At 41.2% G+C, this 59945-nt stretch overlaps 7 protein-coding genes across 8 annotated transcripts; 5 read left to right on the plus strand and 2 right to left on the minus strand.

Moving 5' to 3' along the window:
* The first annotated feature begins 3193 nt into the window (after positions 1-3193).
* LOC128418908 (olfactory receptor 1020-like) lies at positions 3194-7387 on the plus strand. Of its 2 annotated transcripts, XM_053399076.1 has the most exons (2): positions 3194-3202; positions 6458-7387. In XM_053399076.1, the coding sequence occupies exons 1-2, from the start codon at positions 3194-3196 to the stop codon at positions 7385-7387; spliced, it is 939 nt and encodes a 312-aa protein (XP_053255051.1). The 2 variants fall into 2 exon arrangements, with proteins under 2 accessions (XP_053255051.1, XP_053255060.1); XM_053399085.1 differs by lacking the exon at positions 3194-3202 and having other exon boundaries at positions 6452-7387.
* Positions 7388-9889: 2502 nt separating this feature from the next.
* LOC128418899 (olfactory receptor 1019-like) lies at positions 9890-10837 on the plus strand. The gene has a single exon (XM_053399065.1). It carries the CDS (start codon positions 9890-9892, stop codon positions 10835-10837), a length of 948 nt encoding a protein of 315 aa, XP_053255040.1.
* Positions 10838-14046: 3209 nt separating this feature from the next.
* LOC128418919 (olfactory receptor 1019-like) lies at positions 14047-14983 on the plus strand. The gene has a single exon (XM_053399099.1). It carries the CDS (start codon positions 14048-14050, stop codon positions 14981-14983), a length of 936 nt encoding a protein of 311 aa, XP_053255074.1. The 5' UTR covers position 14047.
* Positions 14984-18055: 3072 nt separating this feature from the next.
* On the minus strand, positions 18056-19009 carry LOC128418892 (olfactory receptor 1019-like). The gene has a single exon (XM_053399054.1). It carries the CDS (start codon positions 19007-19009, stop codon positions 18056-18058), a length of 954 nt encoding a protein of 317 aa, XP_053255029.1.
* A 14555-nt stretch (positions 19010-33564) lies between these two features.
* LOC128418929 (olfactory receptor 1019-like) lies at positions 33565-34500 on the plus strand. The gene has a single exon (XM_053399128.1). It carries the CDS (start codon positions 33565-33567, stop codon positions 34498-34500), a length of 936 nt encoding a protein of 311 aa, XP_053255103.1.
* Positions 34501-39826: 5326 nt separating this feature from the next.
* On the minus strand, positions 39827-40774 carry LOC128418921 (olfactory receptor 1019-like). Its single transcript, XM_053399114.1, has one exon. The coding sequence runs from the start codon at positions 40772-40774 to the stop codon at positions 39827-39829; it is 948 nt and encodes a 315-aa protein (XP_053255089.1).
* Positions 40775-56003: 15229 nt separating this feature from the next.
* LOC128418934 (olfactory receptor 1019-like) lies at positions 56004-56939 on the plus strand. The gene has a single exon (XM_053399140.1). The coding sequence runs from the start codon at positions 56004-56006 to the stop codon at positions 56937-56939; it is 936 nt and encodes a 311-aa protein (XP_053255115.1).
* The last annotated feature ends 3006 nt before the right edge of the window (positions 56940-59945 follow it).

Below are 59945 nucleotides of genomic sequence, written 5' to 3' on the forward strand. Positions count from 1 at the left end.
GTCACCTTTCAATGACCAATATAGCAGATTACAGTTCTCATCATGATCAATAAATATAGTGTCACCAAAATGTCAGTTTTCCTGGACATGGTTAGATCTGTCCATCACACTATTTGCTATTGCTTTATCTGTTTAACAACCATGTTCATTTAATGAAATGTAGCTGTCTTGAGCAAAAACTTGTGAAATGTTCCTCTTCAAGTATTTATAGAGCTATGAAATTGCCGTATTTTTCGCCCTATAGGACGCACTTTTTCCCCTCCAAAAATGAAGGGGAAATGTGTGTGCGTCCTATGGGGCGAATGCAGGCTTTCGCTGAAGCCTGGAGAGCGAGAGGGGTCAGTGCGCACCGACGCCTCTCGCTCTCCAGGCTTCAGGAAGCTCTGCGCAACCCTAGGGAGCTCGGCGCGAAGTCGCACTGATCTCCCAAGGGCTGCACAGAGCTGCCTGCAGCCCCGGGCTTCGCGCAGCTCTGCGCAACCCTATGGAGCCCGGTGCGAAGTCGCACTGGGCTCCCGAGGGCTGCGCAGAGCTGCCTGCATTCTGAAGCCTGCGGTGCGCTGAAGAGCGCGCCCGGGCTTTGCACACCTCTCCGCAAGCCTCGGGAGACGACTTCCCGCCGGTCTCCCTAGGCTTGCGGATAGCAGGCTGTTCTGGGGGCAGGGGTCGGGGGAAGCTCGGGCTTCCCCCACGCCAGCCCTGCGCCTGGGGGAGAAATAATTTTTTTTCTTTATTTCCCCCCCAAAAAAAACCTAGGTACGTCCTATGGGGTGGTGCACCCCTGGGGCGAAAAAAACGGTACTCCATCTGAAACCACTAGTACATGTATCAAAGTTATAACCAACAGCACGTCCATTCAAAATATCAGTGGGATTTACTTACACACCATATATTTACCATTGTGGCTTTGATGTCTATTACATTTAGGACACAATGCTTTATTTATACCACTTTTGTATCTCCCTGTATCTGCCAAAAGGTCTTCTGACACAAGGACTAGAATTTTCACAATCCAGGCATGTATTGCAGCCTTATGCGCCTTCCTAAAAGAAAGGCATGTTTCCATGTTTCTTTTTCTTTTTCAGTGCAGCTTCTTCCTTAATGCAACTGCTGGATTGTTCCACTGTGTCCTTGAAGTAGGGACGTAGACTAGGACCCATCATCAGCAGATCAAATGTTGTCATGAAAACTGAAACAAATCCTTAATATCATTGTCAGGCACCTAACTTAAAGCTGCTAAAGGGGTCACCACCATTAACCTTTACTAAGAGGTAAAGATACATTTCAAAATTCAGGAAGGAAAAATGGGTGTGTTTTTATACCATGGAAAATGCTGTAACAGATGCATTGTTGCCCATGGTGTACTCTAGCAGTGCCGTCCAGTAGTAACCTCTAGATTCCATTGTGGTGCAATCAAAAAGAGGCATTTCCACCCTTATCAGAAACCAATGGGAGAAGTAGAATTGTTCAAGTGCCTAGGTCTGATTAGTTAGATGCAACACATGAGCAGAGGCTGCTGATATCAATGAGGAAGGCTAGTTGCATGTCTGTTGTCTTTGTCCATGGAGTTTTCTTGGCAGTGATACTGGAGTGGCTTGCCGGTTCCTGCTCCAGGTGGATCACATTTGGTCAAAACTCTCCACTATGACCTGTCCATCTTGGGTGGCCCTGCACGGCATAGTTCATAGCTTCTCTGAGTTATTCAAGCCCCTTCGCCATGGTAAGGCAGTGATCCATGAAGTGATCACTGAAAATTGGGAAAGGAGTACGACAAGACTGTATATTGTCTCCCTGCTTATTTAACTTATATGCAGAATTCATCATGCAAAAGGCTGGGCTGGATGAATCCCTAGCCGGAATTAAAATTGCCAGAAGAAATATCAACAACCTCAGATATGCAGATGACACAACCTTGATGGCAGAAAGTGAGGAGGAATTAAAGAACCTTTTAATGAGGGGGAAAGAGGAGAGCGCAAAATATGGTCTGAAGCTCAACATCAAAAAAACGAAGATCATGGCCACTGGTCCCATCACCTCCTGGCAAATAGAAGGGGAAGAAATGGAGGCAGTGAGAGATTTTACTTTCTTGGGCTCCATGATCACTGCAGATGGTGACAGCAGTCACGAAATTAAAAGACGCCTGCTTCTTGGGAGAAAAGCAATTACAAACCTAGACAGCATCTTAAAAAGCAGAGACATCACCTTGCCAATAAAGGTCCATATAGTTAAAGCTATGGTTTTCCCAGTAGTGATGTATGGAAGTGAGAGCTGGACCATAAACAAGGCTGATTGCCGAAGAATTGATGCTTTTGAATTATGGTGCTGGAGGAGACTCTTGAGAGACCCATGGACTGCAAGAAGATCAAACCTCTCCATTCTTAAGGAAATCAGCCCCTGAGTGCTCACTGGAAGGACAGATCATGAAGCTGTGGCTCTGTCAAGGCCCTGAGCCCTCCCCCATTTGTTGAATAATAAAACACATAAGACACCAGTATTTTAGGTTAATGGGATAATTAAGGCCACCACTTTATTGCTTACAGAATGTGAGTGGTATTGGCTTAGTCACTGGAAATGAATTGACTATATCTGACTCCTGCCCACCATGCAGGTAGTCCAGTTAGGGTCAATCACCAGTAGGGGGAGCCCTGTTGATGTACATCAACTGAGAGCTCCCCCAGGGTCCCCAATGGGGTCATGGCATGGCCCTAGCCCCTACCCGGGCTTCGGACAAGATCCACACCCCCGGATCCCTTTAATGGAATACCCTTAAAGAGGAGGGGCAGGTGAAGGCCACAACCTCCCCTCCCATAAACCAGGTTTTACCAATGCCTAACCGCCAAACCTTACAAATTTGTGACGATTGCTACGAGGCAGGCGAAAACCACATGGCCGGTGCCAATTTGCCAAGTGGAAAAATTCCCACCTGGCCTCCTCAACAGAACACATAGTAACAAACCAAAACAATAAACCTCCTATATAGTTTAAATGGCCATATAGTGATTAATTAGCCAAAGGCCAACATACCAAATATGTTGCTATTGTTAGGTTGGCCTCATTGCTCATTATTTGGGGGGATAAGATATACTGCAGCTGCTGCTGAATCTACTGCAGGCTTCCTCAATCTCAGCCCTCCAGATGTTTTTGGCCTACAACTCCCATGATCCCTAGCTAGCAAGACCAATGGTCAGGGATAATGGGAATTGTAGTCTCAAAACATCTGGAGGGCGGAGGCTGAGGAAGCCTGATCTACTGCATTGTGAGTATTGCACTGGCAGAAATAGTGCAGCAATAAGCAGCTATAAGCAAAGAGTAAATGACTTCTATATGCAAGCTTACATTAAAGTGACATGGAGTAGATTAATGGCTGAAAATATGTACTGAAATGAGTGGCATGGGGACAGTTTTGTTTCAAACCAATTATGGAAATAAACTCCCAGCTTGCAGGTCCTCAGGTGATGACTATGCGAAGAGGTCATACTGAATATTTTAATGATATGGGTTTCTCTCCTGAGAATTTCAGCAATTCTGTTTCTAGCTCAATACCAAACCAACTATAAAGCGAGAAATTCTATCCACATTTCCTTGCTTTTTAAGCTTTGGGAATGACATTTTGTGATTCACAGGTAAGAGTTCTTAGACTATTTCTTCTTCTTATGGTTGACTCATGAAATATTGGCAAAAAAACAAACAAATGTTCTCTGGCATTCAGAAGTATAAGCAGCTAAATTGTCTGGAAGCTAAACAAGTTTTCAGTAGCCACCAAACTTGGGTAGGGTTTGAAAGCCCTTTTATGATGCTGCATTACAAATCTCTTGCAGGTTTCCTAGGGATCTACAAAGCCAAAGCTGATCTTCAGAAACATTGAGTGAGGTACGAACATCACATAGATTCATCCACTTATTATCATCCATTTATTAATCTAGAAGTTTATTCCTTTTGGCATTGCCAAACTCCAACCCATGCAAAACCACTTTAAAGTCAAGGGGATCATTATTGGTGCATTATCTTTTTAATCATCCATTTATAATATCTCCTTATTTATCTATATTTGTTGTGACCCAGCAAACCCTAAGGACTGTTTGGGTGCTGCAGGGCTATTTATTTCTTTATTGTCTACAGCTGCCTTGGCAATAAATGGGGAGAGGCTTTTCACAGGTGGGAGAAAAGAAACCATTCTGGGACTCACAGCCACAATCCAGGCTTTCTTTAAAAAAAAGTGCTGGGTGCAACCAGTGCAGAAATATATATATATTTTTTTTATAAAATTTTTATTGATTTTCCAACATATATTATAACACATTACAAGTGACAATACAAAAACAAACAAACATATAAACATGTATAATTTCATAACCTTTTTTCCTTATACCCAATTTCGACGACTTCCCCATGCCTCCCTTTTCTGCATCCCTGTTTTAAACTTTTTCAGCAACCCCTAATCTCAATTACTTATAATTCACTTTCTTTAACCTTTTTCTCTTACCCAATCATTTATCGCTGCAAATCTGCTTTACCTTACCCATGACATTTTAACACTCAATAATTTTACAACAGTTCTTAAGATAAAGTTTAAATTTCTTCCAATCTTCTTCCACCATCTCTTTCCCTTGGTCACGGATTCTGCCCGTCATCTCAGCCAGTCCCATATAGTCAATCACCTTCGTCTGCCACTCTTCCAGCGTGGGTAGTTCTTGTGTCTTCCAATACTTTGCTAAAAGAACTCTTGCTGCTGTTGTAGCGTACATAAAAAACGTCCTATCTTTCCCTGACACCAATTGGCCTACCATGCCCAGGAGAAAAGCCTCTGGTTTCTTATGAAAGGTACACTTAAGCAGTGCAGAAATATTTTGAAAGGCTAGATTATCCACATTGCCCAGCTGCAATGGTGCAACAAGTTCTGACTGGCATCTTATATTTGCACTGTAAAATTTGGGAGCTTGCAACTTACTCTGATGTGAATGTGTTTAAGGATTGCAATCTTAAATTCATAGAATAACATAATTTTTAATCCCTACTTTTTTGATGTGTAAAAGAATGTTGGTATATGGATGGAAAAGATGCATCACTGGACATTAATGATGTTGTGAGCACTAGCCAATAGGTGCCCATTATTCATCCAGAAGTACATCCCTCAAAATACAGGCACAATAGATTGCACTTCTACATGTGGTGGGGGTGAGAGAATTTCAAAATGCCAGCAATTCAGTTTTAGCAACTTTTGTGCAAAAGAGAGAGAGACGAGGAGATACAGAAAGATACAGAGAGAGACTTCATCCTCCCACAAGGAAGGACGTTGCTGTGGAAATTACAGTTAGAATGCATGTTGGCAAGCCTACTTGAGTGCTTATTATATCTACGGTAATTCTAAATATATGTTCTGATGTCAAACTGATTTGCTACGCAAAATAGTCTACCTGAATTCTACACAAAGAAAGGGGGGGGAGGAAAAGGTAGGAAACAAAGACATTTTTAGTTATTCCTTTCAAAACTGGTGGTAAGAATGCTAACCCCCTCATTCAATGCAGTAGGTAGAGAACTACTCAGTCAAAACCTCCATTGTACCCTGTGCTTTTTTTCTAAAGTAATGTTTAGGAGTACTCTCATTTTCCTGCTCATATTGAAATACTGCCCCTCAATGAGGCCAAATTTAGATTCACAAAATGTTTAGGGGCACTGGTTATAGCTCTTTTTTCACGAATGGATTTTTATTCTGGTTATTTAAAGCAAAGTTGGTAGACTTGAAACTGTGCTCTAGAAAATGTCTGACGAAGGCTTTCTCAACCTCTCTTTACATGAAATGATGGAGGCTGCTTTTCCAAGCAATCCAGTCATTATGAGACTGGTCTTCCCCCAAATAAAGGTTGCTTCAGTGAATTTTCTTATTGATTTCACATCAGTGTCCAGTGAACAAGTTCATCAAAGCAGAAACTGTGTTACTGTTTCTGACAAAACAATTTAATAATAATAATAATAATGATGATGATGATGATGATGATGATGAGAGACTCTTCTCAGTGTCCCACTTAGGATGGGACAAAAGAGAAGGTATTCCCAGTGGCTGCACCCAGGTTAGGGAACCCTGAAATCGTTTTATTTTTATGATTTATTTTTTTAAAAATGTGGCCCTGTCCCTGTTTTGCAATTGTTTGATGCTGTATTATGAAATTGTAATGTTTCATTATGTACCAGATCAATCACCTCACACTTCAGGAGAGGGCCTCCTGCAGATTCCATCTTACTAGAAAGTCCATAGCATATGACATAGGAATCAGGCTTTTAGTGTGGTGGTACCTACCCTTTTGAACTTCCTCCTATTACACATCAAGCAGGGATCATCTCTATTGCCTTTGCGCAATATACTCCTGAGGGATGTAGAAAAGCAAAGATGTGGTTGACCTTGATTGTCACATTATGCTAATAATTATTTTTATCCCATTATAGAGGAATAATAATGAAGCAAAATCTCACTTCTGTAACGGAATTCATCCTTGTACGATTCATGGACCACCCTGACCTCCAAGTCCCCCTCTTCATCTTGTTCCTGGTTATCTATGTAGCCACGCTGGTAGGCAACCTTGGGATAATCATAGTAACCAGTGTGGATGCTCGGCTCCACACCCCAATGTACTTTTTCCTGAGAAACCTCTCCATTATCGATATTGGTTATTCAACTGCCATTGCCCCCAAGTTGCTGACAACCTTTGTGGCAGAGAAGACAGCCATTTCTTTCAAGGGATGCACAGTGCAGTTTTTCTTTTTTTGTCTGTTTGTGACCACTGAAGGCTGCCTTCTTGCTGTGATGGCGTACGATCGCTTCACAGCCATCTGCAACCCACTGCTCTATTTTGCTGTTATGTCAAAGAAGTTGTGTGCCATATTGGTGGTAGTTGCATATAGTTGTGGCTTGGCAAGTTCAACTATCCATACCATTTTCATATTCAATTTGTCCTTCTGCAGTTCAAATATCATTAATCATTTTTTCTGTGATGTTCCTCCTATACTCCAGTTGTCCTGTTCTGACACCCATGTCACTCGCACTGTGCATTTCATTTTATCCACTGTCATTGCACTGACGACTTTTCTCATTGTCTTGGTCTCCTACATTGCCATAGTTTTTGCTATCATGCAGATCCATTCTGCCCAGGGCAGATACAAAGCCTTCTCCACCTGTGCTTCCCACCTGACCACAGTCACTATCTTCTTTGGAACCATCATCTTCATGTATATACGGCCTGGCTCCAGTTTCCCAAAGGATCAGGACAAAATAGTTTCTGTGTTCTATACTCTCGTGACATCCTTGCTCAACCCTCTCATCTACAGCCTAAGGAACAAAGATGTGAAAGATGCTGCATGCAGGATAGTAGGCAAGGTGGCATTTCTGAAGTAGCCACTCTGCAACTGCTCATTGCCACAGTACTGATTAAGGCTCATCCTGCCTCCACCACCATTGCCATAAGGGCATGAATTCCCCCTGTCCAGTTACCCCACAGCAGTGGCCAATTGTTCCTACAAGCAAGCCACTTTTCCTGTTACTGTTGATGCTACCTGTAACATGTGTGACTCTTTAGGGACTTATTTTGAGCCAGTGATGTTCAGTTAAATTCTTTGTGTTTGGGCATCTGTGTGAACTATGAAAAGCCATGGTGGGTTCACCACACACACATGGCTCTTGGGATGAAATACACTGACCTTTTTGAAAATGATTTCTCTGTTGGTCATGTTCTCCATTTATTCTGAAAGTTTTGATCCATGGCCTTGGGTGGTATTGGATTCCCTCCCCTCCCCCTCCCCCCGAGCCTCACACCTGGTTATCACATATGTTTAATTCACTTTGATGCATTGTCAGCTAAGCCTTGCGCAATGGGACTCCTCCCCTTCTCCTTCCACATGTCCCCTAAATATGTTCTGAGGTTCTCTCAGCCCTCTGGAGCAGATTTGGGGACTCCACAGGAGATGCACCAGGGGGAGGAGAGGGAGAAAGTCTCATTGTGCAAGTCAAAATCCATGCACTAATGAGACATGCTAGTTGGATACCACCCTTTGTTACGTTTCCAAATGTGTTGAGATTTTTTTTTCTCCCAAAGCACCCTGAATTAGTCCATTCTAGTTCTGCAGTTTCAAATTCTTGTTGGCTTTGTGTTTTTAGCATTGCTTTATGATTTGTATTCTGTTTGATACTCTGTTTTTGTACACTACTCGTGTATTCTTGGAATGTAGACTGGTTAAATAAAAAAACAACAACAACCAAGAAGTGATGTGAACTGGTGCTCTAGATCTGAGACAATATATTACTTTGTAGTCATCTACTATTCCCTAGTGGACCTGAAGGGAATGTTGCAATCCCAGCTATATCTTACTTAGAAAGTCCCATGGGGTCTATGTCCCTAGTTTCCAAGGAATCATATATAAACACATCTTGCTAATTCACACAGTAATACTCTTGTAGTCATGAAATGACTTTTCTTTCCACTGGTAAGAGTTACCAGCTTAGCTAAGCTACCATCATCATTTTTTCTGCATTTTTGTTATGTCGGTAAGAGATATTGCATTCAATTGGACCAACTCTTTAAAAGCCTTTCATTTTGACATTTGCAGCAAACTGACACAAAATCGGGGGGGGGGGTAGTCAAAAGAAAGAACCTGTGCCCAGTTGTATTTGCTTAAACATAATAGAATATGGAGTATTATGCTCAGAAGTAAATCTCATTACGTTCAGCCATATATACTCCCCCTAATAACTGCAGCCTTAATTATTGAAGCTTGTTTTATTGTCCAAGATTTAAGAATAGCAGGTGGTATGGATGGAAGCTGCTGCAAAAGATACTGGAAGCAAGTCTTTCTAGGAAGCAGCAATATGGGTATGTAACAATATGAAACATGCACTTGATGATTGCACCAGACTCTTCAAAGTCTTATGCCTGAGCTGGTTGTTTCTGAGTACTATGCTTACATGAGAAATGAATGGGCTTCAGTTGAGGATTTCTGATTTCGTGGGTGTGTGCCGATCTGATCCCACCCAACTGCCATGTATACTCCAGAAGGCTGTCTACCAGGTAATGTGCGTCTCACTTGGAAAAAATCCTTCTCATACCTGCACCATCCAGGGGTCCTTTACATCATGTGTTGATTATGACCTGATGACTCATGCCTAAGCTCAACAATGGCTGACATTTAAAACTATTAAATGGTGGGATTCAATGAACAACTCTCATGAACAGGAGCCCATTTGATGACTTCCAACTTCACAATGGGGGTTTCTCCCTCTCCTCCCCTATAGCCCTGGTAAGGAGAAACCCCAAACTGCACACAGTGGGAGAAGGTAATGGAACATCCTGTCTAGCAAGCTGATGTACTTGTCATGACAGAACATTCAGAAGAACCCAGCACTTAATTCCTCCCATTGTGCCATGGAAGTTGATATTTTTTTAAAAAATTCATGGTTTCTGATAATTTCTGCAATTTTAATACAAGTCATCACTTGATTGTGCATTAATTAGCCCCAGTGCTGGTAAAGATAGTCATAACTAGGGATAGATGAGAATTTGGTTTGGGTTTTAATGAGAAACCACTGAGTTTACACTTTTCAAACCAATATGATAGTCAAAAACTTTAGACCAAATCTACACTGCTCTGAATTTTGTGATGTAGTTCTTCCACCAAATAATATGTACAAAAATGCATATGTACATTCCTGAAAACAACAAAGTGAACTGAATTAGGTGGGATCTCTTGCCAATATGTGGATATTAATTGAAAGTGCATGCAAAAATGTGTTTAGTGAAAGAGATTCACACTAAAATGCTGACATATTTTCATGAGAATTTTTAAGAATAAAAAAATAAAATTACTTCCTTTTTATTTCATTTTTGCTTTTCCTCCTAGGGAAACTATGGGATTAATGATGGAGTACCCAAATCAAACCATGGTGACTGAATTCATCCTTCTTGGCTTTATGGAACATCCTGAGCTGTGGGCCCTTCTCTTCCTGCTGTTCCTCTTGATCTACATTGTCACAGTGTCAGGAAATCTTGGCATCATCATACTAGCCAGCCTTGATGCAAACCTGCACACTCCCATGTACTTTTTCCTCAGCAACCTTTCCTTGGTTGACGTTGGCTATTCTACTACTATTGCTCCCAGGTTGCTGATGACCTTTCTGGAGAGCAATAATGCTATTGCATTCACAGAGTGTACCGTGCAATTTTTCTTTTTGTGTTTATTTATCACAGTCGAAACTTGTCTTCTAGCTATTATGGCTTATGATCGCTTCACTGCCATTTGCAACCCATTACTCTATTTTGTTGCCATGTCTAAAAAGCTCTGTCTGGTCTTAGTAATAGGTGCATATATTTGTGGCTTTGTGAATTCAGCTGCACAGACTTCATTGATATTTAGCCTTTCTTTCTGCAGCTCAAATGTTATCAATCATTTCTTTTGTGACATACCTCCTATCCTGAAACTTTCCTGTTCAAGCACAGAAGTGGCTAACACTGTGCATTTCATCTTTTCTACTGCAATAGTCACAGCCACTTTGTTGATTATCCTCATCTCCTATAGCTACATTATTTTTGCCATCTTGCGGATTCACTCTGCTCAGGGCAGGCACAAAGCTTTTTCCACCTGTGCCTCCCACCTCACGTCTGTCACAATCTTCTATGGGACCATTATCTTTATGTATCTGAGGCCCAATTCCAGTGTCTCAACGGATGAAGATAAAATTGTTTCAGTGTTCTATACTCTTGTGATCCCCATGCTAAATCCTTTCATCTACAGTCTGAGAAATAAAGATGTGAAGAATGCTTTCCTAAGGATGAATGGAAAGATCTCATTAAATTAAGTCAGTTATTCTTCAAGATGAGTTTGAGTTTCCAGTAGATAATAACCAAGAAAGTGTGTATTTGTTCTATTTGTGTGTGTGTGTGTGTGTGTGTGTGTGTAATTGTCCTACTGGTGTGTTGCTTTTTTTTCTTTTTTTGCCCATTCCACACTTAATTGTCAGTAGGTGGCATTAATAGTACATAGCATGGTTGGCTGGCATCCGTGTGTCTTGGGAGACAATGGATGAGTTTGTCCTCACGGGTAAAGTCAAACCGCTGGAGAGTTACAGTGGGAGGTTGGACATTGGGGAAGCCCTGATATTGGGTAGAGGGTAGCTTGTAACCTCTTCCTGCCCCTCTTTGGTTATGGGCATTTTGTTAAAGGGATCCGGGGAGAGTGGTCTATAACCAACGCCCAGACGGGGACTAGGGTCATATCACTCCTCTAACAGGGACTGCCCGGGGGATCTGCTATTTGATGTAGGTCATAGGCCCGCTCCCCATGGTGGTCTATCATTAGATGCATTCCCAGCAATTGGGTGGAGTGGTTTAAATTGGCTTCACCCAATGTTTAAGAAAAACCACTCACACTCACAACTAATAAAAGTGGTGGCCTATTTGATCCACAAATCGTATTTACTGTTGCCTGTCTATTTATTCACCCCAGGGAGCTGCGGGTCCACGGGTCCTGGCATGCAATTACAGCACCTGCTGTGGCTGTAGAGACTGATACAAGAGAGACATGTTTAGTTGCATCTGTGGCGGATGAAGGCATCTACTTTGCTGCTACAGATGCACCATGACATTTCTTATTTCTGTGGTCCTCCCAGTGGTCCTTTGGTCCTTTGGTCACTGCTGTGGATATATGATCTGACTGTCTCTAGGCACTGTGGTTGTCTGCCAGGAATCCCCACATGACGGGGTTAATGTTGCTAGCATTCATGTCACGTTTGCAGAAATCTTTTGTAATGCAGAGCTAGTCTTCCAGTTGGCTTGCTTTATTTTCTGCTCAATGTTACCTTCTTTTATTTATTTAAAAATTTATACTTCACATTTTAAATATTAATCCAAGCCATCATGGTTTGCAGAGAACTATAACATTGTTAAAAGACAATGAAAACAGTTCAGACTACTAAAATGATGGTTAGCACTCAATTTTAGTAATCAGTTCAAACCAACAGAGGGACCAAATAAAATTAGTATAAAAACTAGGCAACCCAGACTAAAACACAGTAGAATAAAATGGATTGGCTGCTAATCGGAAGTTTAAAAGGTGGGAGTCTGGTGTTTCTCTCTGGAGAGATAATCCTACAACCTGGGTGCCACATTGGAAAAGTCCCTGTCTTGCATCCCAACCAATTAGGCTTCTGGATATGAGGTACATATTGAAAGCCTCTGAAGTAGAGCACATTCAATGCACAGAATTGTGTTTCTTTGCCACTGACAGCATAGAGCAATATTATAATCTCATCTTGTTACCATCCTGCTCAGATATTACTAAGAAGGTTGAAGAGGGAGCTTGCAAGCTTCATCCCAGCTGGAGCCAGCTCCAAAGCTGCATAGACTCTCTGGGGAGTCTGCTTTCCTCTCCTCTCCTCTCCCAATTAACTCCCATTTCTGCAAAATATTGCATAGACTCTCCAGGGGTTTTTGCATCTTTCCCTCCCAGTTGACCTCAGTCTCCAGGGTGAGAGCAGATGAAGGAAAAGAACTGGGCTGTTCACAAGAGAAGGAAGAGGGGTTTTTGAGTGTTCATGCACACCTGGCATGAGATGCAGGGCTGTAAATAAGGAGAGTGCATTGGAGAACTAGAGTGGTAGGAGCCTAGGACTCCTGCCTTCACCACCTACAGCATCTCCTGGATGCCCTGTGGAGCATGGAGTGCTGAGAGACAGGACTGGGGGCTGGAGAGTCTGCACTGTAAAAGGTGTTTCTTATTTATTTTCATTTCAAGTGGAGACCAAAGGGGTCATTTCAAGAAGAAGTGGATGGGAAGGGGGGAGGCTGCATCAGAGGCTGAATAAAAAAATGCTGGAGTGAAAGAAAGGAGTGGTAAAAGGGCGGAGTATGTTTAAGAAAAATGGATGAGTTTTTCAGACTAAAACCAGGACTGAAGATAGAGCTATACTGATTTACAGGCGGCTTCAACTAGCCCAGTTATATTTTTGGGGCTCCCAACACCTGTGTTTTTAAACTCAGTGCTTGGGTAATAAATTGTGTTGTGTAATGTAGAAATTTAGAAACGTCTGCTTTTGGTGTGAAAAGAGGTCCTTGCCATTGTTATTTTGGTGGACTCCAATTCCCATCTTAAACACTGACTTTGAGGAATAACTGTGTGTGTTTCAGTTTAAAGCAGAGGCTGAGTAGGAGTGCTTTAGTTGGAGTGCAGTATTTGGAAAATCCTGTTTTGATATCCAGTGCAGTTTTCCAGTTGTTTAAAACACTGACAGAGAAAGTTCCAGTATTTTCCCTTTAAATGAATTTAGCAAAAACAGATGTCACCGGAGACAGACTATTCCAGCCAGGAGTATTCATTGTTCCAATTATCATTAAACTTTTCATTCATGATTTCAGCCAACAGGAGACTGAATCACTGTGACATAGTAACATGCATACACTCTTCATGTATACAGGGAGTAAAGAATGTCAGGAATGTGGTCCTCATGTAACCCTAAGTCCATAGGACATTCCCAGGGTAACACTTCCTCACTAGACAATGCCTTTCATTAGCCTACCCTCCTCAAGGACTTTTGCCTGCCAGGAAGGTGATACTGAATTCTCCCACTGGGTTAAGGTCATGGGAGGTGAGAGGAAGAATCAGTCCCAGATTTTTGAGTGGATTTTTAAGGTCCACTAGCGATAGAGGTTAAATTGAATTTTGTTTGCATTTTAGTGGAAATGACTTAATTTGTACTTCTTGAACCAATATGCAAACCAAAATTCAGCTATGCTTAGAAATGTGGACTTCCCTGTATTTTATGATGCCACCTTCTAAAAAGAACATTAGGTACAAAAATGCATATATTGGTGAAAATAATCTTCAAAACTGGATTACATTATGGAAAATCACTTCAAAAGAATTCGTATTAGTTAAACAGCATAGGAGAAATGTGCTTATTAGAAGAAATTTGCACTAAACTGCTAGGAAATTTTCATGAGGATTAAAAATATATACAGTACTTGTTTCACAATTTCATTTCCTTCCTCCTAGGGAAACTTTGGGGTAAATAATGGAATACACGAATCACAGCATTGTGACTGAATTCATCCTTCTGGGCTTCATGGACCATCCAGAGTTGTGGACCATTCTCTTCCTGGCATTTATCTTGATCTACATTGTCACAGTCTCAGGAAATCTTGGCATCATCATCCTAGCTGCTCTTGATGCAAACCTTCATACCCCAATGTACTTTTTCCTCAGCAACCTATCCTTGGTTGACGTTGGCTATTCCACTACTATCGCTCCTAGGTTGCTGATGACCTTCCTACAAAAGAATAGCACTATTCCATTCACAGAGTGTACCGTGCAATTCTTCTTTTTCTGTATGTTTGCTACAGTTGAAACTTGCCTTCTAGCTATTATGGCTTATGATCGCTTCACTGCCATTTGCAACCCATTACTCTATTGTGCTGCCATGTCTAAAAAGCTCTGTATAGCCTTAGTAACAGGTGCATATATTTGTGGATTTCTGAATTCAGCTGTTCAGGCTCCATTGATATTTAGCCTGTCCTTCTGCAGCTCAAATGTTATCAGTCACTTCTTTTGTGACATCCCTCCCATCCTGAAACTTTCTTGTTCAAGCACAGAAGTGACTAACACTGTACACTTTATCTTATGTACTGTGATAGTCGTGACCACTTTGTTGATCATCCTCATCTCCTATATCTACATTATTTTTGCCATCCTGCGGATTCGCTCTGCCCAGGGCAGACACAAAGCCTTTTCCACCTGTGCCTCCCACCTCACATCTGTCACAATCTTCTATGGGACCATCATCTTTATGTATATGAGGCCCAATTCCAGTGTCTCAACAGATGAAGATAAAATTGTTTCGGTGTTCTATACTCTTGTGATCCCCATGCTAAATCCATTGATTTACAGTCTGAGAAATAAAGATGTGAAGGATGCTTTCCTAAGGATGATAGGGAAGATTTCATTAAATTAATACATTTCCTTTTCAAGATGAGTTTCAGTTTCCAATACATATTAACCAAGACATAAAATGTGTATTTGTTTCATTTGTGTGTGCATGTGTAATTGTCCTACTGCAGTGGTGGCAAGCCTTTTAGAGATCGAGTGCCCAAACTGCAACCCAAAACCCACATATTTATCACAAAGTGCCAAAACGGCACTTATGGGATAAACACTTGAATATACTTCATTTTTTTGTGTATACCATGCCCCCAGAGTTGTTGAGCTTTTTGCGGTAGGATTGCTCAGAGTTGTTGAGTTGTTGAAGCTTTTTGGGGGGGGGAGGGTTCAGAAAAACACTCACATGCAAGAAGGAAGCAGAGGCAACCGATAGTCTCAACGTTCGCCGTCAGGGAGCAATCAACAAAAAACCTTGATGGAGCAACCAATCACGTGCACCTTTTCCTTTTCCTACACAGTTTCACACCCACAGTGGCATGGCGGTAGCGGCGCGGCCAGAAACCAGCTGCTTGGTGGGAATGCTACTTCCCCCAACGCTGCTGCGGGCAGAGAGTGCTCTAGGGAGCATTTCCACCCTGCAATGGCATGGGGGGCAGATGTAAACCTCGAATGGCAATGCTGGGGCGATGGTGCACGTTCCCACAGAGAGGGCTCCATGTGCCCACTCTGGCACATGTGCCATAGGTTTGCCACCACTGTCCTAGTGGGTTGCGCTTTTTTTTTTTTTTTGCCTATTCCTCTCTGAGTAGTCAGTAGGTGGCATTAGTATTCCACAGCATGATTGGCTGTCTTCTGTTGGCCCTGGGAAACAATGGATGAGTGTGCCTTCATGGGTGAAGTCAAAGTGCTGGAGATTTACAGCACCTGCTTTGGCTGTAGAGACTGATACAGGCGAGGCATGTTTTGCTGGTTCTGGGGCAGATGAAGGCATCTGGTTTTGCTGCTAAAGATGCACCATGGCGTTCCTTCTTTCTGCACTCCATCCAGCAGTCCTTCCTCCTCTCGTCACTGCTGTGAATACACAACCTGACTGTCTCCCGGCACTATGGCCACCTGCAAGGGATTCCCACACAACAGAGTTAATGTTGCCAGCCTTCCCGTCCTGTTTACAGACATCTTTCACAACACAGAGTTGGTCTGCCAATTGGCTTGGTGCCAGAAGCCAGCTCCCTTTGCAGCATGTCCTTGGGGTTCCTGTCGTTTTCCATTCTGTGGTCATGACCAAGCCATCATAGATGTCACTGAGAGATCCTGGGAGGTGAACGTGATGGGAATGTGGGTTTGGAAGACCACATCTTTGTTTGAGACTCTGTCCTGCTTTGCCATGCCCCAAATCTTCCTGACACATTGCATTTGGGAGGTGTTGAAGCCTTGCTCCTGAAGTCTATAGGTTGCCCTCCGCTCTCGTGGCATATAAATATGTTGATTCAGTCACTTTGGATGGTTAGGTGTAGGAAGGAGCTGTAACCTAGGTGATCTCCTTAGACACCTTTTGGATGAGGGGATGCCCCTGAAGTTGAATCTTGGGACTCTGGGGCCCTGGAGCTGGATAGGGAAAACCTATGAGACCAACTTGCCTCATCTGCTAGGAGCTCTGGGACCCTGGGCTGGAGTCACGCAGGGGAAACCTGTTTATTTGCCTTCAGGGTGTGACCAGGTAAAGTGGGTAGGTGGTACTACTGCCACATCTTCATTTCTCACGGGCAGGGGTTGGGTTCCCTTATGGGTTTCAGGATTTGTGTTTGTAGTTAATTTCTGCACTTAGAGGGGTTTTCCCTCTGGAGGTTTTGATTGGTTTGGCCATCAGGTCACCATCACAATACTCACAGATATAAATGGTGGAATGCTTGAGCTGGGAGGGAGTGCTTTATTTCCTGCTCAATGATACCTTCTTTTAATTATTTTTTAAAAATATACTTATTTCATTTATTCAAAAATTTATACTTCACTTTTGAAATATAAATCAAAGCCGTCATGGTTTGCAGAGAATCATAAAATTGTTAAAAGAGAATGAAAACAGTTCAAACCACTAAAATCATGGTTAGCACTCAATTTTAGTAATCAGTTAAAACTAACAGAGGGACCAAATAAAATTAGTATAAAAACTAGGCAACCCAGACTAAACCACAGTAGAATAAAATGGATTGGCTGCTAATCTGAAGTTTAAAAGGCCCTGGTGAACATGAGTTAATAGTAGGGTTGCCATACCTCTGGAAATTCCCAGACATGCCACTTTTGGGGGTTTTACGTGATCCCCAGAATGTGTGCAGAGGAGGGCAACCAAGATGATAAAAGGTCCGGAAACCAAGCCTTATTAGGATGGTTAAGGGAGCTGGGTGTTTTTAACCTGGAAAAGAGAAGACTGGGAGGTGATACGATAGTCATCTTCAAATAAATAAAGAGCTGTCACGTGGAATGTGAAGCAAGATCGTTTTGTCCTTTTCTGGGGGCTAGGACCCAAACCAATGGATTTAAGTTACAAGAAAGGAGATTTCAACTTATGTCTGGAGACAGATCATGTATCTACAGTTGTGACCAAAGGAGGAAAGACCATAAACATTGGGTGAAGCTAGTTTAAATCACTCCAGCCCGTCTGCTGGGAATGCATCTAATGGTAGACCACCATGGGGAATGGGCCTATGAGCTACATCAAATAGCAGATCCCCCTGGCAGGTCCCTGTTAGAGGTGTGATATGACCTTGGTCCCTGTCTGGGCATCAGTCATAGGCCACCCCACCCACTGGATCCCTTTAACAAAATACCCTTAACCAAGGAGGGGCAGGCAGAGGCTACAAGATGCCCTCTACCCAATATCAAGGTTCCCCCAATGTCCAACCGCCCAATGTAACTCTCCAACGGTTTGACTTCACCCGTGAGGACAAACTCATCCATTCTCCCCCAAGACCCACAGATGCCAGCCAACCATGCTATGTACTATTAATGCCACCTCCTGACTATTAAGTGTGGAATGGTCAAAAAAAGCAACACACCAGGACACACACAGAGAGAGATAGAACAAATACACACTTTCTTGGTTATTATCTACTGGAAACTCAAACTCATCTTGAAGAATAACTGAATTAATTTAATGAGATCTTAATGAAATCTTCCCTCTCATCCTTATGAAAGCATCCTTCACATCTTTATTTCTCAGACTGTAGATCAATGGATTTAGCATGGGTATCACAAGAGTATAGAACACTGAAACAATTTTATCTTCATCCATTGAGACACTGGAATTGGGCCTCAGATACATAAATATAATGGTCCCATAGAAGATTGTGACAGACGTGAGGTGGGAGGCACAGGTGGAAAAAGCTTTGTGTCTGCCCTGAGCAGAGCGAATCCGCAGGATGGCAAAAATGATGTAGATATAGGAGATGAGGATAATCAACAAAGTGGTCATGACTATTGCAGTAGAAAAGATGAAATGCACAGTGTTAGCCACTTCTGTGCTTGAACAGGAAAGTTTCAGGATGGGAGGGATGTCACAAAAGAAGTGATTGATAACATTTGAGCTGCAGAAAGAAAGGCTAAATATCAACGAAGCCTGAACAGCTGAATTCACAAATCCACAAATATATGCACCTGTTACTAAGACTATGCAGAGCTTTTTAGACATGGCAACAAAATAGAGTAATGGGTTGCAAATTGCAGTGAAGCGATCATAAGCCATAATAGCTAGAAGGCAAGCTTCAACTGTGACAAACAGACAGAAAAAGAAGAATTGCACGGTACACTCTGTGAATGCAATAGCATTATTGCTCTCCAGAAAGGTCATCAGCAACCTGGGAGCGATAGTAGTGGAATAGCCAACGTCAACCAAGGAAAGGTTGCTAAGGAAAAAGTACATGGGAGTGTGCAGGTTTGCATCAAGGCTGGCTAATATGATGATGCCAAGATTTCCTGACACTGTGACAATGTAGATCAAGAGGAACAGCAGGAAGAGAAGGGCCCACAGCTCAGGATGTTCCATAAAGCCTACGAAGATGAATTCAGTCACCATGGTTTGATTTGGGTACTCCATCATTAATCCCATAGTTTCCCTAGGAGGAAAAGAAGAAAGGAAATAAAAAACAAGTAATTTTATTGATTTATTCTTTAAAATTCTCATGAAAATATGTCAGGATTTTAGTGTGAATTTCTTTCACTAAACACATTTTTGCATGAAGTTTCAATTAATATATACATATTGGCAAGTGATTTCACCTAATTCAGTTCTCTGTGTTGATTCCAGTAATGTATTCATTTTTGTGACCCTTTCCACAATATATGCATTTTTTTACATATCATTAGCTGGGAGAAGTGCATCACAAAATTCATTGAAGTGTAGATTTGGTTGAAAGATTTGGGTTATCATATTGGTTTGAAAAGTGCAAACTGGGTGGTTTCTCATTAAAATCCAAACCAAATTCTCATCTACCCCTAGTTATGACTATCTTTACCAGCACTGGGGCTAATTAATGCACAATCAAGTGATGACTTGTATGAAAATTGCAGAAGGGATCAGAAACCATGACAATCTTTTAAAATATCACGTTCCATGATTTGAAGCACAATGGGAGGAATTAAGTGCATATTCCAATTATCTGTGAATCCCAAATTCAATAATTGTGAAGTTTCCCTCTTCCATTTAAGAAAGGTGTGCTCTCATTTGAGAACAATGATGGAAGAGAATTACTTCCATACTCGATATGACACAGAATAGCAAATCATCTTTAACATTTTGTTCCAAACAGCAGTAGTTTTATGAGGCCACATGCTTATGACTAGGGTGACATGGAGCTGCTTAACCTTTTCTCTAGGTGTAACACATAGCAACATGTAAAGTAATATTCTCTTCACCCTTCCTCTCTCATTTAATCAAAGGCTGTTTTGGAGGCTACATATTTAAGTGGAGGAATAACAAGGAACTGCTTAACCCGCTCCCACCCTGGCAAGTTCACCCCAGAAATGAGCTTTAGGAACTCAAAGTTCTTACCTCACAGAAGAGGTGAGCAACCAAGAATTCTTCACTTGCTCTTGTCTCAAGGGTCCTCTGTGGATGTTCAGATTCTTCTCCACAGCCTACTAACAGCAAATGACCGGGACAGTTCTTGTTACCAACTGAGGGTCAGGGAGCAAAAAACAGATTGGCACATAAATGTTCAGTCTCCTTTCCCCCATTTCGTTGTGCATGTGTGTGTCTAGTTTATTTCTGAACCAAACCAATGGAAGCCATGGTCATTTCACTCATAATACACAATGTGCCATTCATGTGGGCAACCTCAGATGTGATGCAGTGGTAGTCATCTTTATTTTATCATATGCTATTTTCTGTAGAAGATAATATTTTGACCTAGCACAAATGTAGGTTTGTCACTCATTCCTTATTTTCACTGTTCACATTTTAGGACCTCTCATCATAATTAATAAAATATATAGCATGGGCAGAGTTTTCCCATATTTTAAAAGAAGGTGGAAAGTTGCAATCCCATGTTATCTTGTTTTACTGAGGCATTAGCTACTCTGACATCAGTAGATTTTAAGCCCAAATACATGTGCATAATATTGCAAACTCTGAGCTGAGGTTTCAATGTTATATAACCACAAGGCAGTACAGGACAGACTTATGACCTAAGAATGCAGGTTGTGTCAAAGATTGGCACAAAAAAGCAGGGGTGGGAGCAATTTCAAATGAAAGGCAAGAGGGGATGTTGAACCCTATCTCTGCTCTCCACTTTCCCACTGCTTTTCTCCGAGATGCCATTTGAGATTAGAAATTAAAGGCAGGATTCACCTCACCAGCCTTGTCAGAGGAAGACACAGACTTAGAGTTTTACAACAGGGCTTTCTGCCCTCTCCTTCCCCCAACACCCCAGAAATTGACTCAAGGGTAACCGACAGAATAGTACACAGAGGAAAGAGGGGGGTGGTCATTTCATCTGACAAGCTATAATGCTTGCACAGACAGAATGGTTAGAAAAGTGTGGCACTGAATGGCACTGTCTTAGCCTAATTCATTCTGCCCATTCACTAACTAGGAATTTTTTTTAATGGCTATATTTTTTGACAAGAGTGGGTGCTTTTTGCAAGCATAGTACCCACTTTCCCCAAGCAGCTTAGAATGATAAATGGAAGTTTTTGGTTTCTATATTTTTTCCTGATTAGGCAAAATACCATCAAAAATTGATATGTATTTCCCCACAGTTATTTTTTTTAAAAAAAATAAAACTTTGCAAACTGCTGTGGAAACGGGGAAAACAGAACTAGTGACTGGAAAAATGAGGCACTAAGAGAAACTGAAATTGACAGATTCACTAGTCTAATTCTGACTAGTGTCACAAGTTTCCCCACATCACCCATATGTTTTGCTCACAAAAAGTTGATCTTTTAGAGCATCCTTAATCAGCCCTTGTAGCACGCTACTACAGCAAAGGGACAGCTCCACCTAGCCTTCCTAAATCCATCAAATATTAGGCTTCCATGTAGTTTCATGTTTCATGTTTCTTTTTTCTCATTCTTTTTACTTTAATGTCATCATCTCTGCCACTTGAGTAAACAGAAATTTAAAGCTGGGAAGAATTGTGCTATTCTTCCTACTGAATGGGTGTCTTCCCATTCATTTGATAGGCTGCTGTGCCGAATAAAAAAAGGAACATGCCTGCAATGTTTAAACTGCAAATACATAGAACAAGAGAATTTTGGAGTTGGAAGAGACCACAGTGATCATCTAGTCCAATCCCCTGCAATATGGCTTGAACCAGCAACCCTCAGATTAAGAATCTCATGCTCTACCAACTGAACTATCCCTTCCCTTTCGCAGAAAGAAAGCAGACATATTGCATTAACCCACTGGCCTCAATGCCCAACTAATATGACAGGTCTCTTAAACTTGAAACTTAAATGTTTTATCTGAGCTGAGTTTGAAAATTTGGCTGCAAAGCCTCATGAAAATACTGCCTTCCTAATTAATTTCAGTCCACGTTTAATGAGATCTGCTTTATCTGTTGGTCTCTTAACAGTCACAGGAAACATGCAGGAGACAACATGTAGCAAGGTCTGCCAGCCATACAACTTTTGTGAACAGAAAATGAAAATAAAATCTGTATAACTGAGATTTTATCAGGTTAGTCAACATAGCCCAAGTAACTTTACCTGTGAAGATGATAGATGTCATTTCTAAAGCCTTCCAAATCAAGATGCGTAGATAGAACTGCTCATTTTATACTTGCTTTGGTATTACCTAGAAATCAAATCCCTGAAATATATGAATGAGAGCTGTATCATTAAAATGTTGTGTAGGACCTCTCAGCATAATCGCCAGAGGACATGCTGTGTGGGAATTTGTTCTTGTTCCCACTGTTCATCCTTAATTAGTTTGAAACAGGACTACTGGCTTTCCATTCAGCCCACACAATATGGTCCCAATCCTCATTAGTTATTTTTCTCTACCTTGTTTTCAAATAAGCTCATTGATAAAGAGTATGGTAGAACCAGAAGACTCTTTATTTGCATCAGCCACTAGCCATAGCAATAAAATAAAATGGAATATACTGAAGACAGGGATAAATACTTAAGTGGGTAAAAGCCTCAGCGCCCAGGGCTTGCCGATCGAAAGGTCGGCGGTTCGAATCCCCGCGGCGGGGTGCGCTCCCGCTGCTCGGTCCCAGCGCCTGCCAACCTAGCAGTTCGAAAGCACCCCCGGGTGCAAGTAGATAAATAGGGACCGCTTACCAGCGGGAAGGTAAATGGCGTTCCGTGTGCTGCGCTGGCTCGCCACATGCAGCTTGTCACGCTGGCCATGTGACCCGGAAGTGTCTCTGGACAGCGCTGGCCCCCGGCCTCTTGAGTGAGATGGGCGCACAACCCCAGAGTCTGTCAAGACTGGCCCGTACGGGCAGGGATACCTTTACCTTTACCTTATAAAAAATAGGTTCTGGAGGTATACATCAATAATCAAATATGTATCTGAAGAAGTGTGCATGCACACGAAAGCTCATACCAAGAACTAACTTAGTTGGTCTTTAAGGTGCTACTGGAAGGAAAAAAAAATTTTTTGTTTCAAATAAAATATCTTATTCCAATTGCCCCTGCTAAAAAAATTGCAGTTTTTGCTGTCACCTGATTATCTTGATTTTCCAGAAGAAAGGACACAGTAGCAATGGTTGAGCAACCTAGTATGGATATAGTAGAGGGGTAATAACCTCACTCCTCAAAAAGGGGTATCATTGTCTATTCCCAAACTCATGAACATTGAAGCCAACCCAACAGTGCCAAAATACTTATCATTGGAAAGTGTCTTATGAGTTCTTTGTATTCTGAGTGTGCATTGTTCTCTTGGAAGATATTTAATAGGATCAGTTCTAGGGTTGCTTCTAATACCTGTTTTGTTATTTTGCAGATTTCTTGTAAGACTGATGTCCAAAAATGTTGAATTTTGGAGCATTCCCACCAAATGTGGAGGCATGTGCCTATAGTGTTGAACCTTGTGGTGCAAGCAAGATCTTGCTGGCTGACCAGGGTGAGGATTCCAACCAGGAATTCAATTCCTAAGCTTGGGGTTCCATGGCCAATCCCCCTCCTCAGACCCCTTATGAGGAGCCCCGTTTATTCTGTTGATCCTGCCCAATGCCATTTCTGCATCTGTACAAACAACTCCACCCCCCAAAAAAAGTCAGAGGGAGATCTTTTTCCTGTGACACGCCACAGGATCATGACATGGTCAGAACTCTGCCCCTCAGTTGAAGCTCCTCTAGTCCTTACCCAACCAGGCAAAAGGGGGCCCAGCCTAGGTAAAGGTAAAGGGAACCCCGACAATTAGGTCTAGTCATGGCCGACTCTGGGGTTGCGGTGCTCATTTCGCTTTATTGGCCGAGCGTGCCACCGTAGACCTTCCGGGTCATGTGGCCAGCATGACTAAGCCACTACTGGTGAACCATTTTGGCCTAAAATAAATCCCATTGCAATTCACACAATCCTGTGCATCAGTTGTGATCAATGTCAGAGGTCCTTTGGTGTGTCTCACCATGTTGAGAAGCATAACTGATTGGGATGTAAGACAGGGCCTTTTCTTTCTAAGCACCCAGATTGTAGAATACCCTCCTGAGAGACATTCATCTGATATTCCCACTTTAAACTTCAGATTAGCAGCTAGAACTATTTTACTCTGCTGAGTTTTAGTGTGGCTTTATTTTACCCTTCTGTTGGTATACACTGTTTATTAAAAATGAGTACCAAAATTGATTTTAGCAGTTTGGACTTTTTATGTTGGCTTTTTTAGATGGGAGCCACTGTGAAATAATCTGATAAATAAATATGAGGTATAATTTTTAAATAAAAGAGAGTAACATAGAGCAGGACAAAGACCATTCACTCACAGTCTAGTTATTCCATTATTTAGATCACTGAGTACTGCTGTTGTGACCTGATGGCTGAATAAAAAGTCAGACACTTTAGGTTGGCTTTCAAGCCACTTTATTGATTCTGAAACTGAACCAATCAAAACCTGCAGAAGGAAACTTCTGCAAGAGCAGAAATCAACTGTAAACTCCGAGGGGAGCCCCTGGGCCAAAGAGTCCAAAAAGCCAACCTTGTGGCCAACTCCTAAGAAGATCACTTAGGCTAAACCTGCTTCCTGCACCTAACCACCAAAAGTGAATGAATCAAGCCATTTACACACTATGGACTACAACTGCCACTCAGCAGGTGTAGACAAACAGGCAACTCAGTAGACTGCTCACACACACCAAAAAAATGCACATTTTCTTTCTTGGTTAATATCTATTCGAAACTCAAACTCATCTTGAAAAAGAACTGACTTAATTTAATGAAATATTGTAATGGCCATAAAGTAAGAGGCACAAGTGGAAAAAGTTTGTGGTTTTTTTGGCACTTCCGGTTTCCTGCTAATAGGAAAATGCAGCACAGAACTGATCGTCTGATCAGTTCGAGACCTGCAGGGGATAGAGGGGAAAGCACCACGGCAAGGCTCCCCCCCCCCCGAAAGTTCCACTAGGGGTTGTGTAACGTCGAAGGGTCCAGCAGAGCAGCGTGATGTTCTGCCACCACAACCCCCCCCTCCGGTAAAACACTGTTGAAAGGCAAGTGGGGGGGAGCGGTTGAGAGCTCTCGCGGTTGCATCGAAACCTGTGAGTCCAAGTCTCAGACTGCCATGGTAAGCAGGAGATTTTTATTCTAATTTTACTAAGCTGAAACATCATGGGATTTTCTTTACTTTTATTTCCTTTTTTTTCTTTTAATTTGGTGAAAATGGAAATCAAAAAGGAAGTCAGCTTCTGTTTTCTGACTATCTGCCAACTGCTAGGGAAAGATTTGTAAGTGGAAGACTTATAGGCTACCTTAATCCCTCTGGTGAGAAATACCTTCTGTGAGGCTAATACTGTTTGAACTTGATTGCTGAACTTGAACTCTATTGGATATAATATTGATCTTGATCTTGAAGTGACAGTTCCTAGATTTGAGAACATCTTACTGGATTCTCCGGAATTATTTGAAAATACCAGGATCTTCACAATCTAAACCAAAGTTACGCAGGAGAACACTCATCTAACTTTGGGGGGAAAGTGAGTGCCTGGGAATAGCTGGAGGTTGGCTTGTAGTCAGGCCAGATAAAACAATTGGTGAAGACCAGAGCACCGGAATCTTCTTCCCTTTTTCTTTTCTTTTCTTTTTTTCCTTTTTCCTTTTATTTGGACAACATATTACTGGATTCTTTGGAATTATTTGAAAATACCTGGATCTTCACAATCTAAACCAAAGCTATGCAGGGGAACACTTGTCTAACCTTGGAAACAAGGAGGAAGGGGTGAGTGCTTGGAAATAGCTGGAGGTTTTGCACATTGTCAAGTTAAATAAATTGATTGGTGAAGACCAGAGCATTTAGAATTTTGGATGAAAGTTAAATTTGACTACAAAAGGAAGGCAGAGGACATTACTTGGACTGGAGAAAATTAATCTTTACTCTTGTGGCCTTTTTCTTTAACAGCTCCAACAGATGGCGACAGACTGATGTTGAGAGGGTTAATCAAAATTTCAATCTCTACTTTTACATTCTGGAGATGTCTTTGTAATTCAGGGTATTTGTACTACTGAACTGCTCCTTCTCCTTTGTTTGATACTTTCTCTTTTTCTTTCACTCTGTGTGCTCTAACTAAGGTCAGGCAGTAGGAACAAAACAAGGGGAATTATGACCTTGGAGGGGTGATAAGATAGTGTTAAAAGAATTATTGCTTTGAGGGGGAAAAGAAGTTTTGTTGGTATAGAAGTAGTGCAACTCAGAATGACAACAACTAAGAAACAGGCTCCTGTGGCTAGAAGAGGATCTATGCAGGAGACACCTGATAGACCTGTCTCTCCAGAAATGGCAGATTTTCTGACAGAATTTTAAAAAGATATGTTAAAAGAAATGCGAAAACAGTCTGAAATGGTGGTAGCTGAATTGGGAAAAAAATACTGAGATGGTCACAGAAATCTCCAACAAACTGGAAAATTTAACAAACAAACAAAACAGAAGCTTTGGACCTTTCTGTGAAAGGATTAGAGGCTAAATCTCAAAAAATTGCAAGTGAGAATGCAGACATAAAGAAGGAACAGGAGACAATAAGGGCTGATATTGTGGTACTGTCTGGTAGACCAGATCAATTTGAAGATTGTGTAGCGGTTTTAGAGATGAGGCAGAAATCCCAGGTGGTAAGAATGAGGGGTGCCGCAGACAAGGGGGAATTGGATCCTAAAACCTACCTAGGCAACATAATTGCTGAATGTTTGGGTGAAGAACAGGATTACATTGCAGAAGCAATGGACAGCTGTTATCAGGTGAGGACTAAATCTGCTAAAGCAAGGGAGTTGCCTGGAGACTGTTTGGTGATCTTTAATTCTAAAAAGCTGAAGGACGCTATAGTCCAGAATAATTATGAAAACAGACTCCAGACTGATGGAAACCTGATTTTCATGGTGAAAGAAATCCCTCCCCGTTTGTTACAAAAATGCCAAAAGTACAAATTCCTGACAAATGTTTTGACTAGTTAACATACAATTCAGATGGGAGTTTCCAGAAGAAATCTCCTTTACATACAAGAAACAAGGACACAGACTTACAAACTCAGAGCAGGCACAGGACTTCTGCCAAAGATATGGCAGAGATCTTGATAACCCATATACACCATCAGAACCAGTTGGAGCAACAGGAGGAACAGGTGAAGGAGGTACGGGGGGGGGACACAGATAATTAAAATAACCAAGAGGTGGAAAAGATAAGACTAGGGGAAAAGAAAACAGATAAATAAAATGGCAGATCTAGAGGTATGGAGCTGGAATGTAAATGGCTTGAACAATAAAGTAAAAAGAAAGAAAACTGAACACATAATTCTAAAACAAAATTTAGATGTAATTTGCTTACAAGAGACCCACATAGCAAGTAGACATACTGTAAAAGAGTCCTAATCAATAAAAAGTAGGAATGGAAATTATAACAGCAGATAAATAAATAAAAACGAAGCATGGTTTTGTACATTAAACCAAAATTAAAGCCTTAACAAATCCTGGAAATGAACAAGGAAGAGTGATCATAGTACAGATTGTAGTACAAGGTGAAAAAAGTCAATTAGTTGGAGTCTATGCCCCAAATGAAAAGAAAGCAGTATATATATATATATATATATATATATATATATATATATATGACAGAATTATTGGAATTTGCAGATCAGAAAGTGATTTTAATGGGCGATTTAAATAGGGTGTTTTCACTTGAAATGGAAAAGACACTAAAGAAGGGAGACTCCCAACAAGATTCAGTGACATGGTAGAGAACCTAAATTTGACAGCTATATGGAGAACTAAGCACCCATTTGGGACGCGGGTGGTGCTGTGGGTTAAACCACAGAGCCTAGGGCTTGCTGATCAGAAGGTCAGCTGTTCGAATCCCCATGACGGGGTGAGCTCCCGTTGCTTGGTCCCTGCTCCTGCCAACCTAGCAGTTCGAAAGCACGTCAAAGTGCAAATAGGTACCGCTCCGGCGGGAAGGTAAATGGAATTTCTGTGTACTGCTCTGCTTCACCAGAAGCAGCCTAGTCATGCTGGCCACATGACCCAGAAGCTGTACATCGGCTCCCTCGGCCAATAAAGCGAGATGAGCGCCGCAACCCCAGAGTCGTCCACGACTGGACCTAATGGTCAGGGGTCTCTTTACCTTTAAGCACCCATTAGGCATAGAGTTCACTTTTTTTCATATGTGCATAAAAGCAGTGCAAGAATCAAAGCAATGTGGGTCTCTAAAGAATTGGAATTAATAGTTTAAAAAAAGAAATAAGACCAAGAACAGATCACAATCCATTAATTTTAGAATTACAAAATGAAAAACATTCTACTTTCAGATGGAAATTAAATGAAGATTTATTAGATGATCAAAATTTGGTAGAAAAGGCAGAGAAAATGTTAGGGGACTATTTCAAGACAAATTTAAATAAAGGAACAGACCTTCAGATGATTTGGGATGCCAGTAAAGCTGTGATAAGAGGTTTTTTTAATTCAACAAAATGCATACCAAAAGTAATTGAGAGAACAAAAGACAAGGAAAATCTTAGAGGCCCTGATAAATAAAGAAAAACAGTTAATATACAAACCAAACAAAGAGAGTACAAAGCAAGCTATCAAGCTATTACAAACACAATATTCAATGATTATCAGTACAGTGGTACCTCTGGTTACATACTTAATTCGTTCCGGGGGTCCATTCTTAACCTGAAGCACCACTTTAGCTAATGGGGCCTCCCGCTGCTGCTGCGCCGCCGCTGCATGATTTCTGTTCTCATCCTGAAGCAAAGTTATTAACCCGACGCGGGGACCCTTAGAAACCACAGGCGCTGAAGCCTGTGGACCTGGTGACTCGGCGGGCACCATTTGCGCCCCCCGACCCGCAAAGGAGCCTTTTTAAAGGCTCTGGAACGGGGGACGGAGAGCGGCATGGTGCTGTGAGTCGACTGCTTCCCCTGCTGAGTGAAGCCGCATGCCATGGACGGAGAGCGCTAACTTCTTCCTTTGAACATTTGGATTAAAAGTAACGACCCGTGAGTAACACGGTAATTTGACTTAAAAGGGAAATTTTCTTTGGGAATTAGGCACGATCGGGTAAGGTGCTAAAAGGAAGTCCGCCTACCCGCCTTGTAAACATCGTAAAGCAAGGATTTTATTACTAAGGTTGTGAGAATACCTTTCTTCTTTGTGGAGAAAAGCAATTAACTTTACATTGGGGCAATTTAAGTGATTGTGCTGGAGGATAAGAGCTAACATTGAGAACGGAATTCACCCCTCCCCCAAGACCCGGGAGCGATCGGTGAGAGAGCCTGCGGAAGAGACATAAAGACTTTGACAGCTGTCAAACTAGCTGTCAAAGTTGGAAGAAAAGGGAAACTTTGTTTTTGCTGACTTTGCTGGTCATATTCGCTACAATTTGGTAACAAACTGTTAAAATAAAGAAGAAAAGGCTAACTTGGCTTTTGGGTGGGAATTGGAAGACATTAAGAAACTAGAATCCCTCTAGAGGGGATTCAGGACATTACAAAAATGGCTGTAAGTGGAAAAATACTGGCTGAACTGGAGAAGACCTTCTCTCTCCTGGGAAAACTGCAGGAACAGATGGATGTTTTGACTATAAATGTCACAATACTGAAGGGAACAGTAAATAAAGTTGCTGAGCCTGGAAGGGATATGATTCAAGTTCCTGCAGATGAACAGGGAAGCGTTGTTGTTGATCTAAAAATCCGTACAGCCAAACAAGAAAAGAAATTTGAGACATCTGAGAATGTGTTTAAAGAGGAACATGATGATCTGAAGGGAAAAGAAGGAGGAGCTATGATGTCGCAGATGATTAAGGAGAGCCAGAGGCCTGTTAAGATGGATATAAAGGAAAATAAGAACAGGATGATGAAAATTTGGTTTGAATTGAAGAATGGAAATTGGAGAGATCTCCTTATATGGAGATCTGAAGACATATGGAATACAAACTTGGCTAATGTGGAAATTGGAGCCTTTGGGACATTTGGATCTATGAGAAGTAAGAAACAAGATCTTGGCTCCATTGTTAAATATGGAGGTCTGGCAGGAAGAAATATGGACCTTATTGGAACAGAGCTTCTTCGAGATTCGGAATTTAAAATAAAGGACTATCAAAAAAACCGGCAGAGAGAAACTGAGAGAGAGTCGAGTGCCTCAGACGTGAGGTCACCAGGCTGATTGCAGATGGACTGATGGACTTTGGTTGGGGTCCGAATCCGGGAAAGGGGGTGGTGGGGCTTTGGGAATCCAAACGGTGTATAAATATATTTTGTTTTAATTAAGTTGGTTTTGCCACTAACATAAAAATGGGGATTTCGGGGAAGGGAATTGGGGCCGACCTTAGAAAAAGATTGTTAAGAATAAGTGTTGACGTATAAAGATTGAGGTTTTTAAGTTAAAATGGGTTAGTTAAATTGTTGGGGTGAATTTAGGAAAAGTTTTTTAAAAATAAGTATTGATATATAAAGATTGAGGTTTATAAGTTAAAATTGGTTAATTAAAATGAATTAGAGAAAATAAGGTAAAGTGTGGGGATAAGAATTTGCTGAGCTAAAAATTGGAATTGGAATACAAGAAGGGCAGGTGTGGGGAAGTCAAGGAAATCGGTTATGGAAAGTAAGCAATGTAAACTTTCTTAATTGTTCCTTTTTCTTCTTCTTTTTTCTCTTTTTTCTCTTTTTTGTCTTTCTTTTTTATTTTATTTTTGAAAATTTCAATAAATATATTTTTTAAAAAAACAAAGTTATTAACCCGAGGTACTATTTCTGAGTTAGCGGAGTCTGTAACCTGAAGCGTATGTAACCTGAAGCGTATGTAACCCGAGGTACCACTGTAAAGAAGTAGAGTGGAAATTTTTTTTAAAAGAAACAAATATATTTTGAGCATGCAATTGTTGGCATGGCAATTAAACAAAAAAAAATACTCTAAGTAAAATTAAAGTCAAGGAAAAATTCTAGACAACCCAAAAGAGATTAGGAAAGAATTTGTCAAGTATTTTACAGATTTATATAGAACAGGATCAGAAAATAAAACAGAGATAGAGGAATATTTGAAAGTAAGTAAACTATCAAAAATCACAGATGAGAAAGTAGCAATTTTAAATGCCTCTATGACATCCACAGAGCTATTGGAAGCAATCAGTCAGGCAAAAACGGGGAAATCGCCAGGACCAGATGGACTGTCAGCTAAATACTATAAAAAAATTAGATAAACAATTATTAGCAGCATTACAAGCTACAATGAACGAAATCTTAAAGTTAGGGAAGGTTCCAGAGGCTTGGAGAGAGGCATATATAACTTTAAAGCCGAAACAAGAGACAGATTTGACATCAATAAAAAATTATAGACCTATTTCATTATTAGATAATGATTACAAACTGTTTGCTAACATATTGGCTAATAGGATGAAAATAATACTGAAGGAATTTATACATCATGACCAGGCAGGCTTCCTTCCAGGAAAACAAATGAAGGATAATATAAGAAATATTATAGATATCGTAGAATACTTGAAAATAAGAAATGAAAAGCAGGCAGCATTGATGTTTATAGATGCTGAGAAAGCATTTGATAACATTTCATGGGAATTTATCAACAAAGTCCTTGAAGAAATGAATTTTGGAGAAAATTTTAAGAAAGGGATTCAAGCAATATATTCTAAGCAAAAAGCCAAATTAATTGTAAATGAGACACATATTGGAAGCCTCTGAAGTTGAGCATAGTCAATGCACAGGATTGTGTTTCTTTGCCACTGACAGCATAGAGCAATATGACAATCTCATCTTGTTACCATCCTGCTCAGATATAACTAAGAAGGTTGAAGAGGGAGCTTGCAAGCTTCATCCCAGCTGGAGCAACTAAAAAGTTCCATAGATTCTCTGAGGAGTCTGCTTTCCTCTCCTCTCCCAATTAACTCCCATTTCTGCAAAATATTGCATAGACTCTCCGGGGGGGGTTGCATCTTTCCCTCCCAGTTGACCTCAGTCTCCAGGGTGAGAGCAGATGAAGGAGAAGAACTGGGCTGGTCACAAGAGGAGGAAGAGGGTTTTTTGAGTGTTCATGCACACCTGGCATGAGATGCAGGGCTGTAAATCAAGGAGAGTGCATTGAAGAACTGGAGTGGTAGGAGCCTAGGACTCCTGCCTTCACCACCTACAGCATCTCCAGGATGCCTTGTGGAGCATGGAGTGCTGAGAGACAGAAGTGGAGGCTGGAGAGTCTGCACTGGAAAAGGTGTTTATTATTTATTTTTATTTCATGTAGAGACTAGAGGGGTCATTTAAAGAAGTACATGGGGTAGAGGGGGACGGGGGGGCTGCATCAGAGGCTGATAAAAAAATGCTAGAGTGAAAGAAAGGAGTGGTGGAAGGGGGGAGTATGTTTAAGAAAAATGGATGAGTTTTTCAGACTAAAACCAGGACTGAAGATAGAGCTATATTGATTCACAAAGGCGGCTTCAACTAGCCAGTGGTATTTGGGGGGGGGGGAATGGTGTTGTTGTGTAATATAGAAATTTGAAATGTCTGATTTTGGTGTGAAAAGAGGTCCTTGCCATTGTTATTTTGGTGGACTACAATTCCCATCTTAAACACTGACTTTGAGGAATAAATGTGTGTGTTTCAGTTTAAAGCAGAGGCTGGGTAGGAGTGCTTTAGTTGAAGTGCAGTACTTGGAAAATCCTGTTTTGATATCCAGTGCAGTCTTCCAGTTGTTTAAAACACTAACAGAGAAAGTTCCAGTATTTTCCCTTTAAGTGACTTTAGCAAAAACAGATGTCACCGGAGACAGATTCCAGCCAGGAGCATTTGTTGTTCCAATTGCTGTTAAACATTTTGTTCATGGTTTCAGCCAACAGGAGACTGTGACATAGTAACATGCAGACACTCTTCATGTAAGGGAGTAAAGAATGTCAGGACTGTGACATTCAGGACTGTCACAGGACTGTGTAAGGACTGTGACAAATGTGGTCCTCAAGTAAGTCTAAGTCCATAGGACCCTACCAAGATAACACTTCCTCACTAGACAATGCCTTTCATTAGCCTACGCTCCTCAAGGACTTTTGCCTGCCAGGAAGGTGATACTGAATTCTCCCACTGGGTTAAGGTCATGGGAGGTGATAGGAAGAATTGGTCCCAGATTTTTGAGTGGATTTTTGAGGTCCACTAGCGATGGAGGTTAAATTGAATTTTGTTTGCATTTTAGTGGAAATGATTTAATTTGTACTTCTTGAACCAATATGCAAACCAAAATTCAGCTATCCTTAGAAATGTGAACTTCCCTGTATTTTATTATGCCACCTTCTAAAAAGAACATTAGGTACAAAAATGCATATATTAGTGAAAATAATCTTCAGAACTGGATTACATTACGGAAAATCACTTCAAAAAATTCATATTAGTCAAAACTGCATAGAAAAATGTTCTTATTAGAAGAAATTTGCACTAAACTGCTAGGAAATTTTCATGAAGATTAAAAATATATACAGTACTTGTTTCACAATTTCATTTTCTTCCTCCTAGGGAAACTTTGGGGTAAATAATGGAATACATGAATCAAAGCATTGTGACTGAGTTCATCCTTCTGGGCTTCATGGACCATCCAAAGTTGTGGACCATTCTCTTCCTGGCATTTATCTTGATCTACATTGTCACAGTCTCAGGAAATCTTGGCATCATCATCCTAGCTGCTCTTGATGCAAACCTTCATACCCCAATGTACTTTTTCCTCAGCAACTTATCCTTGGTTGACGTTGGCTATTCCACTACTATCGCTCCTAGGTTGCTGATGACCTTCCTACAAAAGAATAGCACTATTTCGTTCACAGAGTGTTCTGTGCAATTCTTCTTTTTCTGTCTGTTTGTCACAGTTGAAACTTGTCTTCTAGCTGTTATGGCTTATGATCGCTTTACTGCCATTTGCAACCCGTTACTTTATTTTGTTGCCATGTCTAAAAAGCTGTGTCTGGTGTTAGTAACAAGTGCATATATTTGTGGCTTTGTAAATTCAGCTGCTCAGACTTCATTCATATTTAGCCTGTCCTTCTGCAGCTCAAATGTTATCAATCATTTCTTTTGTGATGTTCCTCCCATCCTGAAACTTTCCTGTTCAAGCACAGCAGTGGCTAACACTGTGCATTTCATCTTTGCTACTTCAATAATCATGACCACTTTGTTGATTATCCTCATCTCCTATACCTACATCATTTTTGCCATCCTGCGGATTCGCTCTGCCCAGGGCAGACACAAAGCCTTTTCCACTTGTGCCTCTCACTTTATGGCCGTTACAATCTTCTATGGGACTATCATCTTTATGTATCTGAGGCCCAATTCTGGGGTGTCAAACGATGAAGATAAAATTGTTTCAGTGTTCTATACTCTTGTGATCCCAATGCTAAATCCAATGATTTACAGTTTGAGAAATAAAGATGTGAAGGATGCTTTCATAAGGACGAGAGGGAAGATTTCATTAAATTAATTCATTTTCTTTTCAAGATGAGTTTCAGTTTCCAATAGATATTAACCAAGAAAGAAAATGTGTATTTGTTTTTTGTGAGCAGCCTACTGAGTAGCCTTTTAGTCTACACCTGCTGAGTGGCAGTTGTAGTCCATAGTGTGTAAACGGGTTGATTCAATCACTTTTGGTGGTTAGGTGCAGGAAGCAAGTTTACCCTAAGCGATCTTCTTAGGAGTTGGCCACAAGGCTGGCTTTTTGGACTCTTTGGCCCAGGGGCTCCCCTCGGAGTTTACAGTTGATTTCTGCACTTACAGAAGTTTCCTTCTGCAGGTTTTGATTGGTTTGGTTTCAGAATCAATAAAGTGGCTTAAAAGCCAACCTAATGTGTCTGACTTTGTATTCAGCCATCAGGTCACAACAGCAGTACTCAGTGATCTAAATAACGGAACAACTAGACTGTGAGTGAATGGTCTTTGTCCTGCTCTATGTTACTCTCTTTTATTTATTTTAAAAATTATACCTCAGATTAATTCACAGTGCCTCCCATCTAAAAAAACCCAATCTAAATAGTCCAAACTGCTAAAATCTATTTTTTTACTCATTTTTAAAAAATAGTTTACACCAACAGAAGGATAAAATGAAGCCACACTAAAACTCAGCAGAGTATAAATGTTCTAGCTGCTAATCTGAAGTTTAAGGTGGGAATATCAGATGAATGTCTCTCAGGAGGGTATGCTACAATCTGGGTGCTTAGAAAGAAAAGGCCCTGTCTTACATCCCAATCAGTTATGCTTCTCAACATGGTGAGACACACCAAAGGACCTCTGACGTTGATCACTACTGATGCACAGGATTGTGTGAATTGCAATGGGATTTATTTTAGGCCAAAATGGTTCGCCAGTAGTGGCTTAGACTAGTGGAGCGTCAACTGAGGGGCAGAGTTCTGTCCATGTCATGCTTCTGTGGGGTTTCACAAGAAGAAGCTCTCCCTCTGAATTTTGGAAAAGAAGGTTGTTTGTACAGATGCATAAATAGCATTGGGCAGGGTCAACATAGTACAGGGGGCTCCTCATAAGGGGTCAGAGGAGGGGGATTGGCCACAGTACCCCAAGCTCAGGAGTTGAATTCCTGTTAGGAATCCTCACCCCGGTGAGCCAGCAAGATCTTGCAAGCGCGGAAATAGCCTTCTTGACCATTGGACTCACTATTGGTCTAGTCCAGGGCTAGATGATCCTCCGAGTCCCTTCCAACTTGACAATTCCATGATTCTATAATATAGGGGAATAGTAAAATGCTTTACTCATTGTGTTGGTATACAATTTGAAAATATACAGGGGGAAGATTTGGGCCTGTATGATCCCCAAGGGCTGACCTGAAGTCTCCAGTTTTGCCTGGCTTTTTCCAGGTGGCAGTGGAAGAGCCTGGATCTACTGGTGGGCAAGAGTGTCTTAAAAATATATATTTTTTAAAGAAGACTTCAGGTGGAGCTAGTCAGCTTCAGCCCAGCTGGAATCAACTGCGAATTACTGCATACATTCCTGAGGAGTCTGCCTTCCTTCCCTCTCCCAATTAACTCCCATCTCTGCAAAATATTGCATAGGATCTCCACGGGGCTGCGTTCTCCCCTCCCTATTAGCCTCAGTCTCCAGGGCTCAGTGGTGGGAGGGAGAGCAGATGAAGAAAAAGAACTGGGCTGGCCTCGAGGGGAAGATGGGGCTTTGAGTCAACTTGCACACCTGGCGTGAGATGCAGGGCTGGAAACCAAGTAGAGCAAACTAAAGAGCTGGAGTGGCAGGAGACTAGCACTGCTGCCTCCACCACCTGCAGTATTTTTTGGGATGCCCTATGGAGGCTGGAGTGCTGAGAGACAGGACTGGAAACTGGAGAGTGTGGACCAGAGGAGGTGTTTATTATTTATGTTCATTTGCAGTGCAGTGGAGACGAGAGGGATCATTTCTTGAAGTTGATGGGGTGGGAGGCTGCATCAGAGGCTGAATAAAAGAAAATGCTGGATTGAGAAATTCCCAATCCCACTACAGGGCTTTTCACCTTTTCATCTCCATGGAAGTCCCCACACTAGCTCATCCTTGAAATAATCCAGTTGGCAACCCTGGGAATGGGTATAATAAATCAATTTGGATGTGGGAAAGAAAAGAAGGGAAGTGTATTTAAGAAAAATTGGGGACTTTAGGTACAAAAATACATATATTAGTGAAAATAACCTTCAAAACTGGATTACATTAGGGAGAATCACTTCAAAAAATTCATATTAGTTAAAACAAAATGGCTCAGTTTCCCCAGCCACTGATGTGGGTGGAGAATTTCCTTTGCTAAAATTCTTCCCACCCTCCATTCATCCCAGTCTCAATGGAGGATATTGAATAATCTATTACATGCACCTTGCATTTTTCAGCTTGGCACTCAAGCTGCAATATCATTCTGCTAGTGGTGTGCTGTGTGTGATATACTCCAAAGGATACACATCACTGACAGTAGAGCTTGTACAGGTGTTGTTAACCATTCAAAAACATGCACTATCTAGTCAGAGACTCCTGAGTAAGCTTAGCAGTAATGGGAATAAGTGGGGACAGTTCCTGACGGGATGCAAGAAGTGTGTCACACAAGGAGCTATGCTAAGACTGGTTCTTTTGAATTTGTTTATAAAATACCTGATGTTATCTGAGCAGGGTGCTAACATGATGAGACTGTACTGTCATCCATGCTGTCAGTGGCAAAGAAACACAATTCTGTGCATTGACTGTGCTTTCAGGGCTTTCAATATATGTCTCATATCCAAAAGAATGATTGGTTGGGAATGCAAGACAGGGCCTTTTAAACTTCAGATTAGCAGCCGATCCATTTTATTCTACTGTGTTTTAGTCTGGGTTGCCTAGTTTTTATACTAATTTTATTTGGTCCCTCTGTTGGTTTTAAATGATTACTAAAATTGAGTGCTAACCATGATTTCAGTAGTTTGAACTGTTTTCATTGTCTTTTAACAATTTTATGATTCTCTGCAAACCATGACGGCTTTGATTTATATTTCAAAAGTGAAGTATAAATTTTTGAATAAATGAAAGAAGTATATTTTAAAAAAATAATTAAAAGAAGGTAACATTGAGCAGGAAATAAAGCACTCCCTCCCAGCTCAAGCATTCCACCATTTATATCTGTGAGTATTGTGATGGTGACCTGATGGCCAAACCAATCAAAACCTCCAGAGGGAAAACCCCTCTAAGTGCAGAAATTAACTACAAACACCAGGCAAAGCCTGAAACCCATAAGGGAAGCCAACCCCTGCCTGTGGGAATTGGAGATGTGGCAGTAGTACCACCTACGCACTTTACCTGGCCACACCCTGAAGGCAAATAAGCAGGTTTCCCCTGCGTGACTCCAGCCCAGGGTCGCAGAGCTCCAAGCAGATGAGGCACGTTGGTCTCATAGGTTTTGCTGCTATCCAGCTCCCGGGCCCCAGAGTCCCAAGATTCAACTTCAGGGGCATCCCCTCACCCCAAAAGGTGCCTAAGGAGATCACCTAGGTTACAGCTCCTTCCTACACCTAACCGTCCAAAGTGACTGAATCAACATATTTATATGCCACGAGAGCGGAGGGCAACCTATAGACTTCAGGAGCAAGGCTTCAACACCTCCCAAATGCCATGTGTCGGGAAGATTTGGGGCATGGCAAAGCAGGACAGAGTCTCAAACAAAGATGTGGTCTTCCAAACCCACATTCCCATCACGTTCACCTCCCAGAATCTCTCAGTGACATCTATGCTGGCTTGGTCATGACCACAGAATGGAAAACGACAGGATCCCCAAGGACATGCTGCAAAGGGAGCTGGCTTCTGGCACCAGGCCAATTGGCAGACCAACTCTGTGTTGTGAAATATGTCTGTAAACAGGACGGGAAGCCTGGCAACATTAACCCTGTTGTTTGGGAATCCCTTGCAGGTGGCCATAGTGCCGGGAGACAGTCAGGTTGTGTATTCACAGCAGTGACGGGAGGAGGAAGGACTGCTGGATGGAGTGCAGAAAGAAGGAACGCCATGGTGCATCTTTAGCAGCAAAACCAGATGCCTTCATCTGCCCCAGAACCAGCAAAACATGCCTCGCCTGTATCAGTCTCTACAGCCAAAGCAGGTGCTGTAAATCTCCAGCACTTTGACTTCAGCCATGAAGGCACACTCATCCATTGTTTCCCAGGGCCGACAGAAGACAGCCAATCATGCTGTGGAATACTAATGCCACCTACTGACTACTCAGAGAGGAATAGGCAAAAAAAAGCAACCCACTAGGACAGTGGTGGCAAACCAATGGCACGCGTGTGTAAGGAGTTGCTGCTGCCAAACTAGTAGAGATAACGCTCCAGGCACACAGCCATTTCTGTCTTGTTGATTTATTACTAAAAGTTCAAAGCAGTTACAAGAGTTCAAACAAACGTGTTCATGCTTCAGTCAATCAGATGTCTCGACTGAATATTTGTGACGTCTTTTTCCCCAGCATGCCCATCGGTGCAGGGCACGCCTCCTATTTCCTTTGTTCTGTGAGTAGCTAGTTACGGGGGCTGGTTGCCCCCTCCCTATTTCCTCTTCTGAGTCAGAAGACAAACTGCTAATGAGCGCTTTCGGCTCTCGATAATTGCTTCTCTCCCCCCTCATCTCTCTAGCTGTCTCCCTTTCCCTGACAGCGTGCCAGAATGGGCACATAGAGCCCTCTCTGTGGGAACGCACGCCATTGCCCCAGCAGTGCCATTCTAGGTGTATATCTGCCCCCCCATGCCGTTGTGGGGTGGAAATGCTGCCTAGAGCACTCTCCGCCCGCAGCAGCGTTGGGGGAAGTAGCGTTCCCACCAAGCAGCTGGTTTCTGGCTGCGCCGCTGCCGCCATGCCATGTGGGTGTGAAACTGTGTAGGAAAATGAAAAGGTCCACGTGATTGGTTGCTGCGTCAAGGTTTTTTGTTGATTGCTCCCTGCCGTCGAGCAGTTGCTTCTGCTTCTTTCCTGCATGTGAGTGTTTTTCTGCAACCCGCCCCCCCAAAAAAGAAAGCTTTAACAACTCAACAACTCTGAGCAATCCTCCCCCAAAAAGGTCAACAACTCTAGAGGCATGGTATACACAAAAAATTGCAGTATATTCATTTGTTTATCCCCTAAGTGCCATTTTGGCACTTTGTGATAAATATGTGGGTTTTGGGTTGCAGTTTGGGCACTCAGTCTCTTAAAGGTTTGCCACCACTGCAGTAGGACAATTGCACACACACACACACACAAATGAAGCAAATACACATTTTATTTCTTGGTTAATATCTATTGGAAACTGAAACTCATCTTGAAAAGGAAATATATTAATTTAATGAAATCTTCCCTCTCATCCTGATGAAAGCATCCTTCACATCTTTATTTCTTAGACTGTAAATCAATGGATTTAGCATGGGGATCACAAGAGTATAGAACACTGAAACAATTTTATCTTCATCTGTTGAGACACTGGAATTGGGCCTCATATACATAAAGATGATGGTCCCATAGAAGATTGTGACAGACGTGAGGTGGGAGGCACAGGTGGAAAAGGCTTTGTGTCTGCCCTGGGCAGAGCGAATCCGCAGGATGGCAAAAATGATGTAGATATAGGAGATGAGGATAATCAACAAAGTGGTCATGATTATTGCAGTACCAAAGATGAAATGCACAGTGTTCGCCACTGCTGTGCTTGAACAGGAAAGTTTCAGGATGGGACGAACGTCGCAAAAGAAATGATTGATAACATCTGAGCTGCAGAAGGACAGGCTAAATATCACCAAAGTCTGAGCAGCTGAATTTACAAAGCCACAAATATATGCACTTGTTACTAACACCAGACACAGCTTTTTAGACATGGCAACAAAATAAAGTAACGGGTTGCAAATGGCAGTGAAGCGATCATAAGCCATAATAGCTAGAAGGCAAGTTTCAACTGTGACAAACAGACAGAAAAAGAAGAATTGCATGGTACACTCTGTGAACGGAATAGTGCTATTCTTTTGTAGGAAGGTCATCAGCAACCTGGGAGCGATAGTGGTGGAATAGCCAACATCAACCAAGGATAGGTTGCTGAGGAAAAAGTACATGGGAGTGTGCAGGTTTGCATCAAGGGTGGCTAGTATAATGATGCCAAGATTTCCTGAGACTGTGACAATGTAGATCAAGAGGAACAGCAGGAAGAGAAGGGCCCACAGCTCAGGATGTTCCATAAAGCCTACAAAGATGAATTCAGTCACCATGGTTTCATTTGGGTACTCCATCATTAATCCCATAGTTTCCCTAGGAGGAAAAGCAAAAAGGAAATAAAAAACAAGTAATTTTATTGATTTATTCTTAAAGATTCTCATGAAGATGTGTCAGCATTTTAGTGTGAATTTCTTTCAATAAACACATTTTTGCATGAAGTTTCAATTAATATATACATATTGGCAAGTGATTTCACCTAATTCAGTTCTCTGTGTTATTTCCAGTAATGTATTCGTTTTTGTGCACCCTTTCCACAATATATGCATTTTTTTAAACATATTATTAGCTGGGAGAACTGCATCACAAAATTCAGAGAAGTGTAGATTTGGTTGAAAGATTTGGGCTATCATATTGGTTTGAAAAGTGCAAACTGGGTGGTTTCTCATTAAAATCCAAACCAAATTCTCATCTACCCCTAGTTATGACTACCTTTACCAGCACTGGGGCTAATTAATGCACAATCAAGTGATGACTTGTATGAAAATTGCAGAAAAGATCAGAAACCATGACAATATTTTAAAATATCACCTTCCATGACTTGAAGCACAATGGGAGGAATTAAGTGCTAGCTTCTTCTGAATGTTCTGTCATGACATGTAAATCAGCTTGCTAGAGGAGAAAGTGCATATTCCGATTATCCGTGAATCCCAAAATCAATAATTGTGAAGTTTCCCTCTTCCATTTAAGAAAGGTGTGCTCTCATTTGAGAACAATGATGAAAGAGAATTACTTCCATACTCGATATGACACAGAATAGCAAATCATCTTTACATTTTGTTCCAAACAGCAGTAGTTTTATGAGGCCACATGCTTATGCCTAGGGTAACATAGAGCTGCTTAACCTTTTCTCTAGGTGTGACACATAGCAACATGTAAAGTGATATTTTCTTCTCCCTCCCTCTCTCATTTAATCAAAAGCTGTTTTTGGAGGCTACATATTTAAGCTGAGGGATAACAAGGAACTGCTTAACCCGCTCCCACCCTGGCCAGTTCACCCCAGAAATGAGCTTTAGGAACTAAAGTTTTTACCTCACAGAAGAGGTGAGCAACCAGGAATTCTTCACTTGCTCTTGTCTCAAGGGTCCTCTGTGGATGTTCGGATTCTTCTCCACAGCCTACTAATAGCAAATGACCAGGACAGTTCTTGTTACCAAATGAGGGTCAGGGAGCAAAAAACAGATTGGCACATAAATGTTCAGTCTCCTTTCCCCCATTTCTTTGTGCGTGTGTGTGTCTAGTTTATTTCTGAGCCAAACCTATGGAAGCTATGGTCATTTCACTCATAATATACAATGTGCCATTCATATTGGCGACCTCAGATGTGATGCACTGGTAGTCATCTTTATTTTATCACATGCTGTTTTCTGTAGAAGATAATATTTTGACCTAGCACAAATGTAGGTTTGTCACTCATTCCTTATTTTCACTGTTCACATTTTAGGACCTCTCATCATAATTAATAAAATATATAGCATGGGCAGAGTTTTCCCATATTTTAAAGGAAGGTGGAAAGTTGCAATCCCATGTTATCTTGTTTTACTGAGGCATTAGCTACTCTGACATTAGTAGATTTTAAGCCCAAATACATGTGCATAATATTGCAAACTCCAAGCTGAGGTTTCAATGTTATGCAACTGCAAGTCAGTACAGGACAGACTTATGACCTAAAAATGCAGGTTGTGCCAAAGATTGGCATAAAACAGCAGGGGTGGGAGCAATTTCAAATGAAAGGCAAGAGGGAGTGTTGAACCCTATCTCTGCTCTCCTCTTTTCCACTGAAACTGCTATCACAATCCGAGATGCAATTTGAGATTAGAAATTCAAGGCAGGATTCACCTCACCAGCCATGTCAGAGGAAGACACAGACTTACATTTTTACAACAGGGCTTTCTGCCCTCTCCTTCCCCCAACACCCCAGAAATTGACTCAAGGGTAACCGGGAGAATAGCACACAGAGGAAAGAGGGGAGTGGTCATTTCATCTGACAAGATATAATGCTTTCACAGACAGAATGGTTAGAAAAGTGTGGCACTGAATGGCACTGTCTTAGCCTAATTCATTCTTCCCATTCACTAAGTAGGAAATTTTTTTAATGGCTATATTTTTTGACAGGAGTGGATGCTTTTTGCAAGCATAGTACCCACTTTCCCCAAGCAGCTTAGAATGATAAACGGAAGTGTTTCATTTCTATATTTTTTCTTGATTAGGCAAAATACCATCAAAAAATGATATGTATTTCCCCACAGATATTTTTTTTTTAAAAAAATAAAACTTTGCAAACTGCTGTGGAAACGGGGAAAACAGAACTAGTGACTGGAAAAATGAGGCACTAAGAGAAACTGAAATTGACAGATTCACTAGTCTAATTCTGACTAGTGTCACAAGTTTCCCCACATCACCCATATGTTTTGCTCACAAAAAGTTGATCTTTTAGAGCATCCTTAATCAGCCCTTGTAGCACGCTACTACAGCAAAGGGACAGCTCCATCTAGCCTTCCTAAATCCATCAAATATTAGGCTTCCATGTAGTTTCATGTTTCATGTTTCTTTTTTCTCATTCTTTTTACTTTAATGTCATCATCTCTGCCACTTGAGTAAACAGAAATTTAAAGCTGGGAAGAATTGTGCTATTCTTCCTACTGAAAGGGTGTCTTCCCATTCATTTGATAGGCTCCTGTGCCGAATAAAAAAGGAACATGCCTGCAATGTTTAAGCTGCAAATACATAGAACAAGAGAATTTTGGAGTTGGAAGAGACCACAGTGATCATCTAGTCCAATCCCCTGCAATATGGCTTGAACCAGCAACCCTCAGATTAAGAATCTCATGCTCTACCAACTGAACTATCCCTTCCCTTTCGCAGAAAGAAAGCAGACATATTGCATTAACCCACTGGCCTCAATGCCCAACTAATATGACAGGTCTCTTAAACTTGAAACTTAAATGTTTTATCTGAGCTGAGTTTGAAAATTTGGCTGCAAAGCCTCATGAAAATACTGCCTTCCTAATTAATTTCAGTCCACGTTTAATGAGATCTGCTTTATCTGTTGGTCTCTTAACAGCCACAGGAAACATGCAGGAGACAACATGTAGCAAGGTCTGCCAGCCATACAACTTTTGTGAACAGAAAATGAAAATAAAATCTGTATAACTGAGATTTTATCAGGTTAGTCAACATAGCCCAAGTAACTTTACCTGTGAAGATGATAGATGTCATTTCTAAAGCCTTCCAAATCAAGATGCGTAGATAGAACTGCTCATTTTATACTTGCTTTGGTATTACCTAGAAATCAAATCCCTGAAATATATGAATGAGAGCTGTATCATTAAAATGTTGTGTAGGACATCTCAGCATAATCGCCAGAGGACATGCTGTGTGGGAATTTGTTCTTGTTCCCACTGTTCATCCTTAATTAGTTTGAAACAGGACTACTGGCTTTCCATTCAGCCCACACAATATGGTCCCAATCCTCATTAGTTATTTTTCTCTACCTTGTTTTCAAATAAGCTCATTGATAAAGAGTATGGTAGAATCAGAAGACTCTCTATTTGCATCAGCCACTAGCCATAGCAATAAAATAAAATGGAATATACTGAAGACAGGGATAAATACTTAACTATAAAAAATAGGTTCTGGAGGTATACATCAATAATCAAATATGTATCTGAAGAAGTGTGCATGCACACGAAAGCTCATACCAAGAACTAACTTAGTTGGTCTTTAAGGTGCTACTGGAAGGGAAAAATTTTTTTTTGTTTCAAATAAAATATCTTATTCCAATTGCCCCTGCTAAAAAAATTGCAGTTTTTGCTGTCACCTGATTATCTTGATTTTCCAGAAGAAAGGACACAGTAGCAATGGTTGAGCAACCTAGTATGGATATAGTAGAGGGGTAATAACCTCACTCCTCAAAAAGGGGTATCGTTGTCTATTCCCAAACTCATGAACATTGAAGCCAACCCAACAGTGCCAAAATACTTATCATTGGAAAGTGTCTTATGAGTTCTTTGTATTCTGAGTGTGCATTGTTCTCTTGGAAGATATTTAATAGGATCAGTTCTAGGGTTGCTTCTAATACTTGTTTTGTTATTTTGCAGATTTCTTGTAAGACTGATGTCCAAAAATGTTGAATTTTGGAGCATTCCCACTAAATGTGGAGGCATGTGTCTATAGTGTTGAACCTTGTGGTGCAAGCAAAGCTTGCAAGATCTTGCCTGCTGACCAGGGTGAGGATTCCAACCAGGAATTCAATTCCTAAGCTTGGGGTTCCATGGCCAATCCCCCTCCTCAGACCCCTTATGAGGAGCCCCGTTTATTCTGTTGATCCTGCCCAATGCCATTTCTGCATCTGTACAAACAACTCCACCCCCCAAAAAAAGTCAGAGGGAGATCTTTTTCCTGTGACACGCCACAGGATCATGACATGGTCAGAACTCTGCCCCTCAGTTGAAGCTCCTCTAGTCCTTACCCAACCAGGCAAAAGGGGGCCCAGCCTAGGTAAAGGTAAAGGGAACCCCGACAATTAGGTCTAGTCATGGCCGACTCTGGGGTTGTGGTGCTCATTTCGCTTTATTGGCCAAGCGTGCCGCCGTACACCTTCCGGGTCATGTGGCCAGCATGACTAAGCCACTACTGGTGAACCATTTTGGCCTAAAATAAATCCCATTGCAATTCACACAATCCTGTGCATCAGTTGTGATCAACGTCAGAGGTCCTTTGGTGTGTCTCACCATGTTGAGAAGCATAACTGATTGGGATGTAAGACAGGGCCTTTTCTTTCTAAGCACCCAGATTGTAGAATACCCTCCTGAGAGACATTCATCTGATATTCCCACTTTAAACTTCAGATTAGCAGCTAGAACTATTTTACTCTGCTGAGTTTTAGTGTGGCTTTATTTTACCCTTCTGTTGGTATACACTGTTTATTAAAAATGAGTACCAAAATTGATTTTAGCAGTTTGGACTTTTTATGTTGGCTTTTTTAGATGGGAGCCACTGTGAAATAATCTGATAAATAAATATGAGGTATAATTTTTAAATAAAAGAGAGTAACATAAATAAAAGAGAGCTACTGGGGAAGAGCGGAGGGCAAGTACAAGTAGATCCAGAGCTAATGAAGCGGCTGGGCCAAAGCTGAAAGGACGTTCACTTGTGGATATGCCTGGAAGCGAAAGGAAAGTCCAATGCTGTAAAGAAAAATATTGCATAGGAACCTGGAATGTAAGAACCATGAACCTGGGTAAGTTGGAGGTGGTCAAAAATGAGATGGCAAGAATAAATATTGACATCCTGGGCATCAGTGAACTAAAATGGATGGGAATGGGCGAATTCAGTTCGGATGACCATCACATCTACTACTGTGGGCAAGAAACCCATAAAAGAAATGGAGTGGCCCTCATAGTCAACAAAAGAGTGGCGAAAGCTGTACTGGGATGCAATCTCAAAAATGATAGAATGATCTCGATACGAATCCAAGGCAGACCTTTTAACTATGAAGACTTACAACACCTTATAGAAGTGACACCAAAGAAGGATGTTCTTCTCATTATAGGGGATTGGAATGCTAAAGTAGGGAGGCAAGAGATAAAAGGAACAACTGGCAAGTTTGGCCTTGGAGATCAAAATGAAGCAGGGCAAAGGCTAATAGAGTTCTGTCAAGAGAACAAGCTGGTCATCACAAACACACTTTTCCAACAACACAAGAGACGACTCTACACATGGACATCACCAGATGGGCAGCATCGAAATCAGATTGATTATATTCTCTGCAGCCAAAGATGGAGAAGCTCTATACAGTCAGCAAAAACAAGACCTGGAGCTGACTGTGGCTCAGATCATCAGCTTCTTATAGCAAAATTCAAGCTTAAACTGAAGAAAGTAGGAAAAACCACTGGGCCGGTAAGATACAATCTAAGTCAAATCCCTTATGAATACACAGTGGAAGTGAGGGACAGGTTTAAGGATTTAGATTTGGTGGACAGAGTGCCTGAAGAACTATGGATGGAGGCTCGTAACATTGTACAGGAGGCAGCAACAAAAACCATCCCAATGAAAAGGAAATGCAAGAAAGCAAAGTGGCTGTCCAACGAGGCCTTACAAATAGCGGAGGAGAGAAGGCAAGCAAAATGCGAGGGAGATAGTGAAAGATACAGGAAATTGAATGCAGATTTCCAAAGAATAGCAAGGAGAGGCCTTCTTAAACGAGCAATGCAAACAAATAGAGGAAAACAACAGAATGGGAAGAACCAGAGATCTGTTCAAGAAAATTGGAGATATGAAAGGAACATTTCGTACAAAGATTACCATAATAAAGGACAAAAGTGGTAAGGAACTAACAGAAGCAGAAGACATCAAGAAGAGGTGGCAAGAATACACAGAGGAATTATACCAGAAAGATATGGATGTCTCGTACACCCCAGGTAGTGTGGTTGCTGACCTTGAGCCAGACATCCTGGAAAGTGAAGTCAAATGGGCCTTAGAAAGCACTGCAAATAACAAGGCCAGTGGAAGTGATGGTATTCCAGCTGAACTATTTAAAATTTTAAAAGATGATGCTGTTAAGGTGTTACACTCAATATGCCAGCAAATTTGGAAAACTCAGCAGTGGCCAGAAGATTGGAGAAGATCAGTCTACATCCCAATCCCAAAGAAGGGCAGTGCCAAAGAATGCTCCAACTACCGCACAATTGCACTCATTTCACACACTAGCAAGGTTATGCTTAAAATTCTACAAGGAAGGCTCAAGCAGTATGTGGATCGAGAACTCCCAGAAGTGCAAGCTGGATTTAGAAGAGGCAGAGGAACCAGAGACCAAATTGCAAACATGCGCTGGATTATGGAGAAAGCTAGAGAGTTCCAGAAAGACATCTACTTCTGCTTCATTGACTATGCAAAAGCCTTTGACTGTGTCGACCACAGCAAACTATGGCAAGTTCTTAAAGAAATGGGAGTGCCTGATCACCTCATCTGTCTCCTGAGAAATCTCTATGTGGGACAAGAAGCTACAGTTAGAACTGGATATGGAACAACTGATTGGTTCAAAATTGGGAAAGGAGTACGACAAGGCTGTATTTTGTCTCCCTGCTTATTTAATTTATACGCAGAATACATCATGCGAAAGGCTGGGCTGGATGAATCCCAAGCTGGAATTAAGATTGCCGGAAGAAATATCAACAACCTCAGATATGCAGATGACACAACCTTGATGGCAGAAAGTGAGGAGGAATTAAAGAACCTTTTAATGAGGGTGAAAGAGGAGAGCGCAAAATATGGTCTGAAGCTCAACATCAAAAAAACGAAGATCATGGCCACTGGTCCCATCACCTCCTGGCAAATAGAAGGGGAAGAAATGGAGGCAGTGAGAGATTTTACTTTCTTGGGCTCCATGATCACTGCAGATGGTGACAGCAGCCACGAAATTAAAAGACGCCTGCTTCTTGGGAGAAGGGCAATGACAGGCCTAGACAGCATCTTGAGAAGTAGAGACGTCACCTTGCCAATAAAGGTCCGTATAGTTAAAGCCATGGTTTTCCCAGTAGTGATGTATGGAAGTGAGAGCTGGACCATAAAAAAGGCTGATCGCCGAAGAATTGATGCTTTTGAATTTTGGTGCTGGAGGAGACTCTTGAGAGTCCCATGGACTGCAAGAAGATCAAATGCATCCATTCTTAAGGAAATCAGCCCTGAGTGCTCACTGGAAGGACAGATCATGAAGCTGAGGCTCCAGTACTTTGGCCACCTCATGAGAAGAGAAGACTCCCTGGAGAAGACACTGATGCTGGGAAAGATGGAGGGCACAAGGAGAAGGGGGCGACAGAGGACGAGATGGTTGGATAGTGTTTTCAAGGTTACCAGCATGAGTCTGACCAAACTGCGGGAGGTAGTGGAGGACAGAGGTGCCTGGCGTGCTCTGGTCCATGGGGTCACGAAGAGTCGGACACGACTAAACGACTAAACAACATCAACAACATAGAGCAGGACAAAGACCATTCACTCACAGTCTAGTTATTCCATTATTTAGATCACTGAGTACTGCTGTTGTGACCTGATGGCTGAATAAAAAGTCAGACACTTTAGGTTGGCTTTCAAGCCACTTTATTGATTCTGAAACTGAACCAATCAAAACCTGCAGAAGGAAACTTCTGCAAGAGCAGAAATCAACTGTAAACTCCGAGGGGAGCCCCTGGGCCAAAGAGTCCAAAAAGCCAACCTTGTGGTCAACTCCTAAGAAGATTGCTTAGGCTAAACCTGCTTCCTGCACCTAACCACCAAAAGTGAATGAATCAAGCCATTTACACACTATGGACTACAACTGCCACTCAATAGACTGCTCACAAAAAAACAAAACAAATGCACATTTTCTTTCTTGGTTAATATCTATTCGAAACTCAAACTCATCTTGAAAAAGAACTGACTTAATGAAATATTGTAATGGCCATAAAGTGAGAGGCACAAGTGGAAAAAGTTTGTGTTTTTTTGGCACTTCCGGTTTCCTGCTAATAGGAAAATGCAGCACAGAACTGATCGTCTGATCAGTTTGAGACCTGCAGGGGATAGAGGGGAAAGCACCACGGCAAGGCTCCTCCCCCCGAAAGTTCCACTAGGGGTTGTGTAACGTCGAAGGGTCCAGCAGAGCAGCGTGATGTTCTGCCACCACAAAAAAACCCCCCGGTAAAACACTGTTGAAAGGCAAGTGGGGGGGAGCGGTTGAGAGCTCTCACGGTTGCATCGAAACCTGTGAGTCCAAGTCTCAGACTGCCATGCTAAGCAAGAGATTTTTATTCTAATTTTACTAAGCCGAAACATCATGGGATTTTCTTTACTTTTATTTCCTTTTTTTTCCTTTTAATTTGGTGAAAATGAAAATCAAAAAGGAAGTCAGCTTCTGTTTTCTGACTATCTGCCAACTGCTAGGGAAAGATTTGTAAGTGGAAGACTTATAGGCTACCTTAATCCCTCTGGTGAGAAATACCTTCTGTGAGGCTAATACTGTTTGAACTTGATTGCTGAACTTGAACTCTATTGGATATAATATTGATCTTGATCTTGAACTCTATTGGATATAATATTGATCTTGAACTTGAAGTGACAGTTCCTAGATTTGAGAACATCTTACTGGATTCTCCGGAATTATTTGAAAATACCAGGATCGTCACAATCTAAACCAAAGTTACGCAGGAGAACACTCATCTAACTTTGGGGGGAAAGTGAGTGCCTGGGAATAGCTGGAGGTTTGGCTTGTAGTCAGGCCAGATAAAACAATTGGTGAAGACCAGAGCACAGGAATCTTCTTCCCTTTTTCTTTTCTTTTCTTTTTTTCCTTTTTCCTTTTATTTGGACAACATATTACTGGATTCTTTGGAATTATTTGAAAATACCTGGATCTTCACAATCTAAACCAAAGCTATGCAGGGGAACACTTATCTAACCTTGGAAACAAGGAGGAAGGGGTGAGTGCTTGGAAATAGCTGGAGGTTTTGCACATTGTCAAGTTAAATAAATTGATTGGTGAAGACCAGAGCATTTAGAATTTTGGATGAAAGTTAAATTTGACTACAAAAGGAAGGCAGAGGACATTACTTGGACTGGAGAAAATTAATCTTTACTCTTGTGGCCTTTTTCTTTAACAGCTCCAACAGATGGCGACACACTGATGTTGAGAGGGTTAATCAAAATTTCAATCTCTACTTTTACATTCTGGAGATGTCTTTGTAATTCAGGGTATTTGTACTACTGAACTGCTCCTTCTCCTTTGTTTGATACTTTCTCTTTTTCTTTCACTCTGTGTGCTCTAACTAAGGTCAGGCAGTGGGAACAAAACAAGGGGAATTATGACCTTGGAGGGGTGATAAGATAGTGTTAAAAGAATTATTGCTTTGAGGGGGAAAAGAAGTTTTGTTGGTATAGAAGTAGTGCAACTCAGAATGACAACAACTAAGAAACAGGCTCCTGTGGCTAGAAGAGGATCTATGCAGGAGACACCTGATAGACCTGTCTTTCCAGAAATGGCAGATTTTCTGACAGAATTTTAAAAAGATATGTTAAAAGAAATGCGAAAACAGTCTGAAATGGTGGTAGCTGAATTGGGAAAAAATACTGAGATGGTCACAGAAATCTCCAACAAACTGGAAAATTTAACAAACAAACAAAACAGAAGCTTTGGACCTTTCTGTGAAAGGATTAGAGGCTAAATCTCAAAAAATTGCAAGTGAGAATGCAGACATAAAGAAGGAACAGGAGACAATAAGGGCTGATATTGTGGTACTGTCTGGTAGACTAGATCAATTTGAAGATTGTGTAGCGGTTTTAGAGATGAGGCAGAAATCCCAGGTGGTAAGAATGAGGGGTGTCCCAGACAAGGGGGAATTGGATCCTAAAACCTACCTAGGCAACATAATTGCTGAATGTTTGGGTGAAGAACAGGATTACATTGCAGAAGCAATGGACAGCTGTTATCAGGTGAGGACTAAATCTGCTAAAGCAAGGGAGTTGCCTGGAGACTGTTTGGTGATCTTTAATTCTAAAAAGCTGAAGGACGCTATAGTCCAGAATAATTATGAAAACAGACTCCAGACTGATGGAAACCTGATTTTCATGGTGAAAGAAATCCCTCCCCGTTTGTTACAAAAATGCCAAAAGTACAAATTCCTGACAAATGTTTTGACTAGTTAACATACAATTCAGATGGGAGTTTCCAGAAGAAATCTCCTTTACATACAAGAAACAAAGACACAGACTTACAAACTCAGAGCAGGCACAGGACTTCTGCCAAAGATATGGCAGAGATTTTGATAACCCATATACACCATCAGAACCAGTTGGAGCAACAGGAGGAACAGGTGAAGGAGATACGGGGGGGACACACAGATAATTAAAATAACCAAGAGGTGGAAAAGATAAGACTAGGGGAAAAGAAAACAGATAAATAAAATGGCAGATCTAGAGGTATGGAGCTGGAATGTAAATGGCTTGAACAATAAAGTAAAAAGAAAGAAAACTGAACATATAATTCTAAAACAAAATTTAGATGTAATTTGCTTACAAGAGACCCACATAGCAAGTAGACATACTGTAAAAGAGTCCTAATCAATAAAAAGTAGGAATGGAAATTATAACAGCAGATAAATAAATAAAAACGAAGCATGGTTTTGTACATTAAACCAAAATTAAAGCCTTAACAAATCCTGGAAATGAACAAGGAAGAGTGATCATAGTACAGCTTGTAGTACAAGGTGAAAAAAGTCAATTAGTTGGAGTCTATGCCCCAAATGAAAAGAAAGCAGAATATATATATATATATATATATATATATATATATATATATGACAGAATTATTGGAATTTGCAGATCAGAAAGTGATTTTAATGGGCAATTTAAATAGGGTGTTTTCACTTGAAATGGAAAAGACACTAAAGAAGGGAGACTCCCAACAAGATTCAGTGACATGGTAGAGAACCTAAATTTGACAGCTATATGGAGAACTAAGCACCCATTTGGGACGTGGGTGGTGCTGTGGGTTAAACCACAGAGCCTAGGGCTTGCTGATCAGAAGGTCAGCTGTTCGAATCCCCATGACGGGGTGAGCTCCCTTTGCTTGGTCCCTGCTCCTGCCAACCTAGCAGTTCGAAAGCATGTCAAAGTGCAAATAGGTACCACTCCGGCGGGAAGGTAAATGGAATTTCTGTGTACTGCTCTGCTTCGCCAGAAGCAGCCTAGTCATGCTGGCCACATGACCCAGAAGCTGTACATCGGCTCCCTCGGCCAATAAAGGGAGATGAGCACCGCAACCCCAGAGTCGTCCACGACTGGACCTAATGGTCAGGGGTCTCTTTACCTTTAAGCACCCATTAGGCATAGAGTTCACTTTTTTTCATATGTGCATAAAAGCAGTGCAAGAATCAAAGCAATGTGGGTCTCTAAAGAATTGGAATTAATAGTTTAAAAAAAGAAATAAGACCAAGAACAGATCACAATCCATTAATTTTAGAATTACAAAATGAAAAACATTCTACTTTCAGATGGAAATTGAATGAAGATTTATTACATGATCAAAATTTGGTAGAAAAGGCAGAGAAAATGTTAGGGGACTATTTCAAGACAAATTTAAATAAAGGAACAGACCTTCAGATGATTTGGGATGCCAGTAAAGCTGTGATAAGAGGTTTTTTTAATTCAACAAAATGCATACCAAAAGTAATTGAGAGAACAAAAGACAAGGAAAATCTTAGAGGCCCTGATAAATAAAGAAAAACAGTTAATATACAAACCAAACAAAGAGAGTACAAAGCAAGCTATCAAGCTATTACAAACACAATATTCAATGATTATCAGTACAGTGGTACCTCTGGTTACATACTTAATTCGTTCCGGGGATCCATTCTTAACCTGAAGCACCACTTTAGCTAATGGGGCCTCCCGCTGCTGCTGCGCCGCCGCTGCATGATTTCTGTTCTCATCCTGAAGCAAAGTTATTAACCCGAGTTAGCGGAGTCTGTAACCTGAAGCGTATGTAACCTGAAGCGTATGTAACCTGAGGTACCACTGTAAAAAAGTAGAGTGGAAATTTTAAAAAAAAAGAAACAAATATATTTTGAGCATGCAATTGTTGGCATGGCAATTAAACAAAAAAAAATACTCTAAGTAAAACTAAAGTCAAGGAAAAAATTCTAGACAACCCAAAAGAGATTAGGAAAGAATTTGTCAAGTATTTTACAGATTTATATAGAACAGGATCAGAAAATAAAACAGAGATAGAGGAATATTTGAAAGTAAGTAAACTATCAAAAATCACAGATGAGAAAGTAGCAATTTTAAATGCCTCTATGACATCCACAGAGCTATTGGAAGCAATCAGTCAGGCAAAACGGGGAAATCGCCAGGACCAGATGGACTGTCAGCTAAATACTATTAAAAAATTAGATAAACAATTATTAGCAGCATTACAAGCTACAATGAATGAAATCTTAAAGTTAGGGAAGGTCCCAGAGGCTTGGAGAGAGGCATATATAACTTTAAAGCCGAAACAAGAGACAGATTTGACATCAATAAAAAATTATAGACCTATTTCATTATTAGATAATGATTACAAACTGTTTGCTAACATATTGGCTAATAGGATGAAAATAATACTGAAGGAATTTATACATCATGACCAGGCAGGCTTCCTTCCGGGAAAACAAATGAAGGAAAATATAAGAAATATTATAGATATTGTAGAATACTTGAAAATAAGAAATGAAAAGCAGGCAGCATTGATGTTTATAGATGCTGAGAAAGCATTTGATAACATTTCATGGGAATTTATCAACAAAGTCCTTGAAGAAATGAATTTTGGAGAAAATTTTAAGAAAGGGATTCAAGCAATATATTCTAAGCAAAAAGCCAAATTAATTGTAAATGAGACACATATTGGAAGCCTCTGAAGTTGAGCATAGTCAATGCACAGGATTGTGTTTCTTTGCCACTGACAGCATAGAGCAATATGACAATCTCATCTTGTTACCATCCTGCTCAGATATAACTAAGAAGGTTGAAGAGGGAGCTTGCAAGCTTCATCCCAGCTGGAGCAACTAAAAAGTTCCATAGATTCTCTGAGGAGTCTGCTTTCCTCTCCTCTCCCAATTAACTCCCATTTCTGCAAAATATTGCATAGACTCTCCAGGGGGGGGTTTGCATCTTTCCCTCCCAGTTGACCTCAGTCTCCAGGGTGAGAGCAGATGAAGGAAAAGAACTGGGCTGGTCACAAGAGGAGGAAGAGGGTTTTTTGAGTGTTCATGCACACCTGGCATGAGATGCAGGGCTGTAAATCAAGGAGAGTGCATTGAAGAACTGGAGTGGTAGGAGTCTAGGACTCCTGCCTTCACCACCTACAGCATCTCCAGGATGCCTTGTGGAGCATGGAGTGCTGAGAGACAGAAGTGGAGGCTGGAGAGTCTGCACTGGAAAAGGTGTTTATTATTTATTTTTATTTCATGTAGAGACTAGAGGGGTCATTTAAAGAAGTGCATGGGGTAGAGGGGGACGGGGGGCTGCATCAGAGGCTGATAAAAAAAATGCTAGAGTGAAAGAAAGTAGTGGTGGAAGGGGGGAGTATGTTTAAGAAAAATGGATGAGTTTTTCAGACTAAAACCAGGACTGAAGATAGAGCTATATTGATTCACAAAGGCGGCTTCAACTAGCCAGTGGTATTTGGGGGGGGGTAATAAATGGTGTTGTTGTGTAATATAGAAAGTTGAAATGTCTGATTTTGGTGTGAAAAGAGGTCCTTGCCATTGTTATTTTGGTGGACTACAATTCCCATCTTAAACACTGACTTTGAGGAATAAATGTGTGTGTTTCAGTTTAAAGCAGAGGCTGGGTAGGAGTGCTTTAGTTGAAGTGCAGTACTTGGAAAATCCTGTTTTGATATCCAGTGCAGTCTTCCAGTTGTTTAAAACACTAACAGAGAAAGTTCCAGTATTTTCCCTTTAAGTGACTTTAGCAAAAACAGATGTCACTGGAGACAGATTCCAGCCAGGAGCATTTGTTGTTCCAATTACTGTTAAACATTTTGTTCATGGTTTCAGCCAACAGGAGACTGTGACATAGTAACATGCAGACACTCTTCATGTAAGGGAGTAAAGAATGTCAGGACTGTGACATTCAGGACTGTCACAGGACTGTGTAAGGACTGTGACAAATGTGGTCCTCAAGTAAGTCTAAGTCCATAGGACCCTTCCAAGATAACACTTCCTCACTAGACAATGCCTTTCATTAGCCTACGCTCCTCAAGGACTTTGGCCTGCCAGGAAGGTGATACTGAATTCTCCCACTGAGCTTGAGGTTATGGGAGGTGATAGGAAGAATTGGTCCCAGATTTTTGAGTGGATTTTTGAGGTCCACTAGCGATGGAGGTTAAATTGAATTTTGTTTGCATTTTAGTGGAAATGATTTAATTTGTACTTCTTGAACCAATATGCAAACCAAAATTCAGCTATCCTTAGAAATGTGAACTTCCCTGTATTTTATTATGCCACCTTCTAAAAAGAACATTAGGTACAAAAATGCATATATTAGTGAAAATAATCTTCAGAACTGGATTACATTACGGAAAATCACTTCAAAAAATTCATATTAGTCAAAACTGCATAGAAAAATGTTCTTATTAGAAGAAATTTGCACTAAACTGCTAGGAAATTTTCATGAAGATTAAAAATATATACAGTACTTGTTTCACAATTTCATTTTCTTCCTCCTAGGGAAACTTTGGGGTAAATAATGGAATACATGAATCAAAGCATTGTGACTGAGTTCATCCTTCTGGGCTTCATGGACCATCCAAAGTTGTGGACCATTCTCTTCCTGGCATTTATCTTGATCTACATTGTCACAGTCTCAGGAAATCTTGGCATCATCATCCTAGCTGCTCTTGATGCAAACCTTCATACCCCAATGTACTTTTTCCTCAGCAACTTATCCTTGGTTGACGTTGGCTATTCCACTACTATCGCTCCTAGGTTGCTGATGACCTTCCTACAAAAGAATAGCACTATTTCGTTCACAGAGTGTTCTGTGCAATTCTTCTTTTTCTGTCTGTTTGTCACAGTTGAAACTTGTCTTCTAGCTGTTATGGCTTATGATCGCTTTACTGCCATTTGCAACCCGTTACTTTATTTTGTTGCCATGTCTAAAAAGCTGTGTCTGGTGTTAGTAACAAGTGCATATATTTGTGGCTTTGTAAATTCAGCTGCTCAGACTTCATTCATATTTAGCCTGTCCTTCTGCAGCTCAAATGTTATCAATCATTTCTTTTGTGATGTTCCTCCCATCCTGAAACTTTCCTGTTCAAGCACAGCAGTGGCTAACACTGTGCATTTCATCTTTGCTACTTCAATAATCATGACCACTTTGTTGATTATCCTCATCTCCTATACCTACATCATTTTTGCCATCCTGCGGATTCGCTCTGCCCAGGGCAGACACAAAGCCTTTTCCACTTGTGCCTCTCACTTTATGGCCGTTACAATCTTCTATGGGACTATCATCTTTATGTATCTGAGGCCCAATTCTGGGGTGTCAAACGATGAAGATAAAATTGTTTCAGTGTTCTATACTCTTGTGATCCCAATGCTAAATCCAATGATTTACAGTTTGAGAAATAAAGATGTGAAGGATGCTTTCATAAGGACGAGAGGGAAGATTTCATTAAATTAATTCATTTTCTTTTCAAGATGAGTTTCAGTTTCCAATAGATATTAACCAAGAAAGAAAATGTGTATTTGTTTTTTGTGAGCAGCCTACTGAGTAGCCTTTTAGTCTACACCTGCTGAGTGGCAGTTGTAGTCCATAGTGTGTAAACGGGTTGATTCAATCACTTTTGGTGGTTAGGTGCAGGAAGCAAGTTTACCCTAAGCGATCTTCTTAGGAGTTGGCCACAAGGCTGGCTTTTTGGACTCTTTGGCCCAGGGGCTCCCCTCGGAGTTTACAGTTGATTTCTGCACTTACAGAAGTTTCCTTCTGCAGGTTTTGATTGGTTTGGTTTCAGAATCAATAAAGTGGCTTAAAAGCCAACCTAATGTGTCTGACTTTGTATTCAGCCATCAGGTCACAACAGCAGTACTCAGTGATCTAAATAACGGAACAACTAGACTGTGAGTGAATGGTCTTTGTCCTGCTCTATGTTACTCTCTTTTATTTATTTTAAAAATTATACCTCAGATTAATTCACAGTGCCTCCCATCTAAAAAAACCCAATCTAAATAGTCCAAACTGCTAAAATCTATTTTTTTACTCATTTTTAAAAAATAGTTTACACCAACAGAAGGATAAAATGAAGCCACACTAAAACTCAGCAGAGTATAAATGTTCTAGCTGCTAATCTGAAGTTTAAGGTGGGAATATCAGATGAATGTCTCTCAGGAGGGTATGCTACAATCTGGGTGCTTAGAAAGAAAAGGCCCTGTCTTACATCCCAATCAGTTATGCTTCTCAACATGGTGAGACACACCAAAGGACCTCTGACGTTGATCACTACTGATGCACAGGATTGTGTGAATTGCAATGGGATTTATTTTAGGCCAAAATGGTTCGCCAGTAGTGGCTTAGACTAGTGGAGCGTCAACTGAGGGGCAGAGTTCTGTCCATGTCATGCTTCTGTGGGGTTTCACAAGAAGAAGCTCTCCCTCTGAATTTTGGAAAAGAAGGTTGTTTGTACAGATGCATAAATAGCATTGGGCAGGGTCAACATAGTACAGGGGGCTCCTCATAAGGGGTCAGAGGAGGGGGATTGGCCACAGTACCCCAAGCTCAGGAGTTGAATTCCTGTTTGGAATCCTCACCCCGGTGAGCCAGCAAGATCTTGCAAGCGCGGAAATAGCCTTCTTGACCATTGGACTCACTATTGGTCTAGTCCAGGGCTAGATGATCCTCTGAGTCCCTTTCAACTTGACAATTCCATGATTCTATAATATAGGGGAATAGTAAAATGCTTTACTCATTGTGTTGGTATACAATTTGAAAATATACAGGGGGAAGATTTGGGCCTGTATGATCCCCAAGGGCTGACCTGAAGTCTCCAGTTTTGCCTGGCTTTTTCCAGGTGGCAGTGGAAGAGCCTGGATCTACTGGTGGGCAAGAGTGTCTTAAAAATATATATTTTTTAAAGAAGACTTCAGGTGGAGCTAGTCAGCTTCAGCCCAGCTGGAATCAACTGCAAATTACTGCATACATTCTCTGAGGAGTCTGCCTTCCTTCCCTCTCCCAATTAACTCCCATCTCTGCAAAATATTGCATAGGATCTCCACAGGGCTGCGTCCTCCCCTCCCTATTAGCCTCAGTCTCCAGGGCTCAGTGGTGGGAGGGAGAGCAGATGAAGAAAAAGAACTGGGCTGGCCTCGAGGGGAAGATGGGGCTTTGAGTCAACTTGCACACCTGGCGTGAGATGCAGGGCTGGAAACCAAGTAGAGCAAACTAAAGAGCTGGAGTGGCAGGAGACTAGCACTGCTGCCTCCACCACCTGCAGTATTTTTTGGGATGCCCTATGGAGGCTGGAGTGCTGAGAGACAGGACTGGAAACTGGAGAGTGTGGACCAGAGGAGGTGTTTATTATTTATGTTCATTTGCAGTGCAGTGGAGACGAGAGGGATCATTTCTTGAAGTTGATGGGGTGGGAGGCTGCATCAGAGGCTGAATAAAAGAAAATGCTGGATTGAGAAATTCCCAATCCCACTACAGGGCTTTTCACCTTTTCATCTCCATGGAAGTCCCCACACTAGCTCATCCTTGAAATAATCCAGTTGGCAACCCTGGGAATGGGTATAATAAATCAATTTGGATGTGGGAAAGAAAAGAAGGGAAGTGTATTTAAGAAAGATTTAAGATTTCTTAAGATTTAAGAAAAATGGAGGACTTTTCTAAACTAAAATCTGGATTGAAGATAGAGCTTGATTCACAAAGAGGACTTCAGCTAGCCCAGTGGTATTTTTGTCTCCCACCCCCTATGTTTCTTAAACTCAGTGCCTGGGGAATAAATTGTGTTGGTGTGTAATGTAGAAATTTAGAAGTGTCTGTTTTGGGTGTGAAAAGAGGTCCCTGCAATTTTTACTTGGGTAGACTACATTTCCCATCACATTCCATGTCTTAGAAATAGAGTTTGAGGAATAGGGTTTTGGTTTTTGGTTTTGTTATGTGTTTTAGTTTAAAGGAGAGGCTGGGAAAGTTAATCTGCTTTGTGCTACTGTCCCCACTTCTGCCACATTGCTTCCTGTGCCAGACAGGTAGACCTGCACAGGTGATCTTGTATGTGGATGTTAATGTTATGAGTTCTAATGAACTCAGGCAGGAATCCCTTGTGGCACCTTAAACAATACCAAATTCTGTAATGGCATAAGTGTTGCGGGGGTGGGTGGGTCAATCATGAGGTCAGGAGGAAAGGAAATGCATACAGCACTGACTGGCAATTGTTTCCTTATCACTGGCTGCTTGCAAGAGTGGTTCACCACAAGTAAATGTTGCAAGGGCCTCTGTTCTTCCTTTGCATGTGCTTTATTTTGGTTAGTGCTTAAGGTGTGTCCTGCTTAATGCCATTGTTGTGGCCTGCCCAATGTGATTAATGGGGCCTGCCCCTACGTTTCAAGTTTGGAACCTATAATCTCAGCAACTCCTGACCTGGAATGCTTCTGACCTGGAAACCCCAGAAAGGATATCTTTTTCAGAATTTTC

The sequence above is a fragment of the Podarcis raffonei genome, chromosome 1, assembly GCF_027172205.1.
Source record: "Podarcis raffonei isolate rPodRaf1 chromosome 1, rPodRaf1.pri, whole genome shotgun sequence".
In the NCBI taxonomy this organism is placed as follows: domain Eukaryota; kingdom Metazoa; phylum Chordata; class Lepidosauria; order Squamata; family Lacertidae; genus Podarcis; species Podarcis raffonei.

What these genes read in the sequence shown, in the direction of transcription:
- LOC128418899 (XM_053399065.1), top strand. Translation starts at nt 9,890, where the DNA reads ATGGGATTAATGATGGAGTACCCAAATCAAACCATGGTGACTGAATTC.
- LOC128418919 (XM_053399099.1), top strand. Translation starts at nt 14,048, where the DNA reads ATGGAATACACGAATCACAGCATTGTGACTGAATTCATCCTTCTGGGC.
- LOC128418892 (XM_053399054.1), bottom strand. Translation starts at nt 19,009, where the DNA reads ATGGGATTAATGATGGAGTACCCAAATCAAACCATGGTGACTGAATTC.
- LOC128418929 (XM_053399128.1), top strand. Translation starts at nt 33,565, where the DNA reads ATGGAATACATGAATCAAAGCATTGTGACTGAGTTCATCCTTCTGGGC.
- LOC128418921 (XM_053399114.1), bottom strand. Translation starts at nt 40,774, where the DNA reads ATGGGATTAATGATGGAGTACCCAAATGAAACCATGGTGACTGAATTC.
- LOC128418934 (XM_053399140.1), top strand. Translation starts at nt 56,004, where the DNA reads ATGGAATACATGAATCAAAGCATTGTGACTGAGTTCATCCTTCTGGGC.